The 72,089-nt window shown below is 36.3% G+C and overlaps 1 non-coding gene across 1 annotated transcript; it reads left to right on the forward strand.

Annotated features, from left to right (window-relative positions):
- Positions 1 to 46,240: 46,240 nt before the first annotated feature.
- LOC131174182 (small nucleolar RNA R71) lies at positions 46,241 to 46,347 on the forward strand. The gene has a single exon (XR_009144430.1). It is a non-coding gene; the product is annotated as a small nucleolar RNA R71 (small nucleolar RNA).
- Positions 46,348 to 72,089: the final 25,742 nt, after the last annotated feature.

Here is a 72,089-nt window from a genome sequence, read left to right on the forward strand (position 1 = left end):
ACTGATTACCCCCACTAGTCATGCTAGTGAGGTGTTCAAATATGGTCATGACACTGTGGTTTCAAAACTTATCTTAATAATTTACTAAACATTTATGCCATCTCAAATATACACAAATAACTTTCAATAATTTAAATCAAAAGCATAATAAATATTTTATCACAATGATGTTACAATTCAATATTTCAAATTATTCAAAACAATATGCAGAAGAAAATTTACAGAAATTCTACGTTGTGCATAAACCTTATATGAGTCACCTTTTGGCCTTGACTCGACACCTTGGGTTTCTTCCTGGTATTCTTTTCCACTGAAACACAGTTTCACAGTGTTTTAGTATCATAACTTAGCATAAATCCAAAAATAAATTTAAATTCACTTTTACCTAGCTCTAATGTGCTAAACTTGATGTTCTTTAAAATTTGTGTTTTGGGGTTACTATTCATGATACTATTCAAGTCAATTTATTGACTTTCTAAGGCTTAATAGGTATGGGAATTCCAACTTCACCCACATACCACATTTTGGTTACTAAATTTGTTGATTTTGGTTGTTTACTCAAATTCTAAGTCTTTTAGGCAAATTTACAATTTTTCAGTTTTGGTGTCTTATGTTGCACTATTCCATTGGTCATTTTTCTGTTAGAATTTGGCAAAACTTTTTTCATAGAAAATGTTTCCTATTGTCTTAAATTTATTCTCCTTTTTGAATCACTCTATTTGGAGTTTTTTAGCTCAAGTTATAGCCATTTGAATCATGGCTGCCAGATTGGACTTAACCCAGATTTTTGGGCACCAAACTGGTTATGGCAGTTTTAGGTCACCAAATTTGGGTGGCCAAATGACTTGGTTAATGGCATAATTTGGGTTTATGTTCTTCATGAAAGTTTTAGGTATATATCTCAGCTATCCACTGGTAAAATTTCAGGTCATTTAGACCTACCTAGCCCAAGTTATGGCCAAATGAACAAAGTTCATTTGGTTATTTTTGTACAGGTCAGACTGCATAAATCCAGATTTGGTCAATTTGTTCATTAGGTTTTAGTCACTTTTTGGGCATGATTCCAAAACGAAATTTTGTTATTTTGTGTCTATTTTCATTTGCAATTGACCTCACACCAATTAGACTTGTAAATTTTCACTTTTGGTCCGTCAAAGGGACCTTGGTCCTGCTACCTGCAGCATGGCCATTTTTAGTCCGAATTTAAACTCACTTCTAACGCTTCCAACACATCTCAATTGGTCACAAATGACCAATTTTCATCTCAAACAAGGTCAAACACAACATTTGACCAATTCTCCAATTTTTGGTTTCCAAAACACTAGGTCCAAACCCTAATTCACCAATTTATTACATTTGTTGAATTCTAAATGCATATTTAGTTCTCATACACTCAATCACACTTAACTAATTCATAATTTGCATTAAAATCATCCATTCTCAAACCTAAACCCTAGTTGGCTAAATTTCTATTTTGCCCTCCAAAGATTTTTTTGTTTGGATTTAAGTTAAAATCTAAGTTAACTGAACTAAAACATAATCATTTAACTACAAATTTTCAAGTGTAAATTACTAACCTTGTGTGAAGCTTTTCTATCCTTCTAATTCTTCAAATTTTCTTCTCTTTCTTATGCCCAATCTCTTGTCCAAGCTTGATTATCAAAGTTTTATTAAGGGAGATACTAATTTTAGGGTGAGAGTTTAAGGTTTGCTAGAGCTTTTAGGTTCATCAATGGTGGAACTAAGGAGAAAGAGAGAGGTAGGGAGATGGACGTTTTTTACTTTAAAGAATAAGAATGAATTTTTTTTTCTTTTTATTTTTGCCTTTAATTGTTAGGATTTATCCCAAATTTCAATTTTTAAATATTAGGTTTATTGCATCATGCTTATGTCATGCATGATGCAAATAAACTTTTTCTTTTCTTTCTTTTTCTTTTTCATTTATTTTTCTATTAGTTCTTTAATTTAATTCCTGATCCCAAAATTTTCTTTTCTCCAATTTTATTGGACAGTCAGGTTAGGAGTCAGCTCCAGGGGTCAATTGAACAAATTAGCCCTCGCCAGTTTGATCCGGTTTGCAGATAATTCAATATTTCTTCCAGATCCCTGACCTAATTATTTGACTGGCTTAACAATTCTTTTTCGTGATTTTCTCTTTTCCATAGTGTTCGCAATGGTCCTAAGGACCGCGGCGTCACATTTTACTGTTCAAAATTCGAGATTAAATCGACCTCGTAATCCTTCCCGAGAAGGTCACCCATCGCTGTGACTCTTGGCTCATTTGACTTCTTATGTTCTATTTTTCTTATTTATACTTAACTAATTGACAATTACTAATTATTTGTGTTTAGGGCTTATCTAGTTGTCTTAAGTGTGATTCTAATCCCCTTAATTGTCCAGATCGACACCGGTCACCGGAATAGTGAAATATACCAGGCTATGCAAATAGGGGTGTTATAAAACCAGTAAAAAACACTACCAATATATTTATTCAATCCCAAACTCCAATATGGCTCAACTCAAATTAGTGTCCTCAACACAGTTCAAACTCAATTCAATATCGTTTTTGTCACACCCTATTCCCCTGTAAGATGTAACTTGATCCCGCAGTACACTTAATGAATTACCGTACTTTGCCTACCGATAACCCATTAAATATACTACAAGGGATTTTAATTCAATTTTTGTGAAATTTAAATCATCGATTAACATCTGGTGTTATAAAAATTTTTCAAAATTTCGGCAGAGTGCCTTCTGTATTTTGAGAAAATAGTTCTTCAAACCTGAAAAGGAAAACACTCCCAATATGTTTTCTCAAAGACAACTCCAATAAACTTCATTTCATCTCACAATTCAATCTCAATAATCAAATCATTTCACTTTCAAACCAACCTCATCATAAAAGAAACATTTCTTTGATTACAAGACTAAAAAATTAATATTACAAAATTATACAGGTAAGTGAAATCTCAAATTTACATTACAATAATTTACATTTAATTACATATCAAAATGTTTTACAAGAGTTTTTATACAACTGCTCAAATAATTTACATACATATTATTACATGCATACATCAAAACCTGTGTACATGGGTATACCTGGAGCTGATCTGAATGTGTCTTCAAAGAAGTTTACTCAATTGCTCTATGCTCTTTTCACCTGCGATAGCATACAAAGCTATCGCTGAGTGGTGAACTCAGTGGTGCACAATTATAATTTAAAATATAGTACAATATACCTTAACAAAAATTACAGTAAATAATTTGGAAATTTGGATACTCATCAAATTCCAAAACTCAAAATATTCATTGCCAATAATATAAATCATTTGTATAAAATGACTTTGATTATGAAATTCAATTTATCAAATCATAACTAACCATTTAAGGTAATTTCAACAAAATCAATTATACATAAATTATAATTGAAATCACAATTCTTTACTATTCAAAACCATTCTTTACTATTCAAAACCATTCTTTATCTCGAAAACCATTCTTTATCTCAAAAGCCATTCTTTATCTCAAAAGCCATTCTTTATCTCAAAAGCCATTCTTTATCTCAAAAACCATTCTTTATCTCATTAACTATGCAAGACTAATCCGAAAGGGCCATCTTTGGGGTGATTCTAACTCCCTATGGTCGGGGATTTTTTATCAGATTCTAACTCCCTATGGTCAGGGAGGTCGAATCATCGTGCACAGTACACATCACAGCAATGAATCTTCTGAAAGGGCCATAACATAAAACTTAGATCTAACCTCTAATAAGAGGAGAATATAAGCCTGTGCAGGTACCATGGTAATCAAAACACAACTAACTCCATTGTCTTCTCAACAAATGAGAGAGATGGGTAATAACCTAGTCAAGCATCTATAGTGAGATATAAAACAATATCACAATCCTTTTAGTGAGCATAAATCACAATACAATTCGATTCAAAGTCAATTCCAATATCCAATAATTTTTATGCTCATCACAATTCAAATCATAAATTTGCATTTTTCTATGCAAATTGCCCATCACAATTCAAAACATGTTCTATCACAATTTTCCAAAATATAATTTATTTAATTCGCAACAATGCTTAACACTTATTGAAATACCATTTCATAAAGCTAAATTCATACATACTATAATAATTTCAATAATTATTGAATTAAATCCAATGCTTGTTAAATATAATACATAAGAAAAATATGTAATTTAATCATATGAAATATTCAGAACAAAATCAGTTAAAAACTAGTTGTGCACAAACCTAACTTGAGTCGCTCCTAGGCCTTAACTCAATGTTCTTTATGCTTCTCAATATCCTTTTCAACTGAAACACACAATTTAAAGTGTTTCAGCACTCAATGAATTTGTTTCCAAATATAAAATCTAATATTTAAATTTTCTTGGTACTATTCCCTTCAGTTCATTTCATTAGTCAACCTATAATGTTGACCCTTGATGAGTGCTAAGTGAGTCAATTCTAATGTTACCAATATGTCACATTTTATAGTCCTTTAGTGTTGGTATATGTTACTAATTTCATTTCCAAGTGTATTGCATTTTATTACAATTTATTGGATTTCGGTACATTATTTTGACCTAGCCAGATAACCTAGTTCCCTCGATTTTCGGGTTTCGGTCCAAACTACAAACTTGTAGATCTATGTCTTATTGCACCCGGGACAAAATTTCAGGTCATTCTGAGTTGTGTAGACCAATATATGGTCAATTTACCAATGCTGGACAGAATGCATCAAAATGGTAACTTTAGGTCATTTTTAGGTCACTTTTGGTTCAGCTAGTTTTGGTACCTGAACTTGTGCAAGCTATTTGGCTTGGTTCTGGCCATTTCTGAGCTTTGGTGTCTTCATAATAATTGTAGATCTAAGTCTAAAATATTCATGGTAGAAATTTCAGGTCAATTGGACCTATTTTGAGTAAGTTATGGTTAAAAAACTAACTACTACCCAAATGGTCAATTTTCAGGCTTTCAAGTCACTAATCTGGATTTGATCATTTTTCAAGTTACCTTCTAGGCAGAATTTAGGTAAGCTTCCTTCATGAAAGTTGGCACATTTTGTGCCTAGTTTCACCTCCAATTGGCCTCATACCAATTGGAGCCACACACTTAGGTTTATAGGTCCATTTGCACACTGCCCTGTACATGCTTTTCAAACACCAAACCAAACACATGTTTACCAATTACATTTTCACTTCTCATGCCATTCTGCATTTGGCACTAACCAAAACCATTCCATTCTCTACATTATAGGTCAACTTGGACAGAATATAACCACTTCAAATACACCAAATGAAGCCACCATTCACAAAGTTCAATCCCAACAATATATACACAAATACTTCTAATTATCACACAAACTTCCATCATCAAATTACATACCTATCACTACTATTCTACACACATATATGCTGCCATTCTTTTGTACAATATTTCAACAACATTTCATGAATTTGAACCTTACTAATTTCCATTTTGAGGCTACCCAAAAATTACACATACACATCAACTTCCATTTTCACTTTTCAAGCTTACAAATCAAACTTTATACATGGAATTCAACTTCAATACAATTAAACATTTAAATCAACACCCCAAATTACCAATTACATGAAGAAAAAAAGCTACATATTAAACTTCCATGGCTGCCGAAATGGAGCAGCACCCTAACTTACCAAACTTCAACTTTTCTTCCATATATCAACTTATCTCAACACCCACACAAACTTTAACAAAGAAAAGTTGAAGAAATGGATACTTACCCCTTGTGAGCTTGACCAAACTTCACGTATTCCTCTTGAAATTACTATCAAATTCTTGCTTGCAAGGTGGGGATAAACTTTAATGAAGACAAGTTGTGGAAAGCATGGCTTGATCATGGAGATTTGAGCTTGGGAAGTGGGTGGCCATGGATGAAAGCTTGGATGGATTTTTGGCTGGTTTATTTGGGAGGTTGAAGATGACAGATTTTCTGTCCCAATATACTATATTATATGTCCATTAACTTCACTTAGTGGAGCACTAAGCATGGTTAAAGTATTAATTAATCCAAAGTTTCTAATTTCCCACATTTTCCTCATATCTTTTACTATTTAGATTATGTACCACCATTTTAATTTTTCATGATATTTTCCAAGTGTAATATCATTTATATTTAATGGAAATTTAGGTCAAAAGGCAACTCGGGATGTCAAATGACCACAATGCCCCTATTCGTGTTGCATTCTCGATTTTTCGGTAACACCGAGTTTTGTCGTTTTCTCGATTTCTCATTTTTATTTGTACTAATTAATTATTTTTTTTTTGATATTTCTAATGACATTTATACTTCAATAGATGTTTATTTAAGTCTTAAAAATACTTTTGAGGGTTCCCTGAGGTCCAGGGCTAGTTAACGATCCACGCTGCAACTTCCCAGTGCGGTTACCCATCGCTACGATGCTAGCTCGTTTAACTTGGTTACATTTCATTGATATTATTTTTTCTTTTTTTTTCTTGTATTTCATTATTTTATGTTTTCTCACTAATAATCAAATGTAGTTCTAGGCATCCTAACTTTCCGGATCGACACTGGTCACCGGAAAAGTAGAATGCACTACCAAACATAGGGGTGTTACAATTTTCAGTAATTCCAAAGATAAAGTGCAAAATAAATGAGTATTTCAAAAGATAAAATAACAGAATTGTAATACAACATTTTGACTGGCCAAAACAACGTACAACTTACTTTACAACTGCTCAAGACCAAGTATAATATATACATACATTTCACATACATTACAACAAAAATTATAAGGAGGTGGTATACTCAAAATACCAGGCAAAATCTCAAAAGTATAGCACAAGCAGCCTACTCTGCTGCTTTATCTATCTGTCCACTTATGACAGTAATGAAAAAGCTATCGCTGAGTAAAATTTACTTAGTGGTGCACAATAACAATTTAAAATGCAGTATATAAAACTTTTACTAATAATTCACAATTCAAATGATTCACAATTTCATGTCACAATTTTCAAAGCTCATATAACACAAATTTGATCAAACAATTGAATAACACAGTGTTGCCAATCAATAACACAACTTAGGTCATGACACAAATTTTTTCGAACATGCCGTGTTGTACACCACGACAAGGAATACTCACCCCACTAATCAAAATCAATGAGGGAGGTGGCTAGCTAGATAATGAGTACTCATCCATACTCACCTCAGACTAGCAAGTCAGAGAGGGAGGAATATAGTCATACTCACCCCATAAATGGAGGAGGAACATAGTGATATTGCCATGCTAAGTGTGAATCAAAAACAATTTTAAATCACAATATTTAAATATTTCATACAAACCACAATTCGCATTTTATCTCAAAATTTCCATTTACAAAGTAGGCACACAATAATTTCCAAATAAAATTCCCAAAGCCAAAACAATAAAAAATTATTCATAACTCATTTCTCCAAATAAATTTTCTAGTAAAAGCAGTGAATATAAAAAGTATTATGCACAGACCTGATTTGAGTCACCTCTAGGCCTTGACTCAATGTTCTTTATGCTTTTTAATATCCTTTTCAACTGAAATACAAAATTTAAAGTGTTTCAGTACTTGGTTAAATTATTTAAATTATTTCTAACAATAAAATCTAATATCTAAATTTTCTTGGTACTATTCCCTTCAATTCATTTCATTAGTCAACCTATAATGTTGACCTTTAATACACACTAGGTGAATTAATTTAAATGTTCCCAATTTGTCACATTTTATAGTCTCTAAGTGTTGGTATATGTTACCAATTTCATTTTAAAGCTTATTTCATTTTATTGCCATTTTTTAGATTTCATGGACAATGTTTACTGTCTATTGGACCAACCTACAATGTAAATTTAACATATTTCTCTTTATTAAATTGTTTCTTATTGTGTCTTCTTTAATTTCCTTTTTGAATCACTCCATTTGGAGTTGTATAGCTCATGTTATGGTCAATTAACCATAACTAGGTCAAATTTAAATTTTAGTTTCCTTTTTAGGCATTTTTGGTTCTAATTTTACTAATTTATTTGGACTGCTTGTAACCACATTGAGGTCTAGTATTCTCCATAAGTATTGTTGCCCTATGTCTTAGGGACAACAAAAAATTTTGCTTACCATTTTTTAAGTCTTATAAAATTCTTTATAGAGAAATTGTTAACTTGGACTCAAAGGTCCTATATTGGCATGGTCCTCAATTAGGTCAATGGCTTGACCTTAAATTCTGACCTTATACATTTATAAATTGAGGAAGTTGCCTAAAACAATATTTTAGGTCTCTTTCTTAGCTTTCCATATTGGTATGGCTCATTACATTGGGAGATTTCTTGTGGGAGATATGCCTATTTGAATTTTCTGGACTTAATAGTCAATTGTACCAATTCCAGATTTAGTGTGTTAACTTAATCAACTTAATTGACCTAGTTCCCTTAATTTCTATGTTTTGGTCAAATTATCAATATAGTAGATCTATATCTTATTGAAATTTTGGGAATGATTTCATGTCATTTGGAGTTCTATGGACCAAGTTATGGTCATTTTACTATTACTGGTCAAGTTGCATTTATATTGCAAAGTTTAGGTTATTTTTAGATTAAAGTCAATTCGGCCAGTTTTTTGTAACCCAACTTTAGCGATCATTTTGACTTGGTAATTGGCATTTCTGGGCTTGGTAGTCTTCACCAAAGTTGTATCCCTATGTCTAAGCTTTCCAATGATATAAATTTCAGGTCGTTTGGACCAGTTTTGAGTGAGTTATGGTCAAAAGACTGGCTACTGTTCATAAGGTCAAATTCTGGGTTTACCAAGTTACCAATTCCGAATTAGGTCAAGTTTGAGGTCTTTTTCTGGACAAAATTTTAGCAAGCTCTTTGCATGAAAGTTGGTCCATATTAAGTCTAATTTTACCCCCAATTGGCCTCATGCCAATTGGGGTTACACAAATCAGATTATAAGCTCAATTGTATACTGCCCTTATACACTTCATCAAATACACAACCATTACACATCCTACTTGCTTCACCCTAACTTTCCTTACCAAATTTTTGGATTTATAAGACACTAACATCATTCATCACATCTCAACATGGTCATTTTGGATAGAATATACACATTTTCAAAACACATATTACAACTTTAATTCTCAAAGTTACATTCCACATTCACATATACATGAATTCACTTACTTTTACTACATACAATTTCAACCATTACTTCCATATACTGCCCTCAATCCATCAATACCATAATTCATCATTTGAATTCATGAAATCAAACATTAATCCATAAAATTCAAGGCTGCCGAATTTGGCCATATGCCAAGGCTTTCAAATATACTTTCCAAACCCCTAAATTCAAGTGCTCAATATACATACATGGGAAGTAAGTTGCTAATACATCAATTTAACCAAATCAATCCTAATTCCCATCAATTACATGTAGGAAAAACTCAAGCAAACTCACCTCCCATGGCTGCCAAAAATGGACAGTCCCATAACTCAACCATTTCTTTAAATTTCTTCACCATTCAACTCATCTCAACCTTAAAACATAGTTTAATGAAGCAAAGAATAAAAAACTAGCACTAACCTCAACTTGGGCTTGATCAAACTTCACTAAACTTCCTTCTTTTTGCTCCCAACATGCTGCCCAAGGTGTGTGTGCAAGCTTTAATGAAGAAACTATGGTGAAATGAGGGCTTGAACATGGTTGCATGGTGGTTGAAGTGAGGACAGCCATGGAGTTTTCATAGGGTGGTTTCGACTGGTTCTTTTAGAGGTTGAAGATGAAGAATTCTTTCCATAGAATGTTGTATTTTAATGTCCATTAACCTCACTTTTTGGAGCACTATGTTTGATTAAAGTATTAAATTAATCCAAGTTTCCAAATTTGTAATTTTGTCACTGTTTCTTTCACTATTAATATAATGTGCCACAATTTAATTTTTCATGACACTTTCAAAGTGTAATACCACTTATTTTTAATGGACATTGAGGTCAAAAGGAAACTCTTGGTGTCAAAGGACCAAAATGCCCCTCTTCGGGTTGTATTTATAATTTTTCGCTAACACCGATTTTTGTCAGTTTCTCGATTTTTTATTTTTCTTTGTAATAAGTAATTAATTTTTCTTTGACATTTTCTATGTCAATTATGCCTGAATAGATGTTTATTTAAGTCCCAAAATGTGACACCCCTTACCCGTCTACAGTATATCCGAGTAAGATATGTCACACGGTATACCAGAACACTCTATTTTATCTTAATTAATTTTTATCATAGTTTTGAATATAACTTGTGAAATATAATTCATTTAAGTCATTTATTGACATTATAATTTATTTGAGGTTCCGAAAATTTTATAGAAAATCCGCAGTGATCTGGCTAAAAATGGAGAAAACAGTTCTTCGGAACCTGTGAAAAACACTTCCAAAATCATTTCCAAACAATCCCAACTCCATTTTATCAACAAAGTCTTAATATGATTTTCAACAACCTTTCCATTACTCAAACATTCATTTCTCATGATACTCATATACAAGCAATAAATAAACACTCAAATTTTACATTCATAACCACAATTTTCATTATTTACATAGACATCAAAATACATTACATAAGTTCAATTACATATGATAAAATAAAAATTAGTTATAAAATACTAAAATGAAACCCAGTGTCCTACCAATGCACTGAAGATGGTGAGGTGACATGGACACTATGCAGAGCTGCAGGATGGTCTCACCCAGTCTGCGGTCTACTAGGCTCTCGATCAGTATCTCCAGAACCTACGTGTGGCAAAAGCAACGCGCTAAGCAATAATGCTTAGTGGTGCCAATAATAAAATAAAAAAGAAATAACAGAAATAAATATGCATTGAATGTATCGATGTTTTACTTGTTTTGTACTCGTTATAATCATTTATTTCGTTAATTTTATCCACTTTCATTCTTTTGGTTGCCCAAGTAACCTATCTTGAGCAGTAATTTGGATAAGCGGGTAAGCGCAGCCTTTGGGTATCAAGTACCTCGGGCCGTCACACCATCGGTCACATATGTATCTCCCAGTGTGCAACAGAACAGCTAACAAGCTGTAAATAATATGAGGCACGAGGCCAAGTCTCAACACAATGTCAAAATGGCTAAAAGCCATAAAATCACAGAATGGCATAATGCCATGTGCAGTACTGCTAACTGAACCCTATTGGCATGCCAAACAATCCAAACCAATCTTGTTAGGTATATTAGGGCATTTGATACTTTAGAATTCTTCAATTTTTGAATTTCAAGTTTTGATGTTACTATTCACTTCATTAGTCAACAAAAATGTTGACTTTTGCATAGAAAATAGGTACATTGGTTTTGACACTCCCAACATACCACATTTTGCATTCAAAACTTGTTGGCATTAATCACCAATACCATTTCTAAGCTTAAACTAAGGGAGCAGAATTTTTTAGTTTTCATACCTAAACTTTACTGTTCCATTAGTTGCTTTTGCAGTGAGAATTTGAGAAAATGATAAACATGAAAGTTGTTCCTTATTTTGTCTAATTGAATTTATTTTTTTTGAATCACTCCATTTGGAGTTTTGTAGCTCCAGTTATGGTCCAAAAACCACAGCTGGCCGGATTGAAAAATTGCAGAACTGACCATATCTACAGTCACGATGAGCGATGGCGCAACTGCCTTGTTGGATAGGTTCTGGCCATAATTTGGGGTAGGTTTCTTCATGAAAGTTGTTTGTCTATATCTTAAATTATTGCTATAAAACTTTCAGGTCAATTGGGCCATTCTACAATGAGTTATGGCCAAATGAACAATTACTGTTCATTTGGTCATTCTGCAGAATCTGGTTGCAGGACATCCGGATTGGGGCCAGTTTTTGGTCCACTTGCTTTGGTCTTTTGGGGATGGTTTCTTCACCAAAATTGTGCCATTATGTGTCTAGTTTCATGTCCAATTGGCCAAACACCAATTGAACCTGCACAGCCAGAGTTATGGCAGTCCAAACAGGCTGGACTCACAGCCTCACCTGTTGCCCTCACTAGGCAGCATACCAATTCATTTTGTAATACCCTAATTCACTTCAAATTATGGTCAACTTACCTCAAATGGTCACTAATTGACCATTAGAATGTTCACTCACCATTTCATGAGCAAAGTCCAAGTTTCACCCCCAAAACCCTAATTCCCATTATGAATTTACACAAGATACCTTAATTACCTCACTAATTCATTATCCACATATATATATTCTTTAATCATGATATCTAGTCCACTCTAAGTCCATAAAAAACAATCAATCTTATCCCTTCCTTAGGGCTGCCGAAATTCATGGTGTACATACACAAAAATTTTATTCATTTAATTCACAAATCCTTACTTATTTTAAGTCTCTAACATGGAATAAGAGAGATTTATGTATAAATAGGCACTAACCTCTTGTAGGGCAGAATTTTCTCAAGCTTAAACTTCAATTTCTTTCCTTTTCTAGGCTGCCAAACACTTCCCCAAGAGGTATAGACAAGTTTTAATGAAAGATGTCTAGGGTTTTGTAGTGAAAATTCATGGGAAAATGGAAGTGATGAAAGAAATTTTAATGGAGGGAGATGGAAGAGAGGGTCACGGCTTGAAGAGGAAGAAGAAACCAGAAACTGGTTTCTTAATTTGTCATTTTTCCCTTTTTAAAGATTTTTTGTTGTGTTGTTGAATGTTGATTAGTGGAGGGCATTTAAATGACATCATAGTGATGTCATAATTAAGGATTTAAGTCATTTTCTTTTTCTTTCTTTTCTATTCATTTTTAATTTAATTTTTAGCAATATTTATTCATATTTTAGATCATAATAATTATTTACTTAACTGGACAAGTCGGCCAAAAATCGTCTCTGAAGGCGAAATGACCAAAATGCCCTCTGTTTGGCTTAACAGGTCAAAATTGTCTATACCGATTGAAAAATTTTTCTAAATATTTTCTTGGCATTCTAATGCCATAGGAACCTCAATGACCCTTCTTTGGAGTCCCAAAAATTATTTTATGAATTTTTCCTCGAGTCTAGGGCTCCTAGTTGCGAGAACCGCAACTTCCCTCTGGGTTACCCATCGCTTGGGCACCGGCTCGTTTGACTTAGTTGTATTTTATTTCTAAAATTTTTACTAAATTTTTCTTATTAATATTTGAGTTAATTATGGTCCCTCACTTTAGTTTAAATATTTTTCCTATCGTTCTAGCTATCCGGACCAACACTGGTCACCGGAACAGTAGAATGTACGGAGTTGCTACAGGGAGGGTATTACAACTCTTCCCCTCTAATTTAAATTTCATCCTCGAAATTTACCTGATGCAAACAGTTGAGGGAACTGTTGCCTCATCGTTTCTTCACTTTCCCAAGTTCCCTCCTCGGTGTTGTGGTACCTCCAAAGCACTTTCACCAGTGGAATCTGCTTATTTCTCAACTCTTTTACTTCCCGAGCCAGGATCCGTAGAGGTTCTTCTTCATATGTCAAATCTGGCTGTATTTCAATTTCTTCCCTGGAGATGACATGTGAAGGATCTGAGCGGTATCTTTTGAGCATGGACACGTGGAACACATTGTGGATCTTGTCCAGCTCTGGTGGTAAAGCTAGCCTATAGGCCACTGGACCCACACGTTCAATGACTTCATATGGGCTAATGAACCTAGGGCTTAACTTACCTTTTCTTCCAAACCTCAATACCTTCTTCCACGGTGACACCTTGAGGAACACTTTATCGCTAACCGCATATTCTATTTCTTTTCTCTTCAGGTCGGCATAAGATTCTGTCTGTCTGAGGCAACCTTCAGATTGGCTTTGATTAGTTTCACTTTCTCCTCAGTCTGTTTCACCAGATCTGGCCCCACCAGTTTGTCTTTGCCCAATTCAGTCCAACACACTGGAGTTCTACATTTCCTCCCATACAGTGCTTCATACGGGGCCATTTGGATACTAGCTTGGTAGCTATTGTTGTATGCAAATTCTGCCAGTGAGAGGTATCTATCCCAACTTCCCTCAAACTCAATGATACAACTCCTCAGCATATCCTCAAGGACCTGACATATATTTCATGTTATTGTTATCATTTTAGTTCAATAGTTGTATTAATTCAATTGATTCAATTGTTTACCTGGATTACTCTTTCGGATTGCCCATCCGTCTGAGGATGGAATGCTGTGCTGAAGTGGAGTTGTGTATCCAAGGACTCATGCAACTTCTTCCAAAATCTCGATGTAAACCTTGGGTCTCGATCAGATATGATGGAAAGTGAAATTCCATGCAGTCTAACTATTTCACTGATATATAATTTTGCTAACTTCTCCAGTGAGTAGTCAGTCCTAACTGGCAGAAAGTGTGCTGACTTTGTCAATCTATCAACTATCACCCATACTGCATCATGTTTCTTCTAGGTGAGAGGTAGACCACTCACAAAATCCATGGTGACCTGATCCCATTTCCATTTACGTACGCGTATAGGCTGTAGCAAACCTGATGGAACTTGATGTTCTGCCTTGACTTGCTGACATGTCAAGCATTTAGTCACATAGTCACCTATGTCCTTCTTCATACCAGGCCACCAATACTGAAGCTTTAGATCATGATACATTTTTGTACTTCCTGGGTGCATAGCATAAACACTGGCATGTGCCTCTTTCAGAATACTGGCTTTTAATTCCCCATTGTCTGGTACACACAGTCTTCCTTTGTAATACAGACACCCATCTGCTTTCACTTCATAATCAGTTGCTTTTCCCTGTGAGATTTTGCTCATAATAGCCATTAGCTTCTCATCTACCTTCTACCCATCTAAAATCTGCTGTAACAGGTTTGGCCTCACTTGCAACTCAGCCAAAATAGCTCCATGTCGAACCAAGATAGATGGGCATTCAATGACCTCAAAGCTGTGGTGGATTTCCTGCTCAAAGCATCAGCAACTACATTTGCCTTCCCAGGATGGTAGTCAATTACACAATCATAGTCCTTTAGGAACTCAATCCATCATCTCTGTCTAAGGTTGAGCTCCTTCTGGGTTGGCAAGTATTTTAGGCTTTTGTAGTCCGTGTAAATGTAGCACTTTTCACCATACAAGTAATGCCTCCATATCTTCAGTGCGAAGATAATTGCTACAAGCTCTAGATCATGGGTAGGGTAGTTATGTTCATGTAGCCTTAACTGCCTGGAAGCATAGGCAATCACTTTCCCCTCTTGCATCAATACACACCCTAGCCCATTATGTGAGGCATCACTGTAGACCACAAAGTCCTTTCCTGACACTGGCTGTGTTAACCTTGGTGCCTCCGTCAGCATAGCCTTCAACTTCTCAAAAATGGTCTGACATTTATCATTCCAGTCAAATCTAACATTCTTATGTAACAACTTTGTCATTGGAGCAGCTATTAGGGAAAATCCTTTCACAAATCTTCTGTAATACCCAGCTAGCCCCAAGAAGCTTCTGACCTCAGTTGTATTCCTGGGAGGCTTCCATTCCATCACTGCTTCTATTTTCTTGGGATCCACTCTAATCCCATCAGCTGACACTATGTGTCCAAGGAATGCAATCTCATTCAACCAAAAGTCACACTTGGACAACTTAGCATCTGACTTCTTTTCTCTCAGGGTTTGCAGAACAATCCTCAAATGTTCATCATGTTCTTCCCTGGTCTTGGAATACACCAAAATATCATCAATAAAGACCACTACGAACCGATCTAAGTGTGGATGGAAGATACGGTTCATAAGGTCCATGAATGCATTGGTGCATTTTTAGGCCAAAGGGTATCACTAGAAACTCATAATGCCCATATCTGGTCATTAATGCAGTTTTTGGCACATCTGGATCCTTCACCCTCAACTGATGATACCCTGATCTGAGATCAATCTTAGAAAATACTCCTGCTACATTCAACTGATCAAGCAGATCATCAATTCTAGGCAACGGATATTTGTTCTTCACGGTCACTTTATTCAGCTGCCGTGTCGATGCATAGCCTCAAAGTCCCATCCTTCTTTTTCACAAACAACCTTGGAGCTCCCCATGGTGACACCTTTGGGGCGTATGAACCCCTTATCAAGCAACTCTTGCAATCGAGTTTTCAACTCCCTCAATTCGATGGGTGCCATCCTATAAGGAGCAATGGAAATGGGTCTTTGTACAGCGGTGTCTCAATAGCAAATTCAACTTCCCTTTACGGTGGTAAACGGGCAATTCTTCAGAAATACCTGCAGGAAGTCTCTTCGTGGGTATATCACTCGGGTTTGGCTTAGCACGCCTAGTATCCACGACATGTGCTAGGTAGGCTTCACAGCCTTTTCTCATCATTATTCTTGCAACTGTGGATGAGATAACATTGGACAAGAAATCTGTCCTTTCCCCCACAACTGTGATCTCATTACCCCCAGGAGTTTTCAAAGAGATTCTCTTCAATTTGCAATCAACTATTGCCTGATAACGTGACAACCAGTCCATTCCCAAAATCACGTCAAACTCGTGGAAGGGCAACTCAATCAGTGCGCCAAGAATTCATACCCTTGAATCCTTAACGGGCAACCCTTGTACACTTTGTTCACTACTACACTGTGGCACAATGTATTAGTGACCAGAATGTCTTGGTCACTCTCCCTACTAGTATCCCCCTTTACTGGGTAAGTTGATGCGGATGTATGAATGAGTGGATCTGGATCCACCAATGCATGCTGAGATGTATTGTAGAGGAGAACGTACCCACGATGACGTCAGGGCATCTTGCTCCTCTGAGCTCTCATGGCATAAGCTCGGCGGGTGGTGCATTATCGAGCCTCTCTGTGGCTCAAATGCGAGCCTCTGTGATGGTCCCAGCTGCGTCAGTTGCAGTTTCCTAACCCTTTGTGGTGCAGGAGCAGGTCTATCTGCTTGTGTTGGAGCAGCTGTAGTAGTTATGCGTGGACAGTTCTTCAACTGATGCTCTGTTGACCCACACCTTAAGCAAGCACCAGTCACTCTCCAACACTCCCCCTTATGCCATTTCAAACAATGTAGACACGCAGAAGATGCTGGGGCTGGTCCCCTGAACCCCATCCCTGGAGAGCTGCCCACTGATGGTGTGGACTGACCTCTCCTAGGGGTAAGCGTGGCACAGGCCCTGAGGTGACCCTGACCTTGTGGTTGACCTGAACTCTGTGCAGATGGACCCTTGAACTTCTTCCCAAATGCAGGAGATGAACTAGACTGACCTGGGCCCCTCTTCTGCTGTCTCTCTCTTCTGGTCTGCTCACTTATTCTAACCTTTTCAACCTTTATTGCAGCTTCCACTAACTTGGTGAAGTTTGTGATTCCCAAGGCAGTGATCATGATCTTTATATTGTCATTTAATCCTTCTTCAAATCTCTTACACCTTTCGGCCTCATTAGGGACTATCTCCCTTCCATAATGGCTCAATCTGACGAATTCCTTCTCATACTCGGCCACTGACAGCTGTCTCTGCCTCAGATTAATGAACTCTCTTCTTCTCTCTTCCAAGTATACACTACCCACATATTTCTTCTTAAATTCGGAGAGAAAGAAGTCCCAAGTTACTATTTCTGGCTGTACTTCACTGGACACAGTATCCCACCATTCATATGCATCATCTTGTAACAAAGATATGGCAGCTTCCAAGTTTTGCTCTAGAGTGCAGTGGAGTTGTTTTAAAACTCTGCCTGTTCTGTTCAACCAATTTTCGGCTGCAACAGAATCATCTTCTCTCTTGCCAAAGAAGTCCACTACTCCAAACTTTCTCAATTTTTCCAGGTGTGATTTTGGTTGTGGAGGTGGTGGTGGTGGTGGCATTACCCCAGCCATTTGTTTGAAAAATTCGGCCATTTGCTGGAACATGGCCTGTGGAGGCTGAGCAGGCTCTGCTTGAGCTAGCGGAGCAGGTTCTCCCATACCCCCAGTCTCAGCTGCTGCAGGTGGAGCATGACTCTCCACTTCCTCCTCAACTGCCCTCTGAGATGTAGGGTCCATATCCTATTCAAAATAAGAAAGACAAACAGATCTGCATTAGTGTCACCTCAACTCTTACAAATGCAATGCATGGTATGGACTCAATCTAGGCCCAGAAACGCTTAAACCAGGCTCTGATACCACTAAATGTGATACCCCTTACCCGTCCACAGTATATCCGAGTAAGATATGTCACACGGTGTACCGGAACACTCTATTTTATCTTAATTAATTTTTATCATAGTTTTGAATATAACTTGTGAAATATAATTCATTTAAGTCATTTATTGACATTATAATTTATTTGAGGTTCCGAAAATTTTATAGAAAATCCGGCAGAGTACCGGCTAAAAATGGAGAAAACAGTTCTTCAGAACCTGTGAAAAATACTTCCAAAATCATTTCCAAATAATCCCAACTCCATTTTATCAACAAAGTCTTAATATGATTTTTCAACAACCTTTCCATTACTCAAACATTCATTTCTCATGATACTCATATACAAGCAATAAATAAACACTCAAATTTTACATTCATAACCACAATTTTCATTATTTACATGGACATCAAAATACATTACATAAGTTCAATTACATATGATAAAATAAAAATTAGTTACAAAATACCAAAATAAAACCTAGTGTCCTACCAATGCACTGAAGATGGTGAGGTGACACGGACACTATGCAGAGCTGCAGGATGGTCTCACCCAGTCTGCGGTCTACTGGGCTCTCAATCAGTATCTCTAGAACCTACGCGTGGCCAAAGCAACGCTCTAAGCAATAATGCTTAGTGTTGCCAATAATAAAATAAAAAAGAAATAACAGAAATAAATATGCATTGAATGTATCGATGTTTTACTTGTTTTGTACTCGTTATAATCATTTATTTCGTTAATTTTATCCACTTTTATTCTTTTGGTTGCCCAAGTAACCTATCTTGAGCATCGGATGGATAAGCGGGTAAGCGGCCTTTGGGTATCAAGTACCTCGGGCCGTCACACCATCGATCACATATGTATCTCCCGGTGTGCAACAGAACAGCTAACAAGCTGTAAATAATATGAGGCACGAGGCCAAGTCTCAACACAATGTCAAAATGGCTAAAAGCCATAAAATCACAGAATGGCATAATGCCATGTGCAGTACTGCTAACTGAACCCTATTGGCATGCCAAACTATCCAAACCAATCTTGTTAGGTATACTAGGGCATTTGATACTTTAGAATTCTTTAATTTTTGAATTTCAAGTTTTAATGTTACTATTCACTTCATTAGTCAACAAAAATGTTGACTTTTGCATAGAAAATAGGTAAATTGGTTTTGAAACTCCCAACATACCACATTTTGCATTCAAAACTTGTTGGCATTAATCACCAATACCATTTCTAAGCTTAAACTAAGGGAGCAGAATTTTTCAGTTTTCATACCTAAACTTTACTGTTCCATTAGTTGTTGTTACAGTGAGAATTTGAGAAAATGATAAACATAAAAGTTGTTCCTTATTTTGTCTAGTTGAATTTCTTTTTTTGAATCACTCCATTTTGAGTTTTTTAGCTCCAGTTATGGTCCAAAAACCACAGCTGGCCGGATTGAAAAATTGCAGAACTGACCATATCTACAGTGCAGTGAATAGTGACTGCAACTTCCTTGTTGGATAGGTTCTTGCCATAATTTGGGGTAGGTTTCTTCATGAAAGTTTTTTGTCTATATCCTAACTTGTTGCTGTAAAACTTTCAGGTCAATTGGGCCATTCTACAATGAGTTATGGCCAAATGAACAATTACTGTTCATTTGGTCATTCTGCAGAATCTAGTTGCAGGACATCCGGATTGGGGCCAGTTTTTGGTCCACTTGCTTTGGTCTTTTGGGCATGGTTTCTTCACCAAAATTGTGCCATTATGTGTCTAGTTTCATGTCCAATTGGCCAAACACTAATTGAACCTACACAGCCAGAGTTATGGCAGTCCAAAAAGGCTGGACTCACAGCCTCACCTGCTGCCCTCACTAGGCAGCATACCAATTCATTTTGTAATACCCTAATTCACTTCAAATTATGGTCAACGTACCTCAAATGGTCACTAATTGACCATTAGAATGTTCACTCACCATTTCATGAGCAAAGTCCAAGTTTCACCCCTAAAACCCTAATTCCCATTATGAATTTACACAAGATACCTTAATTACCTCACTAATTCATTATCCACATATATATATTCTTTAATCATGATCTCTAGTCCACTCTAAGTCCATAAAAAACAATCAATCTTATCCCTTCCTTAGGGCTGCCGAAATTCATGGTGTACATACACATAAATTTTATTCATTTAATTCACAAATCCTTACTCATTTTAAGTCTCTAACATGGAATAAGAGAGATTTATGTATAAATAGGCACTAACCTCTTGTAGGGCAGAATTTTCTCAAGCTTAAACTTCACTTTCTTTCCTTTTCTAGGCTGCTAAACACTTCCCCAAGAGGTATAGACAAGTTTTAATGAAAGATGTCTAGGGTTTTGTAGTGAAAATTCATGGGAAAATGGAAGTGATGAAAGAAATTTTAATGGAGGGAGATGGAAGAGAGGGTCACGGCTTGAAGAGGAAGAAGAAACCAGAAATTAGTTTCTTAATTTGTCATTTTTCCCTTTTTAAAGAATTTTTGTTGTGTTGTTGAATGTTGATTAGTGGAGGGCATTTAAATGACATCATAGTGATGTCATAATTAAGGATTTAAGTCATTTTCTTTTTCTTTTTTTTCTATTCATTTTTAATTTAATTTTTAGCAATATTTATTCATATTTTAGATCATAATAATTATTTACTTAACTGGACAAGTCAGCCAAAAATCGTCTCTGAAGGTGAAATGACCAAAATGCCCTCCGTTTGGCTTAACGGGTCAAAATTATCTGTACCGATTGAAAAATTTTTCTAAATATTTTCTTGGCATTCTAATGCCATAGGAACCTCAATGACCCTTCTCTGGAGTCCCAAAAATTATTTTATGAATTTTTCCCCGGGTCTAGGGCTCCTAGTTGAGAGAACCGCAACTTCCCTCTGGGTTACCCATCGCTTGGGCACCGACTCATTTGACTTAGTTGTATTTTATTTCTAAAATTTTTACTAAATTTTTCTTATTAATATTTGAGTTAATTATATTCCCTCACTTTAGTTTAAATATTTTTCTGATCGTTTTAGCTGTCCGGACCAACACTGGTCACCGGAACAGTAGAATGTACGAAGTTGCTACAGGGAGGGTGTTACACAAAATATTTCCCAAGGTTCCCCGAGATCCAGGGCTAGTCAACGGTCCTCGCTGCAACTTCTCAGTGCGGTCACCCATCGCTACGGTTTTTTGGCTCATTTAATCTAATTTTATTTCCTCTCTTTTATTTTTCCTTAATTTTTCTTGTATTTTCTTTTTATTTATTTCATCATTTTATGCCTGTCTACTATCACCGGAGTGTAGTTTCAGACATTCTGACTTGCCCTGACTGACTTTAGGTCACCAGAGCAGCAGAAGGTACGGACTACGTAAAGTGAGGGCATTACAATGACGCCGTGGTCCTTAGGACTATTGCGAACACAGTGGAAAAGAGATAATCACATAAAAGAATTGTTAAGCAGGTCAAATAATTAGGTCAGGGATCCGAGAGAAATATTGAATTACTTGCAACCGAATCGAACCGGCAAGGGGTAATTTGGTCAATTCACTCCTAGAGCTGACTCCTGACCTAATTGTCTAATAAATTCGGAGAAATGAAAATTTTGGAATGTAGAATTAAATTAAAGAAGAATGGAAAAATGGGAGAAATAGAAAAAGAAAAGAAAAAGTGAATTATTACATCATCCAAGTGACCCCACCATGACATCGATAAATGATTTTAATTTATTTTAAATTTTGACTAACTAAAAATCAAGATGAAAGAGCATAAAACAAAAATAAATAAAAAAGAAAATTCATTGTCTTCTTCCATCAAAAGGAGCTGGCCACCCTCACTCTCTCTTTCTCCATGGTTTTCACCATTAAAGCTTGATCTCAAGCTTTTGATCCCATCAATTAACCCTAAATTCCCCAAAATTTTCCATCAAACCTTATTATCCCAACTAGAAAAGAAGATTGAAGGAGAAAGAAAAGGAAGAAATTGAAGATTTTGAGAAATTGAAGATTTTGAGAAATTGAAAATCAAAGTTTGAGGTTAGTAATCTAAACTTGGAAATTTTAGTTAAATGTTTATTTTCTAGTTTAATTAACTTAGAAATTAACTTAAAATCAAAACAAAACAATTGTTGGGGGAGTAATATGGAATTCGGCCAGCAGTTGGTGGGGTTGGGATTGAATGAATTTGATGGATTTGAATGGTTATTTGAGGTGAACTAGGTATATAGATCATGAATGTGCACTTTGAATGCATTAGATTGAACTTTATGTAATTAGGGTTTTGAGCATGTGAAAAATTGGAAAAAAATTTGAGAATTAGTCAATTGATGCTATTGACCTTACTTGAGTTGAGAAATGGTCAATTGTGACCACTTGTGGTGTGCGTGAATTGTTAGAACTAAGTTTCAATTCGGATTGGTTAGGGTCATTATGCAGACAGCTTGATGCAAGTCCCTTTCAGGGACCAAAACTAAAAATTTACCAACCCAATTGGTGTGAGGCCAATTGGGAATGAAACTAGACACAAAATGGCACATTTTTCATTCAAGAATCATGCCCAGAAAGTGACCATAACTTAGTGAACAATTAGGCCAAATCCAGAATTGGGCACATTACCCTATACAAAAATAACCAAATGAACAGTAGTTACGTAAATGATTATAACTTGGTCTAGGAAGGTCCAAATGACCTGAATTTTATACCGATATAAAGGTGAGACATAGCCCTACAACTTTCATGAAGAAAACAAACCCAAATTTTGATCATAACCTGACCAAAAAGTCACCTGCAGTCAATGTATAAAAATTGCCAATATCCAGAAAATGCCCAGAATTCTGGGTAACACCAAATCTGACCAGCCATGTTCAAATGGCCACAACTTGGGCAGTGATTCAAAAATGGAAATAAAGTTAAAACAATAAGGAATAACTTTTATGAAGAAAAATGAGTCAAATTGCAACAGAAACTTGACCAATGGAATAGTGTAAAACAGGGCACCAAATCTAAAATTTGGAAATTTCACCTGAGACTTAAAATTTAAGGAAATAACCAAAACCAAAAAATTAGGTAACCAAAATGTGATATGTGGGTGAAATTAAAATTTTCATACCTATTAAGCACGAGAAAGTCAACAATTTGACTTGAATAGTATCGTGAATAGTAACTCTAAAATACAAATTTTAAAGAACGTCAGGTTAAGCGTATTAAGCTAGATATAAATAGATTTGAATTTATTTTTGGACTTATGATAAATTATGATACTGAAACACCGTAAAATTGTGTGTTTCAGTTGAAAAGAATACCGAGAAAGAACCCGAGGCATCGAGTCAAGGCCAAGAGGTGACTCGCATAAGGTTTGTGTACAACATAAATATTCTTTAAAATGTCTTTGCAAAGTGCATTAAATGAATTGTGATTTACTTATATTGCAAAATGGTAATTGAAATGTATATTATGCTTTTGACTTAAATTGTTGAAAGTTTAATTGTATGTGTTTGATTTGACAATAAATGTTTAGTAAATTGCTAAGATAGTTTTGAAACCACAGTGTCATGACCATATATTTGAATGTCTCACTAACATGACTAGTGGGAGGAATTAGTTTTGAATTTTAATTCCCTCTCTGGCTAAAGTGTTGAGGTATGTGCCAGTAGAGGAAGAAATTGAATGGGTACCCATAGATTGAGCTAGCTAGCCTTGTGGTTTCTCATAAGCCTTCAGCTATTGTGATGAATATTGTTCTGAATGGCATGATATAATTGTGTGTTTTTATGAAATTCGTTTAGAGACTTCCTAAATGAGATTGTTTGGACTAAAAATTTATAAATCATGTTTTGTATCTGTTTTTCATGTTCAGCACCATATTTGAATAAATGTGATTTAAATTATGCATAAAATATTATTTTATTATGTTGTGCACCACTGAGTCATAGTACTCAGCGATGGCTGTTATTGCTGTTACAGATAGAGAGACTAGTGGAGCAGCAGAGTGAGCTGCTGAGGATATTGGAGCTACATCCCTGAGATTTTATCGGGTATAATTTTATACCCTGATTGTAATGTTTATATTTGTGTATGTAACCCTATGTACATGTATAAACTGGCCTTGAGCAGTTGTATAAAGTTTGTAATAATATTATTTTGGATTTTTTAATGCAAATTTTGGGTTGATGAATGTAAATTTATTTTTCTTTAATGAAATATGAATGAAGTTATTTAGCATTATTTTTTATGACAATTGAATTGAGAATTGTTTTGAATTATGGAGTTGAGAGAAATGATATTGATTTGTGTAGTGGTAGTGGGGGATTTGATGAAATGAATTATTGGAAGTGTTTTTACAGGTATTTGAAGAACTGTTTTTCCTAAATATAGACGGCACTCCGCCAAAATTTTTCCAAAACTTGCATAAAAATAAAAATGGATAAAAATTTTAACTAGTTTTTAAACTTCCATTAAATATTTTTAATACTTGTTATAAAAGCTCACCACTTACAAAAAGTAAAAAAATTGTTTTAAAATCCTTTGTAGTGTATTTAATGGGTTATCGGTAGACGGAGTTGATAATTCATTAGGTATACTACGGGATCATGTTATGCCTTACAGAGGAGTAAGGAGTGACAATTATAATTTCTTATATTTTATTGGACAGTTAGGCTATGGGCCACCTCTAAGGGTAAATTGACCAATTTGTCCCTCGCCAGTCTAATCCGGTTTACCAATAATTCTATATTTCTTCTGGAACCTTGATCTAATTATTTGATCTAGTTCTCTACCTTTTTCTGTGATTTTCACATTTCCCCTAGCTTCACAATTTTTCCTAGGACTACGGTGTCACAATGTCTTGTACAAAATTAGGGTTTTGACTGATCTCGCAGTCACTTCTCGGTGCAGTCACCCATCGCTGTGACCCCCGGCTCATTTAACCTTTTATATTCTATTTTCCTTATTTGTAATTTACCTTCTGGTAATCACTATTAATTTTTATTCAGAGCTTTTCTAGGTAACTTCAATATGGTTATAATCCTCTTAATTGTTCAGACCGACACCAGTCACCGGAATAGTGATTTGCACAAGACTATGCATGTAGGGGTGTTACAATTCTCCCTCCCTTAAAAGAAATTCCATCCTTGAAATTTTGCCCGTTGTCATTCCTTAAACAGTTGTATGTATTATTTTCTCACGTCTTTCTCACATTTCCATGTGGCTTCATTGTTTGAATGATGGTCCATAACACTTTATCCAATGGTATTTGTTTATTTCTTACCAATTTCGTCCCATGTGCTAATATCCTTATGAGTTCTCCATACTACATACTTTAACTTGAATTAGGGACAACAGAGGTTAACCCTTATTCCATAATTTTGAGCTCTATGGTTGGGCTCTTAACACTGTCATAAGTTAACTTACTTCGAAGCTCGCGCTTCTATGTATTTATGCCATAATAAATATTTTTCCTAATGTCATTCCTTTTTATCATCCTCATCCTTACTTTTCTATTTACTTCTTTTTTCATTCCACAAATTAACTTTAATTATTTCATCCCTCAGTCTTATCTTCTTCCTTAATTTGACTATCGAGTTAAAATTTAGTACCTCTTAACATCCCTAATAAATCCGCTATACTTCGATATTACTCTGATCTGGTCCTTTGACCATTCTAGTCAGCACTCTCTGTAACACCCCTTACCCGGTCTATAGTGTAGCCGAGCAAAGTGTGCTACATTCGGTGCCGAAGCATCCTATTCTGTCTTGTCATGTACAATATTAATTCATTTATATTATATTATGTGTAGAATTTTTTTTTATCCCATTCTGTCACATCATTTCTCATGTTAATCGTTCATGTACCATATCATAACATTATTCATAAAATTTTCAAATAAAATAAACCTGCATTTTATTCATATAACATTACTCACAATAATATACAATTTTATATACAATCCAAAATTTAGTTGCATATCTCCATCTGATTTATTACATACAATAGCCAAAATACAAAATCTAACTATACATGAGCCCTACCAAAAAGAACTGGTGAGGTGACAATCTACACTGTAGCAGATCTGCTCAAGTTCTGTCTACGCTCTACTGCTGCTGCTGCTGTGGCTCTCCTGTACCTACGCGTGGTAAGAACCAACGCGCTAAGCATAATGCTTAGTGGTGCATATATTGAAATAAAAATAAACAAATAACTGAAATAATTATTCTACGTGTATTCTTATAGGGAAATATAAAATTTTATAAATTTTCCAGGTCTTTTACATGTTTATAGAACTTTGGACAAAATAAATTAATTGGAGTCTTTTTATCATGTGTCTTATTTTTAATTCAATGAAGTTCACCTTAACAATCTTCTCATGTATTTATTTCAATTAAGGATTTATACTCATTTCTGTGCCCAAGTAACCTATGACAGATTATAAAGACTGGATACACGGGAGTATACAAGTTAGATAGCCGTATGTCTATCAAGTATACAACGGTCATATCAGGCACAAGGCCAGCGGGCAGGCATAAGCCAGTAATAATAAAAATTGGCACTATGGCCATCGGGCAGGCATAAAGCCAGTAGAATAATCATCTTAGACATATGTTGTCTGTCAATGATTATCCCTGTGGGCAGTATTGCAATATGTAGTCCCTAATTGGTATACCAATCGATCCAAGCTATATAAATGAGTATAGGTGTACTTTGGGCAGAATAATATTATTAAGTATTTATAATTTCATTAATTCATGTTATTTTTATGCTTAACAATTTATTCTAATTCATTTCATCTCATATGCCTAATTGTTTTATGGGCTTTTCTTTAGGTGCAGATTTGGTGCACTGTCTTTGCATAGCAAATTGACTAGGATGTGGCTACTGTTTGGCCACACTCCCTTCATAGAATTTGTTTCTCTATGTCTTATAGTCACTCAAAAATTTTTATTACAATTTTTCAAGTTTTTTAGAATTAATTATGGCCAAATTACTGGCCTAGACTCATGTACCCTGTTCTACTAGGACTCATGTTTAGATCAGAAACTTTGGCTCCCATTTTGGAGTTCTTATGTTCATAATTTGAGGACCAAGTCTAAAACAAAGTTGGAGCCCTTTTTCTTAGGGTTCCAGATCTGTATGTCCCAACCCAATTGGAGTTTTCTAGTAGGAGATATAGCTAAATGTGTGTTCTGAGGTCAAATGGTTCTTTTGAAAATTTCCAGAATTTATATGTTAATTTAACCTAGTCAATTGACCTAGTTCCCTAGGTTTTTGGGTTTTGGTTAAAGATCAATATTTTATATCTATGTCTTATAAAACTTTTGCCATTGGTTTCATTGCATTTGGATTTTTATAGACCAAGTTATGGCCATTTTGCCAAAACTGGTCGGGTGAGCTTTAGTCCAGAAAATTCTGGGCAGAATGGTGCAGGTCAGTTTGGTGTCCCGATTTGAGTCAACAATTTCATTTGGTATCAGAGCTGGACTCCCTCTAGTACGGTGTGTGGTGCGAGGACGCACCAGGCGGAAGCTGGTGGGCTTGTCACGACCCAGGGATGGGGTTGGGACGTGCTTGTTCAACCAGCTACGCACTATGGTGGAAACTTCGTGTCCCACATCGGAAACGGGAAGAAAAGATTTGGGCCATTTATGTGGGAGCCTTCCTCACCTGGTCAGTGCGCTTTTGGGAATGAAACCTCCCAAGGGACAAATCCGTGAGGCCCATGGGCCAAAGCGAACAATACTAACTGGAGAAGGATCGGGCTATTACACTCTCACTAATAATCGTAACATTTCTTTGTTGCACTTTAGCCAACTATTTAAATTTTCACTTTCACATCTCTTTTATCTATTGATAATTTTATAGCTTATTTTTCACTAATTTGAAATCAGTGTCTTCTTTTCTACTTAACTATAAACTAGCCTCTAATATCTTAAGAAAGGGGCTACAAAACTCTCCTTTTCTCTTGTTATATACCAATCATAATCTAGTCATTATGGTCCGCACAATAGAATTATGCTCTCTCTAAGAAATCCCTGGCCAATTTTTTTTTTCATATCACTGTCCTTATTAGAACATCGTTTCGTAATTATTTTATAAGTTATAATTATCATCCATAGTATCCTGTCTCTTTTGAGGGAGCAAAATCATATTTTGTGTCTTACTGCTACACAAGTAACAGACTTTAGGCAAAAGATTCATTACAATACCAAAATAACTATAAACTCCATACCAGAGACCGGATGACTTTACTATATAAAGGTTATTTTAAATTTATAACTATACTGCAATTAGTAATCTTATAGCAATTCCCAATGTACTGTAGCTCATATTGGATAACTGAGTCAATGACTCTAGCTATCTCATACCCATGATCTCTTGATATTTTAACTTTAGAGTTTTAAATCCTTAAGTAGGATTTTCAAACTCATTTCCAATAATAAAATTCTGTCCTAGCATAACTATACCAAAACAGATACCGTTTATAAATATCCTTATCTTAGTGCACTATCGGGTAGTACATAGCTCTACACAATAATCCTAAGTCGGTACTGTAATCTGCAGCTTACAGTACAAACATCAAGAACATTGCATAGTTATTATAATACATTTGAATAGATCAAACTTTCCTATATTTCATCCTTTTCGAATCACTAATATTCTAAACTTATTCTGTTTATAATAACCATTAGCAATTACTAATAGTAACATCTTTGCCCTCACCTAGAGCAATTCTTTTACCGTAACTTACTTTTAGGTCCTCTTGTCTTATAGTAGATAGGCTCACTAATTAGCTTTATAAATTATTGTGTCTTAAAAACTACTTTTCGCTGAAAAACTCTTCCAAACTAATTTCAATCACACTTATTATCATAGTTTTGATCCTAAAGGACTAGTCACTAATGCATCAAAATTTATTCTCGTGTAAAGGAATAGTAACAGAACATATAATTCTATCACTAACATACAAATAAGTAGTGCTGGGCTCAAATAATAATTAATTGTTTTTTCCAAAAATTAAGAACTTACCAGCAGCTACATCCGAAATTTCTGCTCTTTCTCCCTAGTGCATAGTGGACGCTCTGACTGATGTGCTACTATGTTCAGGTTGATTCACTGTGCTATGATTGTGAGGAGTACCAACTTTATTTCTATCTCGACTCTTATTGACTATCTGTGAACTTTAGAGAGCAGATCGATGTGCTCTAGTACAATCTCTAGCAAAATGTCCACATTCACCACAATTGTAACAGGTTCCAATGGCCTTATAGCAAATACCCCTTGTAACTTGTGTTAGTAGTATGCCCTAGAGCATATCATTTAGTATGTATCTTGTACATATTTTATTAATAAAAAGGCAATTTCACTTTTCTGTTTACATTATGTATTTATGTGTAATAGCAAAGGTCCATTAATATTTTGTTAGAAATTCTATTCTTAAGTTGTTAAGAATATGAGTGACAGTATTTCTAGTACAAAATATTATAAATTGATTTACAATCGAGGATACTTCACAATACAATAAGGGCATGACTTATCCAGAAAGATTGTAATCATGTTTGTTCCCAAGGTATTTATATGAGATATAAATAAGATAGAATGGTGAGTCTCACGCCATACAACAAATATGATAGGCACTTATACATGATAAGTAGGTTGAACCAGTGACGCATATGATAAGCTCATGGAGTCTACTCTTGTCAATGCATTGTCATATATCATATTAGTGCATATAATATTTAGACCTGAGATAACACAGTTATCTTGTATGTAGGTAGTTTGAGTTTAATACTGCTTTCATACTTGTACTGTGTATGGGTATATGGGCATGTGTTGGCTCCTACTAGTTATATATGGAGGTAGGTGTTGATCAAGATGGAATCTATTACCCTAAGTAAATAGGGACAAAGTCCTATGTTCATTTAATTGTTCTTAATGTTTCAAGTTCCTGGTTAGGACAGACAAATTTAGTCAGAAAAGAGTTTTTGACAAGAAAATCTAATTAATCAAGAACTTGAATTAAAAGATAACATAATATTCATAGCAAATGGGGTTTGACATAAACCATGACTCTAGCTCGAATTGGGATTTTGTAACAGAGAGATTCTAGTGCATGGTAACATGTGATTATAGGTTCATTTAAAGGTATTCCTTATTACTGATTGGGTGGCCATGGCATGCTATGCTAGGTGTCAACCATGGTCTATGAGATGCCTAAAATGATTTAGAGAAATCATTTATGGTAAGAAAGAGTTCTAATAATATTAAGAGTTAATATCATATCTCATTGCCAATTAGTGATGAGTCTAGTAAGTCACACACATACACAAGATAATCACCAAGTTAAATGTGATTTAATTGATTAATTAAAGAGTTATTGATTAATTAAATAAGTTTGGTTTGCAATAAGATTGCAAAGTCCCTAGCATGACTTGAAACCAAATCTAGGTTATTTGATGTATAGTATAAGTTAAATTTATATTTAAAGTGTTTAAATATAAATTTAATTATGAGAAATTAATTAATAGAGATTAATTAATTAATTTATATTTGATATAAAATGATTAGAAGAGGAGAAATAATTATTTTGGATTGAGAACTCAAAATTAAAACACAATGGTAATTTGGTCATTTCACAAGGTGACATGTGGCACCATGAGATGGTAACACATGGCACCATATAAGTTTGCCATTTGTCTTCTTATCATGCAAGGTGATCAAAGTCAAGATTAAATCTAGCTTTGACATTTGGCTTAATGTGATTAGGTCAATTAAGATTAAGAAGTAATCAGGTAATGACATGTGGCAAGGGTTTTAAGTGATGACCTAATTATATAAAGTGATGTTATGAGAAAACAAAAAATCAACCAACACTATTATTCTCTCTATGTGTGCGGCACTTCTTCCTCCATCTCCACTCTTCATCTTTTCTCATAAATTCAAAGAGAAATCAATTGTTTTCTTTGAATTAAAATTGCTAGAAATTGTTTCTAGTGTCCTATACACATCTACAATCTCTCTAAAGGCAAATCCCTAATTTCTAATTGGTTGGCAAGGCTTGAGAAGCTGCTTTAGGGGCTGCCATTAGTGATCTTGGTGTGGACAAGCTAAAGGGACAACTATTGGGGTCCTAGGTACTTCACAAAAGTACCAATTATATCTACAGTGCATCAAAAAGTTTGTGCACATATTCTTATATCAATCTAGGGTTCAAATGAATTGATTTGTTAGTTCAAAAATCTTAAATGGCAAATGTAGATCCTAATATATATTAAAAGTATTTTAATATGCAATTGAACATTGAAATCAATTAGGTACATAATGGATATGGCATGATGCATGAAACCCTAGAAGAATATTTTTGAATTCAATGTTCTAATCTAACAATTTTCATGCTTCTGCTCCTTCAATTGGTATTAGAGCCACTATATTTGTCATTTAGATTGTTTAATATCTTATTTAATTGTGTGATTTGATCAAAAGTTGATTGATTCATTGCTAGTTGGACCAATAATATGGCGACAAGGTGTAGAGCACCATTGGTGCACATGGTTTGGTTCATTCAACCATGCGCCTGGTTTTTGGGCTTGAGTGTGGGCTTGGTTTCAAGGCCCATAATTATGCCCATGACTAATTAAAATGTTTGATTAGGAGTTTTAATCATACAATTAAATCTTGATTCAATTGTTTGAATGAGATTCAAATCTAAATTTTTTAATTTAGTTGAATGAGATTCAAATCTAAATTTTTAAATTTGTTTTGAATAAGATTCAAATCGTAATTTTTAAATTTGGTTGAATGAGATTCAAATCTGAATTTTTAAATTGAATATGAGATATTCAATTTAATTTTAGTATATATGTTTTATTTAATTGTTAAATGGTAATATGCATGATGGATGATCATGGACAATAAAAGACTAATGTGATTGGATTTATTTCTTTTATTTTTCTTTGGATTGTAAAATAATTAATTTTATTTTGGTGGCATTGTATAATAATTGTTGTAATATTTTTGGGTTGTAATTTCATTTATTTGAGGACTTTAAAGTCCATGTTCTTGTAAATTCACCTTGGTATGCCAAGGATTACTATGTAATTGGATTGCAAGAAGATCAAGGAGGTCAAGAGCATTGGTGGGACCAGTGGGAGGAATTCAAGGTCAAGTGTTGATTATATACTCCTTCAGTAACTCTTGTAAAATGAATGAATGAAATGCACCTAGGAATGCCCTGATTCAATTCTTAGTGGCTTAGAATTGAATCCCTTAGAAAGTCCATGATCATACCATATTTATTATTTATCCATATATATATGCATGAGATGTATGGGAATGTTTGCAAGTATATGATATATGCATGCTAATTGGATAATGTGCAAAGTGAGACCATAATAGTAATTAAGCCGACCACTAAATCTTCCAAACAAATGATTAAGTTAGAAATGATATAATTAAGGCAATTATATTATGGGCCCTCCATTGAGGCAATTATTTTAAGAAATTTTAAATACTTGCATATGATGCAATTAATTTCAGAGATTTTCTTAAGAATAATTGTTAAGCATGAGATGTTGTAAATATGTAAATGGTTTTATGGCCAATAATGGATGTGCCTGAGGACATTAAAATTATTTGCATGTTTATTGGCTCAATGGGATCAACTTAACTAATGCAAGATAAGTCAATAATGGATGTGCCTGAGATTTTGAGCATTAGGGACTAGGTAAAAGGATTGAACCTCACATGAGATATGATGGGCAAGGAGTTGCTCACTTACAGTTTATTGTAATTCCAATAATGGATGTGCCTAAGGATGATTAATAAGACTATAAGAATTCAATCACCCACCAGAAATCTGTCCAACTAGGATTTCCGTTTCCTACTTTGGAAGTATAGGATTCGCTAAGTTAGTGGGAGGACCAATTTGATTAAAATACTATAATAATTTTGGTTAATTACATGATACATTTACTAATTAATTTGGTTATTTTCTGCAGTTATTCTTCTGATAATAATAAGCACACAACAACCACCACCATCCAATATCATTGTGAGCATACTTGATCACAATAGGTTGACAAGACCTAATATTTCTGATTGGCTCAGAAATTTGAAACTTGTCCTGAACCTTGAACTCATAGGATATGTTCTAGACTCAAAGGTTCCTGGTCCTTTACGTCTAAAGACCACTCAAGAGGAACATGAAACTTTGGACAAACGGAAGGAGCATGATATGAGAGCCAAGAGTTACATGCTTGTTTCTATGAGTAATAACATGAAAATATGCAATATGCAAGTGAGATCCTTATTCACCTGCAAGAGTTGTATGGTGAGCACAGTAGGAATGCTAGGTATGAAATATCTAGATAGCTATTCCACATAAGGATGTCTAAGGGATATAATGTTGGGGATCATGTCCATAAGATGATTCGGCTGATTGATGAGCTGGAACATCTTGACTTTCACATGGATTTCCAACTACAGACATATTTGATACTACAATCCCTACCTTAGTCATTTGGGAATTTTGTGATAAATTTCCATATGACTAAGTAGGAATACACCTTGGATGGTTTACTTAACATGCTGGTTATTGCCCAAAAGAATATGCCAGGCAATAAAGGAAAAGAGGTAGCTTTGATTGCATCTTCTTCTACTGGAAAGTCCAACAAGAAGAAGGGCAATAAGAAAAAGAAACCTCAAATTCCTGGTCCTTCCAAGAAGATAGCTAAATAGAAAGGGAAGACCAGAGCTAATGGAGGCAAAGGAAAGTGCTTCCACTGGCAGAAGGATGGGCACTGGAAAAGGAACTACCTAGAGTATCTTGCTTCTCTAAAGAACAAGAAGGATACACCTTCAGAAGGTATGTCTATATCTTGTTATTTAGATGCTGATGATGCTCATAGTTCATCTACAACTTGGGTTTTAGATGCTGGTGCCAATTCTCACATTTCTTATAATATGCAGGAACTAGCAAACAGTAGCAGCTTGCGTTCTCGAGATGTTAGACTCCGGATTGGCAATGGCTCAACTTTTGAAGCTTTAGCCATAGGATCTAAATTTTTTTACATGAGCGGACATGTTTTGTGTTTGAATAATATTTTGTATGTGCCTGATGCTTTTAAGAACATCATTTCTATATCTAGTTTGACTAGAAATGATTATGAATTTCAGTTCATAGATGATGTTTGCAATATTTATTTTGGAAATAAATATGTTGGCTTAGGTTATATGCATGATGGCCTTTATTATTTGGATAATAATGATAAACACAAAATGAATGCAAGCAATCTAAAAGAATGCAATGCCATGGTGAAAATCAACTCAAGTTCTTAATATATTTGGCACTTAAGATTAGGTCATGTTGCAAAACTGGAGAAAATGGGGATTTTATCCTCATTGGGTTCTGAAACTACTCCAACTTGTGAATCCTGCCTTCAAGGAAAAATGACTAGATTACCCTTTGTTGGACAATGACTAAGAGCTAAAAATATTTTGGAGCTAATACATAGTGATGTATGTGGTCCATTTAAGGAAATGGCTAGAGGTGATTTTCATTACTTTATTACCTTTACTGATGATAAATCAAGGTTTGGGAATTTGTATTTGATGAAATACAAACATGAATCCTTTGAAAAGTTCAAAGAATTTAAATATGAAGTAGAAAATCAAACAGGAAAAAGTATTAAAGTTCTTCGATCAGATCGTGGAGGTGAATACTTGAGTACTGAATTTGATGAATACTTGAAAGAGCATGGCATTGTTTCCCAGCTAACTCCTTTAGGAACTTCACCATTGAATGGTGTATCTGAAAAGAGAAATCATACCCTATTAGATATGGTACGTAATATGATGAGCTATACTGATATGCCAATCTCCTTTTGGGGATTTGCATTAGAATCAGCTTTGCATATTCTGAATAAGATTCTATCAAAATCAGTTTCTTCCACACCTTATGAGGTATGGCATGGAAGAAAACCAAGTCTTAAGCATGTTAAGATTTGGGGTTGTCTAGCTTATATCAAAAAGCTGAACACTGATAAATTGTAAACCAAATCAGAAAAGGTTCGATTTTTTTGATATCCAAAAGAGAGTTTTGGATATTATTTTTATTTGCCTATATCACAAAAGGTCGTAGCAAGTAGAGATGCCACTTTTCTTAAACAACAGTTTATTCAAGGAGGCAAAAGGAAGGCAAATAGAATTAGAATTGAAGAATTCTGACCAACCAACAGATCAAATAGATATAGATCTATCTAGTCAACCTACACCTATTGATGAAACATCTATAGTAATTCCTCACAGATCAACCAGAATATCTCACCCACCAGTGAGATATGGTTTCCTTTATGAAGATGAACAAGAGTTGTTTACTCTTGAAGAAGTAGATCATGGAGATGATCCACTTACCTATGAAGAAGCTATATCAGATATAGACTCTTCAAAATGGATCAAAGCTATGAAATCCGAAATTGATTCCATGTAAAAGAATCAAGTTTGGGATCTTGTTGACCCACCTAAAGGTATTGTACCTATAGGGAATAAATGGGTTTTCAAGAAGAAAATTAGTTCTGATGGAAAGGTAGAGACCTATAAAGCAAGGCTAGTAGCGAAAGGGTTTCGCCAAATGCAAGGAATAGACTATGAGGAGACTTTATCGCCTGTTGCCATGCTTAAATCAATTAGGATTCTATTAGCAATAGTTGTATACTATAATTATGAGATTTGGCAGATGGATGTCAAAACAGCTTTTCTCAATGGATATATAGAAAGAAACATTTTCATGGAACAACCGAGGGGTTTTGAATCCCAAGATAGTTCCAAGGTATGCAAGCTAAAGCGATCCATTTATGGGTTGAAACAAGCTTCGAGGAGTTGGAACATCCATTTTGATGAAGCCATTAAGTCATTTGGTTTTATCAAAAATGAGGATGAACCATGTGTATATAAGAAGGTTAGTGATAGTGCTGTCACTTTCCTTATCTTATATGTGGATGACATTTTGTTGATGGGTAATGACATGGGTATGTTGTCAGCTATAAAGGTATGGTTGTCAAATACATTCTCCATGAAAGACTTAGGGGAGGCAACCTATATTCTTGAAATTCACATCTATAGAGATAGAGCGAAAAGAATAATTGGTTTGTCCCAAAGTCTATACTTGGAAAAGGTGTTAAGGAGGTTTAACATGCTTGATTCCAAGAGAGGATTGTTACCAGTGAGACATGGTATCCACCTTTCCAAAGAGATGTCTCCAAAGTCACCTGAAGAAAGAGATAAAATGGCTAGGATTTCATATGCTTTGGCTATTGGAAGTTTGATGCATGCAATGATGTGTACTAGGCCGGATACTACACATTTTGTTAGTTTGACTAGTAGGTTTCAATCCAATCCAGGTTTAGAACACTGGATAGCTGTCAAGAATATCCTTAAGTACTTGTGAAGAACTAAGGATTTATTCTTGATTGATGGAGGCCAGATATTGCACATGTTGTTAGTTTGACTAGTAGGTTTCAATCCAATTCAGGTTTGGAACACTGAATAGCTGTCAAGAATATCCTTAAGTACTTGTGAACAACTAAGGATTTATTTTTGATTTATGGAGGTGGTGACTTGCAATTGGATGGTTATACTGATTTTGATTTCCAATCTGATATGGATGATAAAAAGTCTACCTCTAGGTTTGTGTTCATTTATAATAGAGGAGCAGTCAATTGGAAGAGTTTCAAACAGAGTACGACTATTGATTCCACTATAGAGGCTTAGTATATTGCTGCATCAGATGCTGTAAAAGAAGCTATTTGGATAAAGAAGTTCATAACAGAACTTGCAGTAGTTCCTTCCATTCAGTTAGCAGTTTCACTCTATTGTGACAACAATGGAGCAATATACAGGCTAAAGAACCCCGGTCTCACCAGAAATCCAAACACATAGAAAGGCACTACCACGTTATTAGAGAAATAGTTGGGTGAGGCGATGTAGCCATGCAGAAAATAGCATCAACTGAAAATCCAACTGATCCATTCACGAAGCCTTTGTCCTAAGCTCAGTTAGACTGACATCTTGAGAAGATGGGTCAAAGATATTTTAATAAATGGCTCTAGTGCTAGTGGGAAATCGTTAGTAGTATGCCCTAGAGCATATCATTTAGTATGTATTTTGTACATATTTTATTAATAAAAAGGCAATTTTACTTTTCCGTTTACATAATGTATTTATAAGTGATAGAAAAAGTCCATTGATATTTTGTTAGAAATTCTATTCTTAAGTTGTTAAGAATATGAGTGACAGTATTTCTAGCACAAAGTATCATAAATTGATTTACAATCGAGGATACTTCACAATAAGGACATAACTTATCCAGAAAGATTGTAATCATGTTTGTTCCCAAGGTATTTATATGAGATATAAATAAGATAGAATGGTGAGTCTCACGCCATACAACAAATATGATAGGCACTTATACATGATAAGTAGGCTGAACCGATGACGCATATGACAAGCACATGGAGTTTACTCTTGTCAATGCATTGTCATATATCATATTAGTGCATATAATCTTTAGACCTGAGATAACACAGTTATCTTGTATGTAGGTAGTTTGAGTTTAATATTGCTTTCATACTTGTACTGTGTATGGGTATATGGGCATGTGTTGGCTCCCACTAGTTATATATGGAGGTAGGTGTTGATCAAGATGGAATCTGTTACCCTAAGTAAATAGGGACAAAGTCCTATGTTCATTTAATTGTTCTTAATGTTTCAAGTTCCTGGTTAGGATAGATAAATTTAGTCAGAAAAGAGTTTCTGACAAGAAAATCTAATTAATCAAGAACTTGAATTAAAAGATAACATAATATTCATAGCAAATGGGGTTTGACATAAACCATGACTCCAGCTCGAATTGGGATTTTGTAACAGAGAGATTATAGTGCATGGTAACATATGATTATAAGTTCATTTAAAAGTATTCCTTGTTACTGATTGGGTGGCCATGGTATGCTATGCTAGGTATCAACCATGGTCTATGAGATGCCTAAAATGATTTAGAGAAATCATTTATGGTAAGAAAGAGTTCTGATAATATTAAGAGTTAATATCATATCTCATTACCAATTAGTGATGAGTCTAGTAAGTCACACACATACACAAGATAATCACCAAGTTAAATGTGATTTAATTGATTAATTAAAGAGTTTAATTGATTAATTAAATAGGTTTGGTTTGCAATAAGATTGCAAAGTCCCTAGCATGACTTGAAACCAAATCTAGGTTATTTGATGTATAGTATAAGTTAAATTTATATTTAAAGTATTTAAATATGAATTTAATTCTGAGAAATTAATTAATAGAGATTAATTAATTAATTTATATTTGATATAAAATGATTAGAAGAGGAGAAATAATTATTTTGAGTTGAGAACTCAAAATTAAAACACAAGGGTAATTTGGTCATTTCACAGGGTGACATGTGGCACCGTGAGATGGTGACACATGGCACCATATAAGTTTGCCATTTGTCTTCCTATCATGCAAGGTAATCAAAGTCAAGATTAAATCTAGCTTTGACACTTGGCTTAATGTGATTAGGTCAATTAAGATTAAGAAGCAATCAGGTGATGACATGTGGCAAGGGTTTTAAGTGATGACCTAATTATATAAAGTGATGTTATGAGAAAACAAAAAATCAGCCAACACTCTTATTCTCTCTATGTGTGGCGGCACTTCTTCCTCCATCTCCTCTCTTCATCTTTTCTCATCAATTCAAAGAGAAATCAATTGTTTTCTTTGAATTAAAATTGCTAGAAATCGTTTCTAGTGGCCTATACAAATCTATAACCTTTCTAAAGGCAAATCCCTAATTTCCAATTAGTTGGCAAGGCTTGAGATGTAACACCTTAGGCAAATCCCACATCGACAAAACACGGGAGAGATGCTGGGTTTATAAGTTTGCGGTTTGTAACTCCTAGAGACGCGATTTAAAACCGTGAGGGCTTTGGCCCAGAGCAGACAATATCATTAGTGGGCCGAGTCGTTATATTTATGCTTACCACAAATGTAATGGCCCGGCCCACTAGTGATATTATTCGCTCTGGGCCGAAGCCCTCATGGTTTTAAATCGCGTCTTTAGGGGTTACGAACCACCAACTTATAAACCCAGCATCTCTCCCGTGTTTTGCCGATGTGGGATTTGCCTAGGGTGTTACAATCCACCCCCCTTATGGGACTCAGCGTCCTCGCTGAGGTTTGCCCCACCATCACCCAAGGTTGCACGTGGAGCAGCTCTGATACCACAAATGTAATGGCCTAACCCACTAGTGATATTGTCCGCTCTGTGCTGAAGCCCTCACGGTTTTAAAACGCGTCAATAGAACCGCCAGCTTATAAACCCAGCATCTCTCCCGTGTTTTGCCGATGTGGGATTTGCCTAGGGTGTTACAATCCACCCCCCTTATGGGACTCAGCGTCCTCACTGAGGTTTTCCCCACCATCGCTCAAGGTTGCATGCGGAGCAGCTCTGATACCACAAATGTAACGGCCCGACCCACTAGTGATATTGTCCGCTCTAGGCTAAAGCCCTCACGGTTTTAAAACGCGTCAATAGGGGTTATGAACTGCCAACTTATAAACCCAGCATCTCTCTCGTGTTTTGTCGATATGGGATTTGCCTAGGGTGTTACATGAGAAGCTGGTTTAGGGGCTACCATTAGTGATCTTGGTGTGGACAAGCTAGAGGGACAACTCTTGGGGTCCTAGGTGCTTCACAAAGCTACCAATTACATCTACAATGCATCAAAAAGTTAATGCACATAGTCTTGTATTAATCTAGAGTTCAAATGAATTGATTTGTTAATTCAAAAATCTTAAATGGCAAATGTAGATCCTAATACATATTAAAAGTGTTTTAATATGCAATTGAACATTGAAATCAATTAGGTACATAATGGATATGGCATGATGCATGAAACCCTAGAAGAAAATTTTTGAATTCAATGTTCTAATCTAACAATTTTCATGCTTCCACTCCTTCAACTTGCCACATACATCACAGATACGGATAGGGTAGGAACTTCTGGTTCTTTGCTGATTAGTTCTCGATTGCTTTTGCCTTGAAGATCCACCTCTGTCATACTTAGGAGTTCGGGGTCCCTCAAAATCTTTTCTCTTTCCTAAACTACTACTCAAACTCTGACCCATAGGTTTCTCACTCTTCTCTATTTTATGCTGCCATTGTGGGGGTTGGGTTTGTACTTGGGTTTGGGCTGACAGATTATCAGCCATTTATTGAAAGAAAGTGGCAATTTGCTGGGCTATTTGTGCGGTTCTATGATACCACATTGTCACGGGACGGGAGTTCTAGCCCCGTGCGGCACCTAGGTCCCCCTTGGCCAGGGCCCCTAGGTCAGCCTCTCCCTCTCTGGCAAGCTTGCATAAGCCCAAATAATAAGCATCTTCGAGGTTTCTGGCTCGTACCTATACAAATTCACACTGATTAGCTCCATAGGGCAAGAGACAGCTTGTAACAGCCTTGCCAACTGCCAAGAATACGAGTGGGGAACTTCTGAACCGTTACATTATACAGGTGGGGCTGGTATAGTTGGGCCTTTGACACTCTGAGGAGTTAGGGCCTCACCTTGTACTTCCGCTGTCACAAATTGTTCTATTGTCTTATCCTTTTCTTCCATATCTTTTCACAGGATTTTCTATTTCCTGTATAACCAACACAAGGAGATTTCTCCCCGTTTGTTTATATTTATGATGTAAATGTACTATATGTATCAAACATTTGAGCAGTTGTATTTACCGAAAAATATTTCAAATTCACAATTTAAAATTTACATTAAAACTTGCTCTGATACCACTAAACATGTCACACCCTACTCCTCGTAAGATGTAACATAATTCCGTAGTATATCTAATAAATTACCATACTTTACCAACCAATAACCTATTAAATATACTACAAGAGATTTTATAACAATTTATGATCATTTTTATAGTGGTGGGAACATTGAATATTTATTAAAAAGCCTTTGATTGAAATTTTGGTTGTGGATCAAATCCTAGATTAAAATCTGGTATTACGAAAATTTTTCAAAATTTTGGCAGAGTGCCGGCTGTATTTTGAGAAAACAGTTCTTCAAACCTGAAAAGAAAAAAACTCCCAATATGTTTTCTCAACCACAACTCCAATAAAATCCATTTCATCTCATAATTCAATCCCAACAATTAATAAATCATTTCCAGCAATCAACTCAATTCATTTTCAAGCCAAACTCATCATAAAGGAAACATTTCTGATGGTTGTCGAATCCACTAGAAATTAAATTAACTGAAATCACCAATTATGAAATATTTTCTGTAGTAAGTGGTAAATCCAGGTCGAATCCTAGAGACTGAATTATTAAATTTCATGCACTTGTGTAATGGAAAAAGAAACAAAGGTTGGGGGGGGTGTTAATTCACAATCCAAAAAAGAAATAAAAAATCTAAAATTAAGATCTAAAAATAAGAAACTCTCCAATTAAACAAACTTCAGTCCAAGGTAATTCACATTCCAATGCATTGATTTGATCATAGACAAAAGAAATACAATTATATCTTATTGAATACTTAAAGTAGATTTACTAAACAGCGAGGCAAACCCCTGACTTCTCTATACTCATTAATTTGAGCCCAGCACTCTTATTGACTCTAATTATTAATTGTGTTGGTATTAAGCAATCCTCATCAAATTAATAACTGCTTTAAGAAAAAGAATTAGTTAAGCTGAACAATAATTTATAAAGCATAAATCATTTAATCCACCCTATTGTTTCCTTAGGTTATTATGGAAAACTTGGATCATAATCAATAAAACCTAATTGCTACTTATGTTCAATCTTATACAACAATTACGGATTATGAAGATGAACTAGCAATTGATCAAATTAAACAATTAACTAATAGGCCTTTTTAGCAAATCATTCAACAGATCAAAAACAATTAAATCAGAAAACAATAGATATTTAAAAAGACATAAATTAAATTAAGAACTTGGTTTCACAAATCACACATAGGAACTTGAGTCCCTTGAACTGAATTAAAAACTTAGCCACTCATGTTCATGGCTTACAGAAAAATAAAGAAGAAATCTAAAAAGAGAATGGAGAATGAAAGCCTTCAAATGGAGAATGAAGGTCTGAATTGGGATGCTTTTTACTGCTTCCCAAAGATGTATTTATAGTCAAAAACCTAATCCCAAAGATAGGAACCAAACTAGGAAAAGTTTTGAAATTCAAAAAGGTTGATTTTTAGCCTGCATTCACATTTTTGGAATCAATGCCGATTTTCAGTAACTTTCTTTCCGAATCTGCCTCTGCCCTCTTCAGGAAAGTTATAGCCCTATTTCTTAGCTTTTCAACAGGTACTCATTTGCTTAAACCCTAGGTCTACAACCCAAGTTATGGCCCAAAAATCGAGACTGGTTCAGACAGACGGTCTAACCCATAGTGACAACTTCATTACCATTATTGACAATTAAAATGGCCTCATCTCATGTCCAGCCCTTCATAGAAGTTGTAGAGGTGGCTCTTAAAGTTCAATTGGGCTTGGCCTTGCTTCATTTGGATGTTTGAAACTCCAGATACAAAATAAATATTGAAACTAGTCGTGACACATTGAGTTTGGGCTTTTGCAATAGATCCATAACTTATTTTGTCAACCTTGGAGACTGATTTGGGCTTTGGTCCCCCTTTATCATTTGAAGTGCTCTATCTTAGCTTTTCAATGGATTAAACAGTACTCAAATTGGAGACCCACAACTTTAGAAATACCTGAAAAATATAGCAAAGGTCAAATGCTAAAAATTTCTCCATTTAACACAATTATTCCACAGTTATCTAAAAATATGTCTAGATGATAAATATATTTTAACCAACTGAATTAAACATAAAAACACACTAAAAACACTAAATGTGATGGGAGTAAAATTAATAAATTATGCACTTATCAAATTCCCCCACACTTATTCCATGCTTGTCCTCAAGCATGACTTAAACTCTCAATCAACTCCACTTAGAAGTTTCTTAACTTCACCCTATCACAACATTTTCTAACAAAAGATTAAGAGTTTGAAAGAAGAGGCAAGTAAGGTAATAACCATTACAACAACTTCCATCAACACCATACCAATATATCAATAATTTTTCCAACATAAAACAAAAGGCTTGAATCAATTAAGCTCACACAATTAAAGTTCCATAAAATTTTTTAAGTTAATACACACCAAAACACAAGGTTAATTTATCAAGGCACAACAATTATAGCTCTTTGTAAATCTTAGGGGAGATAAAAATGCCTTTTTTTTTATTTGAAATTGGTACTTCTCTCTTGTTACAGTTACTCTTTTTTTTTTTTTTTTATTTCAACCGTCACCTTTAGAAAAGTACCTTGCTCATATCCTAGCTAGCTTTTGGCCTGATAATCGACATGGGGTTCATGAATACCCCTAGTTAGTTTGCTTAACTAAAATAGCAGAGCAATTTTCAAGTTCAACCTTTTATCTCCCCCAATTTATGCATCTACATATTATAAAGTGCTCTGATAGATTAAACAAAGTTCTGAAATATGCATGAGATTAGTTTAAAGCACACATAACTAATCATTTCACCATTAAATCAAGCCTAAATAATTTATGCAGAAAAAAATTGCTCTATGGTATGGAGAAGAAGGAAAATCCATCATTAAAGTTACTATTACCTTGCCTAAAATTTCAAAAATTCAATCTAAAATAGAAAAGTCATTTCAAAGACAAAGCACTTCTCTCCGAGAGTTAATAAAGAATCATGAATCAAGCTTATGAGAACAAATAAATTTTATTTTATTTTATTTTTTATTTTTGTTTATATATATATATTTAGCAAATAAAAAAAATGCAGCAACAAATTTCTCCTCCCCCACACTTAAAACTTACATTGTCCCCAATGTAAAGCCCAAATGCAAAAGAAAAGAAAAAAAAATGCTAGAAAATAAAATAAAGTAAGGGAAAGAAAACAAATCTGATTGTGGCTAACAAGCCACCCATGGGTTGCCTCCCAAGAAGAGCCTTTGTTTAATGTCGTTAGCTCGACATGGCAAAGCTCCTTAATCCATTGAATGCTCCTGAAACCCCTCATAAAATGGCTTGAGTTCATGACTGTTGACCTTGAACACTTTGTTAGTTCCTAAACTTTGAATTTCAACTGCATCATAAGGAAACACATTAGTAACAACAAAGGGTCCAATCCAACGAGAATGCAACTTACCAAGCATCAGCTTTAATCTGGAATTATATAATAAAACTTTTTGCCCAATCACAAACTGCTTCCTTATTTTGTCATGGAATGCCTTTGTCTTTTCTTATAGATCCTAGAATTCTCATAAGCCTTAAGGCGAATTTCCTCTAATTCATGTAATTGTGATTTTCTTTCTAACTCATCCTCAAAAACATCCTGCACAAATGTATCAACAACATTAATAGAAAAGACGAAATGATCATCAGTAAGATACTTCATGACATCAAAGATATTAAATTTGACAGTCTCTCCATCAAACTCCATAGTTAAGGTACCCTCATCCACATCAATTTTTGTCTTGGCAGTTTTTAGGAAAGGTCTTCCAAACAAAATCAAAGTTGAATTTGATGGGAGAGCACTATCATCCTCCATATCTAGAATGTAAAAATCTATAGGAAAAATCAATCCTCCAACCTGCACCAACACATCCTCAACTACTCCCAATGGGTAAGTGTTAGAACGATCAGCTAACTGAATAATGACACTAGTTTCTTTCAAAGGACCCAAATTTAAAGTTTGAAAAACTGAATTTGACATAACATTAATAGATGCTCCTAAATCTTCCATTGCACTTTCAAATTTAGAATCACCTATTCTGCAGGGAATAGAAAACGAACCTGGATCCTTACACTTAGGGGGTAATTTTCGCTGAATTAGTGCTGACACATTTTTCCCCACACTGATCTTCTCATTATTCCTCAACTTGCGCTTTGTAGTGCATAATTCCTTAAGGAATTTAGCATACTTGGAAACTTGTTTGATTGCATCAAGTAAAGGTATATTCACCTCCACCTTTCTGAAAGTCTCCAAAATCCTCCACCTTTCTGAAAGTCTCCAAAATTTCTTTCTCTTGTTCTTCTTTCTTATTTTTAGCCAACCTGCATGGGAATGGAGGAAGAATAGAATTATTAACCTTATTCAGTTTATGTTCAGTATTTACCTCAATTTCAGACTCTTTTTCTCCTTGCTTCTTTTTTTTCGTTGACTCATGTGGAGTCTGATTATCAACTTCTTTCCCACTCCGCAACAGTATCGCACTCGTATTTTCTCTGGGTTGATGACTGTTTATGATGGAAGCCTTCCAGAACCTTGAGCTTCAAGCTTGCTGGTAGATAAAGCTAACTGACCAATCTGCCTCTCTATATTTTGAATGCTATTTCTGGTCTCCTGTTGAAACTGTTGGGTATTGTTAGCCAAAGCCTTAACAATTTTATCAAGTGACATACCTTGATTTGAGGGAGGTGAAGGTGATTGATTCACTTGTGGTCTGTGCTGCTGGTATCGGTTTTGCACCGGTTGATTCCCATAACTCAAATTGGGATGATCTCGCCATCCTGGATTATAAGTATTGGAAAAGGGATCATACCTATGTTGTGGCTATCCATAATTTCCTACTGCATTAACATGTTGCATTGATTCATCCTCGTGTAATACAGGACACATATCAGTAGCATGACTTGAACCCGAACAAATTCCACATACCTTAATAGTTTGCATTTTCCCTACAGCCAACTGCCTCACTAAAGAAGTTAAATCAGAAATTTATTTCTCAAGGTTAGATGTACTTACCTCATTAACCTTCATAGGTGTGTGATCCATTCTCATTCCAAACTATTGAGAATTTGCTGCCATCTTAGCAATCAGCCTCCTAGCCTTTTTTAGTGTCTTGTCAACCAAAGCTCCTCCACTAGTAGCATCTATCATACTACGGTCCATTGGTAGAAGTCCCTCATAGAAATACTGAATCAAAAGCTGCTCACTTATTCGATGATGGGGACAGCTTGCACATAGCTTCTTAAATCTCTCCCAATACTCATACAAGCTCTCTCCATTGTACTGCCGGATGCCACAAATTTCTTTTCTTATGTTGGCAGCATGGGAAGCAGGAAAATACTTCTCCAGAAATATCTGCTTCATCCCATTCCATGAGTTGACAAATCTAGAAGTAAGGTAATACAACCAATCCTTAGCTGTGCCTTCTAGTGAGAAGGGAAAAGCTCGAAACTTGGTTTGATCCTCTGAAACTCCTTGAGGTTTCATGCTGGAACACACAACATGAAATTCCTTTAGATGCTTATGTGGATCCTCACCTGCAAGTCCATGAAATTTAGGCAACAAATGGATTAGTCCAGATTTTAACTCAAAAGCAACATTTAAAGTAGGGTATTGGATACACAAAGGCTGTTGGTTTAGATTAGGGGCATCCAATTCTTTTAAAGTCCTAGCAGCCATGGTTTCGTTTTCAGAATTTGACTCTGAATCCGAATCCGAATCCGAACTTAACTCCTTTGGAGATTAGACTCCTTCAGATGTACTTGAAATCTACCTAGCTTGCTTAGCCAATTTTCTCAACCGTTTAGTTGTTTTTTCTACTTCTGGATCAAAAATCAACTCACCACATTGAGAAATTCTTGTCATAAACAAAAGGAAATCAAATTAAAAACAGAAAAATGCCTCAAAACCCTAGAAAACAATCAAATTTGGCCTCAAGAAGGTGGGGCTAAAGAATCCTACGGATTCATTAGTCTTGATCAGAGTGTCGTTTACTTCAAAATAGGTATGGGCCACCCTCCAAATTCAACCAAAATTCTTAATGAACAGTAACACCGTAAATTTTTTTTTTCTCAAAAACCTAAAAATATCAACACTTCACAAACAGAATTAATAACGAAATATCCTAACACCAAAAACACAAATTCCAATAAATTTTAGTCCCCGACAATGGTGCCAAAATTCTTGATTGCTGTCGAATCTACCAGAAATTAAATTAACTGAAATCACCAATTATGAAATATTTTATGCAGTAAGTGGTAAATCCAGGTCGAACCCTAGAGACTAAATTATTAAATTTTGTGTACTTGTATAATGGAAAAAGAAACAAAGTTTGGAGGGGTGTTAATTCACAATCCAAAGAAGAAATCAAAAATCCAAAATTAAGATCTAAAAATAAGAAACTCTCCAATTAAACAAACTTTAGTCCAAGTTAATTCGCATTCCAATGCATTGATTTGATCATAGACAAAAGAAATACAATTATATCTTATTGAATACTTAACGTATATTTACCAAACAGCGAGGTAAACCCCTGACTTCCCTATACTCATCAATTCAAGCCCAGCACTCTTATTGACTCTAATTATTAACTGAGTTGGTATTAAACAATCCTCATCAAATTAATAACTGCTTTAAGAAAAGGAAGTAGTTAAGCTGAACAACAATTTATGAAGCATAAATTATTTAATTCACCCTATTGTTTCCTTAGGTTATTATTGAAAACTTGGATCATAATCAATAAAACCTAATTGCTACTCATGTTCAATCTTATATAACAATTACAGATTATGAAAATTAACTAGCAATTGATCAAATCAAACAATTAACTAATAGTCCTTTTTAGCAAATCATTCAACAGATCAAAAACAATTAAATCAGAAAACAATAGATATTCAAAAAGACATAAATTAAATTAGGAACCTGGTCTCACAAATCACACATAGGAACTTGAATCCCTTGAACTGAATTAAAAACTTAGTCACTCATGTTCATAGCTTACAGAAAAATAAAGAAAAATAAAGAAGAAGTCTAAAAAGAGAATGGAGAATGAAAGCCTTCAAATGGAGAATGAAGGTCTGAATTAGGATGCTTTTTGCTGCTACCCAAAGACATATTTATAGTAAAAAAACCCGAAAAGAGTTCGGTTCCATGTCCGAGACCTTTAGAATTCACCTTTAACAAATCAGGGGGACCGGGAGAGAGTCCTTTCTTGGGACTCCTATAATTTAACCTTTTATAAAGTGTCCGATACTATATCAGAGAGACCAAGAGAGAGTCCTTTCCTGAATTCTCTTAGCCAAAGTTCTAATAAAATTGTTTTAAGAGATCGGAAGAGAGTCCTTTCCCAAATTCTCTTGGCCAAAGTTCTAATAAAAATGTTTTGTATAAATTAGGGGAGATCGGGAGAGAGTCCTTTCCTTCCTAGCCCAGATACTTTTATTATAAAATTTATCACATATTCTAAACAATGGGTCTGCGGGAGAGTCCTTCCAAAGAATCCCGAATCTTATATTAAGGCCTGATGGAGAGTCCTCCTCAAGGCCCTCATATTTATATTATTAGGATAGAGTTCTTCCTTCAGTTCGGCTTAATAAAAAAAATATCATAATTCTAAAAACATTAAATTACTTTAAGATGAAACGATATGGGCAAAGGTTTCACTAGTAATTATGCCGATGATGGGGCCTTCCTCTAATAACTGAGAGTCCTCATTAATAAAGGGAATTCTATAGGTTTTAATTAATACATCCCTTTTAAATTAGAGTCCTAGTTAAAAGGAATGAAAATCTATACCCATATCGGTTCTCAAAGTATCCATTACACACACCGCACCCTCAGTTATTTGATGCCAATGATGAAGTACATAATGTGTGAGCCGAGAGTCCTCCTTACTCGTTATGAATCTTTAGGGACCAAATAACACCTCTTCGAAATTAAAGTCCTAATTCGACGAGGGAGGAACTTAAAAAATACATAACAAATTAAACAAACACAATATAAATTCACTGTAGGGTCATTCCATATACTGGTGTTCTTGGGTAATCCAAAATAGTGAAATATCAAATGTCCCTTTTATCAATAATAGGGACCAACATCATAATACTAACCCCAAAATTATTGATCTTAAATTATAAAGAGCACATCATTAAATCTGCTTGCCCTTATTGAGGGACAAGGTGGGGTGCCTAACACCTTCCCCACACGTACATGGATCCCGAGCCTAGAATCTCTGTTTTAGAAGTGGTTTTATAAATTTTTATTTTTACAAATGGTTTTCTTTAATTTCCATCAAAATTAAAGTGTCGACTCCTCACTTTTTCCACTTTAGTGAGAATCGTCCGGCGACTGTAAAACCCTTGCGACAGTGCACCAATGGTTCGGCTAGCATACCAACCACCATGAAATTAGTTTCCTTGAGTGCTCCCTCTTCTGAATTGAATTCTTCCATCATGTTGAGCTTGTTTGTAATGCCCTCACCGTAGATAATCGATATGTTTTACTGTTCCGACGACTAACGTCTGTTCGGACAGTTAGAATACCTGGAGCTACATTTAAAAGATAGGAGATATAAAATGATGGAATAAATGATAAGAAAATACAAGAAAAATTAAGAGAAAATAAAAGAAAGGAAATGCAACTAGGTTAAACGAGCCAGAACCGCAGCGATAGGTGACCGCACCGAGAAGTTACAACGAAGGCAATTGCCGACTCTAGGACCACGGGGAACCCCGAGAAATAATTTTTGGGACCTAATTAAAAGTCTACAGAGGTATAAATGACATTGGAAATGTCAAAGAAAATTTAGTTAATCGATACAAACGAAAACAAAAATTTAAGAAATCGACAGATAAAGGATTTAATCAAGACTGCCGAAAAATTTAAAATACAACCCGAAGAGGGGCATTTTGGTCATTTGACATCTAGAGTTGACTTTTGACCTAAATTTTCATTAAAAATAAGTGGTATTAAATTTTAAAAATTTCATGAAAATATGCAATTATATATGTAATGTAATTAATGAAAGATGAGGGTATAAATTAAAATAATTAAAAGTTGATTATTTAAACTAATTAAATGAGTTAGTGGGGTTTGCTAGAGGTATATAAGGCCACTTGAAGAAAGATTTTTCCACTAAGCCATCTTCATCTTCTTCATGATCCCTTAGCCAAATTGAAATTCTCTCTCAAGTCCACCATGGCTATCCATGCAAGAGCTCCCATTCCTCCATGATCAAGCCATGATTTTTGCAAGTGTCTTCATTAAAAGTGGTCCACACAACTTAGGAAATACATAAGCAACAAAAAGGAGAGAAAATTCCAAGGTTTTGTTAAGCTCAAGTTGAGGTTAGTGCTAGTTTTCCCTCCCTTTCTTAATTAAACTTTGAATTAATGTTGTAATGAGTTGATTTGTTGAGAAATTTGAAGAATTGGATGGGTAATTGATGGGCTTCAATTTTGGAAGCCAAGGAAGCTATGGGATTCTGATTGATTTGTACATGTAATTGATGATTAGTGAGGTTGATTAAGTAGTTACATGCATTAAGATTTTATGGTATATGTAATTTTGAGGTTGACTAATTTGAATTAGTGTTTTGATTTTGATTTGGAGACATTGTGAGTAATTGCTTGAATTTGGCAAGGCTTGTGTAATTGTTGAACTTTGGGAAGCCTTGATTTCCATGAGAATAGGTTAATTCATGTATGTAAATAATGAATTATGATGGTGATTACGATATTTATAGGTATTAGAATTTAATTGTTACATATAAATTGGGACAATTTGAATTAGTGTTTAACAAAGTATTGAAAACTTTGAGTAATGGTTCAAATTGGCAGCCTTGAGGTACTTAGGAGAGTGATAATTTCATATATATGAGTGTTGATTAATGGTGTTGATGAATAAGTAGATGAGGCTATAAGTTGATTGATGAAAATACTTGTATTAGAAATTGATTGAATGTGAATTATTGACTTTGACCATGGAATTAGGGATTTTGGATTAATTACTGGGGACTTGATAACTCTGCTGGAATTTGACCTAATTAAGGTTTGATTTATGATAATTAGAAGGGCCATGAATGTTAATGTGGAGTTTGGGAGTTGGAGAATGAAAATTGGAAGTGCAAATTGTGTGCAGGACAAAGTATTATTGAAAATATTGTATAATTTGAGCCATAACCTAAATTGTGTGATCCCAATTGGTATGATGACAATTGGAGGTAAAACTAGACCTAAAATGGACCAACTTTCATTCAAAAACCTCGTCAAAATTCTGCCTAAAAGTGACCTAAAAATTTGACCTAATCTGGATTGCAAATATGTAAACCTAGAATTTTGACCAAATGAACAGTGTCAATTCATTTGGCCATAACTCACTGTAGACAGGTCCAAATGACATAAAATTTATATCATTGGAAAGCTTAGACATAGGGCTACAACTCTTATGAAGACACCAAAGCCCAAAAATGCCATTAACCAAGTCAAATTGCATGCCCAAGGTGGGTTACCAAAACTGTCTAGAATGAAAACTGCCCAGAATTGCCTTTGTCTGTGCAAACTTACAAGTTTTGGCAAAGAGGCCATAACTTGGTCCATAGAACTTCAAATGCCCTAAAACCAGTGCCAAAATTTCAATAAGACATAGACCTACAAGATTGGTATTGTGACCAATGTTAGTATTATGCCCTAGAGCATATCATTTAGTATGTATCTTGTACATCTTTTATTAATAAAAGGCATTTCCACTTTTCCATTTATATAATATATTTATGTGTAATAGAAAAGGTCCATTAATATTTTATTAGAAATTCTATTCTTAAGTTGTTAAGAATATGAGTGATAGTATTTCTAGTACAAAGTATCATAAATAGGTTCACAATCGAGGATACTTCACAATAAGGACATGACTTATCCAAAAAAATTGTATTCATGTTTGATCCCAAGTTATTTATATGAGATATAAATAAGATGGAATGGTGAGTCTCATGCCATATAACAAACATGATAGGCACTTATATATGATAAGTAGGTCGAACAAGTGACACTTATGACAAGCATATAGAGTTTACTCTTGTCAATGTATTGTCATAAATAATATCAGTGCATATAATCTCTAGACCTGAGATAGCACAGTTATCTTGTATATAGGTGGTTTGAGTTTGATACTGCTTTCATACTTGTACTGTGTATGGGTATCTGGGCATGTGTTGGCTCCTACTAGTTATATATGGAGGTAGGTGTTGATCAAGATGGAATCTGTTCCTCTAAGTAAATAGGAATAAAATCCTATGTTCATTTAATTGTTCTTGATGTTTCAAGTTCCTGGCCAGGATAGATAGATTTAATCAGAAAAGAGTTTCTTATGAGAAAATCTTTTAATCAAGAACTGAAATTAAAAGAGAACATAATTGTAACACCCTCCCGGTAACTACTCCGTACATCCTACTGTTCCGGTGACCAGTGTCGGTCCGGACAGCTAGAATGTCTGGAAAAATATTTAAACTAAAGTGAAGAACCATAATCAACTCAAATATTGATAAGAAAATTTTAGTAAAAATTTTAGAATTAAAATACAACCAAATTAAACAAGTCGGTGCCCTAGCGATGGGTAACCCAGAGGGAAGTTGCGGTTCTCGCAACTAGGAGCCCTAGACCCGGGGGAAAAATTATAAAATAATTTTTGGGACTCCAGAGAAGGGTTATTGAGGTTCCCATGGCATTAGAATGCCAAGAAAATACCTAGAAAAATTTTTCAATCGGTACAACAATTTTGACCCGTTAAGCCAAACGGAGGGCATTTTGGTCATTTCGCCTTCAGAGGTAATTTTTGGCCGACTTCTCCAGTTGAGTAAATAATTAATATGACATAAAATATGAATAAACATTACTAGAAATTAAATTGAAAATGAGTAGTGAAGAAAAGAAAAGAAAATGAGGAAAAAGGCTTATTTATGACATCATGATGATGTCATTTAAAAGCTATAACCAATTATAATTAAACAATCAATTCATTAACTAATAAAAGAGATAAATGAAGACCAAAATCATCAAAAAGACAGCAGCCATCCCCTTTCTTCAAGTGCAGCCGAAACCCTTGCATGCCCAAACCTCCATTGACAACTTCAATCAAAGCTCAATTTCCCTCTTTATTTCACCTTAAACCCTAGACACCTTTCACCAAAAACTTGTCTATACCTCTTGGGAAGTGTTTGGAAGCCAAGAAAAGGAAAGAAAGTGAAGTTTTGAGCTTGGGAAAAATCTGTCCACAAGAGGTTAGTGCACCTATCTATTTAAAACTCTTATTTTCTATGTTAGGGACTTGAAATCAACATGAACTTGTGACTTAAATGAACAAAAGTTAAGTGTATGTAGCCCATGGATTTCGGCTGCCTCTAAGTAAGGAACAAGATTGAGTGTTTTGATGGACTTGGAGTGCACTAGAGATTATTTTTAAAGTATGTAAATATAAGTATAATGGATTAGTTAGTTAATTAAAGCATATTGTGAAAACTCATATGGGAATTAGGGTTTTGAGAAGTGAAAATTTGGCTTGGCTTAGGAAATTGTTAGAGAACATTTTAATGGTCAATTAGTGACCATTTTAGGTAAGTTGACCATAATTTGGACTGAAATATAGCATGGCAAAGTGAATGAGTATGCTGCCTAGGGACAGCAGCAAGGGTGGCTGTGATTCCAGCCCACTTAGACAGCCATAACTTTGGCTGTATAGGTCCAATTGGACATGAAACTAGGCTTATAATGGCACATTTTTGCTGAAGAAACCATGCCCAAAAGACCAAAGCAAGTGGACCAAAAGTTGGCCCCAATCCAGATACCCTGCAACAGCACCTGCAGAAATGACCAAATAGATAGTAACTGTTCATTTGGCCATAACTCACTGTAGATATGGTCAATTGACCTGAAAGTTTTACAGCAACAAGTTAAGACATAGATAAACAACTTTCATGAAGAAACCTACCCAAAATTATGACCAGAACCTAACCCAAATGGCAGTCACAATCACTGTTCATGGTACTGTAGATTTGGTAATTCTGCAGTTTTTCCAATCCGGCCAGCTGTGGTTTTTGGACCATATCTAGAGCTACAAAACTCCAAATGGAGTGATTCAAAAAAATAAATTCAACTAGACAAAATAAGGAACAACTTTTATGTTTACCATTTCCTCAAATTCCAACTGCAACAGGGCCCAATAGAACAGTAAAGTTGGGTCACAAAAACTGAAAATTCTGCTCTCTAGGTTTTAGGTTTGGAAATGGATTTAGGGGTTAATTCCAACAAGTTTTAAATGCAAAATGTGGTATGTTGGGAGTGTCAAAACCAATATACCTATTTTCTATCCAAAAGTCAACATTTTTGTTGACCAATGGGGTGAATAGTGACACCAAAACTTGAAATTCACAAATTAAAGAATTTAAAAGTTTCAAATGTCCTAGTATACCTAACAAGATTGGTTTGGATAGTTTGGCATGCCAATGGGGTTCAGTTAGCAGTACTGCACATGGCAATATGCCATTCTGTGATTTTATGGCTTCTAGCCATTCTGACCTTGTATGGAGATGTGGCCTCGTGCCTAATATTATATACAGCTTGTTAGCTGTTCTGTTGCACACGGGGAGATATATATGTGACCGATGGTGTGACGGCCCGAGGTACTTGATACCCAGTGCCAGTTTACCCATTTATCCAGTCCAGTCATCTAGTGTAGGTTACTTGGGCAACCAAATGAATGAAAGTGGACAAAGTTAATGATATACAAATTCAAAACAAATGAAACATATACATTCACTACATATTTATTTTCTTGCTATTTCTTTTATTTTATTATTGCACCACTAAGCATTATTGCTTAGCGCGTTGCTTTTGCCACGCGTAGGTTCTGGAGATAAAGATCGTGAGCCCAGTAGACCGCAGACTGGGTGAGTCCATCCTGCAGTTCGCATGCTGTCCGTGTCACCTCAACTTCTGCAGTGCATTGGTAGGGCACTAGGTGTCATTTTGTCATTTTGTAACTAAATTTTTATTTTCTCATATGTATTTAGAATTATGTAATATATTTTGATGTTCATGTAAATTATGAAAATTGTATTTGTGAATGGAAAAGTAAATATATAATTGTGATTTATACTTGATTATCACATGTGATGGATGATTGAGAACTGAAATTGAGAAATGTTGTTGAGATTTTGATATTGGAGTTTGAGATGATGAGACATGAATATTGGAAGTGTTTTTCACAGGTTCCGAAGAACTGTTTTCTCCATTTTTAGCCGATACTCTGCCGGATTTTCTACAAAATTTTCGGAACCTCAAATAAATTATATTTCATAAACTATATTCAAAACTATGACAAAAATTAATTAAGGTAAAATAGAGTGTGCCAGTACACCGTGTGACATATCTTACTCGGATATACTGCAGCCGTGTAAGGGGTGTCACATTTAGGAGCACGGTTTAGGCGTTTCTGGGCCTAGATTGAGTCCATACCATGCATTGCATTTGTAAGAGTCGAGGTGAAACTAATGCAGATCTGTTTGTCTTTCTTATTTTGAATAGGATATGGACCCTTCATCACAGAGAGCAGTCGAGGAGGAAGTGGAGAGTCATGCTCCACCCGCAGCAGCTGAGACTGGGGGTAGGGGAGAACCTACTCCACCAGCTCAAGCAGAGCCTGCTCAGCCTCCATAGGCCATGTTCCAGCAAATGGCCAATTTCTTCAGACAAATGGCTGGAGTAATGCCACCACCACCACCACCAGCTCCACAGTAGAAATCACACCTGGAAAGGCTAAGAAAGTTTGGAGCAGTGGACTTTTTCGGTAAGAGAGAAGATGATTCTATTGCAGCCGAGAATTGGTTGAACAGAATAGGCAGAGTTCTAAAAAAACTCCACTGCACTCCAGCGCAAAATCTAGAAGCTGCCATATCTTTGTTACAAGATGATGCCTACGAATGGTGGGATACTGTGTCCAGTAAAGTGCAGCCAGAAGCTATAACTTGGGACTTCTTTCTCTCCGAATTCAAGAAGAAATATGTGGGTACTGTATACCTGGAAGAGAGAAGAAGAGAGTTTATTAACCTGAGGCAGAGAGCTTGTCGATGGTCGAGTATGAGAAGGAATTCGTCCGATTAAGCCGCTATGGAAGGGAGATAGTCCCTAATGAAGCTGAAAGATGTAAGAGATTTGAAGAGGGACCAAATGACAATATAAAGATCATGATCACTGCCTTGGGAATTACAGACTTTACCAAGCTAGTGGAAGCTGCAATAAAGGTTGAAAAGGTTAGAATAAGTGAGCAGACTAGAAGGGAAAGACAGCAGAAGAGGGGCCCAGGTCAGTCTAGTTCAGCTCCTGCATCTGGGAAGAGGTTCAAGGGTCCACCTGCACAGAGTTCAGGTCAGCCACACGGTCAGGGTCACTCTCAGGGGCCCAGGCCACAATTTACCCCTAGGAGAGGTCAGTCCACACCATCAGTGGGCAGCTCTGTGGATGGGGTTCAGGGACCAGCCCAAAGATCTTCTCGCATGTCCACACCATGCGAAGTGGCACAAGGGGGAGTGTTGGAGAGTGACTGGTGCCTGCTTAAGGTGTGGGTCAACAGAGCATCAGTTGAAGAACTGTCCACGCAGAACTACTACAGCTGCTCCAACACAAGCAGACAGACCTGCTCCTGCACCACAAAGGGGTAGGAAATCCAGCAAATCTGAGGCAGTAGGACCATCACAGGCTCGCATCCGAGCCAGAGAGGCCGGATAATGCACCACCCGCTGCAGAGCTTATGCCATGAGAGCTCAGGAGGAGCAAGATGCCCCGGACGTCATCAGGGGTACGTTCTCCCTCTACAATACATCTGTGCATGCATTGGTGGATCCAGGATCCACTCATTCATACATCTGCATCAACCTACCCGTAGAAAGGGGGATACTAGTAGGGGAGAGTGACCAAGACATTCTGGTCACTAATCCATTGGGCCACAGTGTAGTGGTGAACAAAGTGTACAAGTGTTGCCCGTTAAGGATTCAGGGGTATGAATTCTTGGCAGACCTGATTGAGTTGCCTTTCCATGAGTTTGACGTGATTTTGGGAATGGACTGGTTGTCACGTCATCAGGCAATAGTTGATTGCAAATTGAAGAGAATTTCTTTGAAAACTTCTAAGGGTAATGAGATCACAGTTGTGGGGGAAAGGACAGATTTCTTGTCCAATGTCATCTCAGCCACAGTTGCAAGAAGAATGATGAGAAAAGGCTGTGAAGCCTACCTAGCACATGTGGTGGATACTAGGCAGGCTAAGCCAAACCTGAGTGACATACCCACAGTAAAAGACTTCCCAGATGTGTTTCCTGAAGAATTACCTGGTTTGCCACCAGAAAGAGAAGTTGAATTTGCTATTGAGACACTGCTGGGTACAGCACCCATTTCCATTGCTCCTTATAGGATGGCACCCACTGAATTGAGGGAGTTGAAAACTCAGTTACAATAGTTGCTTGATAAGGGGTTTATACGCCCCAGTGTGTCACCATGGGGAGCTCCAGTGCTGTTTGTAAAGAAGAAGGATGGGACTTTGAGGCTATGCATCGACACGAGCTTGAATAAAGTGACTGTGAAGAACAAATATCCGTTGCCTAGAATTGATGATCTGTTTGATTAGTTGAAGGGAGCAGGAGTATTTTCTAAGATTGATCTCAGATCAGGGTATCATCAGTTAAGGGTGAAGGATGTAGATGTGCCAAAGACTGCATTCAGGACCCGATATGGGCATTATGAGTTTCTAGTGATGCCCTTTGGCCTAACAAATGCACCAGCGGCATTCATGGACCTTATGAACCGTATCTTCCATCCACACTTAGATCGGTTCGTAGTGGTCTTTATTGATGATATTTTGGTGTATTCCAAGACCAGGGAAGAACATGATGAGCATTTGAGGATTGTTCTGCAAACCCTGAGAGAAAAGAAGCTGTATGCTAAGTTGTCCAAGTGTGACTTTTGGTTGAATGAGATTGCATTTCTTGGACACATAGTGTCAGCTGATGGGATTAGGGTGGATCCCAAGAAAATAGAAGCAGTGATGGAATGGAAGCCTCCCATAAACACAACTGAGGTCAGAAGCTTCTTGGGGTTAGCTGGGTATTACAGGAGATTTGTGAAGGGATTTTCCTTAATAGCTGCTCCAATGACCAAGTTATTACACAAGAATGTCAGATTTGACTGGAATGACAAGTGTCAGACTAGTTTTGAGAAGTTGAAGGCTATGTTGACAGAGTCACCGCAGCAACACACCCAAAGGTCGTGAAAGGACTTTGTGGTCTACAGTGATGCCTCTCATAATGGGTTAGGGTGTGTATTGATGCAAGAGGGGAAAGTGGTCGCTTATGCTTCCAAATAGCTAAGGCCACATGAACAGAACTACCCTACCCATGATTTAGAGCTTGCAGCAATTATCCTCGCACTGAAGATATGGAGGCATTACTTGTATGGTGAAAAGTGTTATATTTACACAGACCATAAAAGTCTGAAATATTTGCCAACACAAAAGGAGCTCAACCTTAGATAGAGGCGATGGATTGAGTTCCTGAAAGACTATGATTGTGTAATTGACTACCATCCTGGGAAGGTAAATGTAGTTGCTGATGCTTTGAGCAGAAAGTCCATCACAGCTTTGAGATTATTGAATGCCCGTCTAACTTTGATTCGAGATGGAGCTATTTTGGCTGAGTTGCAAGTGAGGCCAAACCTGCTACAGCAGATTTTAGATGGGCAAAAGGCAGATGAAAAGTTAATGGCTATTATGAGCACAATCTCAGAGGGGAAAGCAACTGACCATGAGGTGAAAGCAGATGGGTGTTTGTACTACAAAGGAAGACTGTGTGTACCGGGTAATGGGGAATTGAAGGCCATTATTCTAAAAGAGGCACACACCAGTGTATACGCTATGTACCCAGGAAGTACAAAGATGTATCATGATCTGAAGCTTCAATATTGGTGGCCTGGTATGAAGAAGGACATAGCTGACTATGTGACTAAATGCTTGACATGTCAGCAAGTCAAGGCAGAACATCAAGTTCCATCGGGTTTGCTACAGCCTATACGCATACCTGAATGGAAATGGGATCGGGTCACCATGGATTTTGTAAGTGGTCTAACTCTCACCCAAAAGAAACATGATGCAGCATGGGTGATAGTTGATAGATTGACAAAGTCAGCACACTTTCTGCCAGTTATGACTGACTACTCACTGGAAAAGTTAGCAGAATTGTATATCAGGGAGATAGTTAGACTGCATGGAATCCCACTTTCCATCATATCTGATCGAGACCCAAGGTTCACATCGAGATTTTGGAAGAAGTTGCATGAGTCCTTGGGTACACAACTCCACTTCAGCACAGCTTTCCATCCTCAGACGGATGGGCAATCAGAAAGAGTAATCCAGGTAAACAATTGAAACCAATTAGATAAATACACATATTGAACTGAAATGACAATAATAACATGAAATATATGTCAGGTCCTTGAAGATATGCTGAGGAGTTGTGTCATTGAGTTTGAGGGAAGTTGGGATAGGTACCTCCCACTGGCAGAATTTGCATACAATAATAGCTACCAAGCTAGCATCCAAATGGCTCCATATGAAGCACTGTATGGGAGGAAATGTAGAACTCCAGTGTGCTGGACTGAATTGGGCGAAGACAAACTGGTAGGGTCAGACCTGGTGAAACAGACTGAGGAGAAGGTAAAACTAATCAAAGCTAATCTGAAGGTTGCCTCAGATAGACAGAAATCCTATGCCGACTTGAAGAGAAAAGAAATAGAATATGCGGTTGGCGATAAAGTATTCCTCAAGGTGTCACCGTGGAAGAAAGTATTGAGGTTTGGAAGGAAAGGTAAGTTAAGCCCTAGGTTCATTGGCCCATATGAAGTCATTGAACGTGTGGGTCCAGTGGCCTATAGGCTAGCTTTACCTCCAGAGCTGGACAAGATCCACAATGTGTTTCACATATCCATGCTCAGAAGATACCGCTCAGATCCTTCACATGTCATCTCCAGGGAAGAAATTGAAATACAACCGGATTTGACATATGAAGAAGAACCTCTACGGATCCTGGCTCGGGAAGTAAAAGAATTGAGGAACAAACGGATTTCACTGGTGAAAGTGCTTTGGAGGCACCACAACACCGAGGAGGCAACTTGGGAAAGTGAAGAGACGATGAGGCAACAGTTCCCTCAACTGTTTGCATCAGGTAAATGTCGAGGACGAAATTTAAATTAGAGGGGAAGAGTTGTAACACCCTCCCGGTAACTACTCCGTACATCCTACTGTTTTGGTGACCAGTGTCGGTCCGGACAGCTAGAATGTCCGAAAAAATATTTAAACTAAAGTGAAGAACCATAATCAACTCAAATATTGATAAGAAAAATTTAGTAAAAATTTTAGAATTAAAATACAACCAAATTAAACGAGCCGGTGCCCTAGCGATGGGTAACCTAGAGGGAAGTTGCGGTTCTCGCAACTAGGAGCCCTAGACCCGGGGGAAAAATTATAAAATAATTTTTGGGACTCCAGAGAAGGGTTATTGAGGTTCCCATGGCATTAGAATGCCAAGAAAATACCTAGAAAAATTTTTCAATCGGTACAGACAATTTTGACCCGTTAAGCCAAACGGAGGGCATTTTGGTCATTTCGCATTCAGAGGTGATTTTTGGCCGACTTGTCCAGTTGAGTAAATAATTAATATGACATAAAATATGAATAAACATTACTAGAAATTAAATTGAAAATGAGTAGTGAAGAAAAGAAAAGAAAATGAGGAAAAATGCTTATTTATGACATCATGATGATGTCATTTAAAAGCTATAACCAATTATAATTAAACAACCAATTCATTAACTAATAAAAGAAATAAATGAAGACCAAAATCATCAAAAAGCCAGCAGCCATCCCCTTTCTTCAAGTGCAGCCGAAACCCTTGCATGCCCAAACCTCCATTGACAACTTCAATCAAAGCTCAATTTCCCTCTTTATTTCACCTTAAACCCTAGACACCTTTCACCAAAAACTTTTCTATACCTCTTGGGAAGTGTTTGGCAGCCAAGAAAAGGAAAGAAAGTGAAGTTTTGAGCTTGGGAAAAATCTGCCTACAAGAGGTTAGTGCACCTATCTATTTAAAACTCTTATTTTCTATGTTAGGGACTTGAAATCAACATGAACTTGTGACTTAAATGAACAAAAGTTAAGTGTATGTAGCCCATGGATTTCGGCTACCCCTCAGTAAGGAACAAGATTGAGTGTTTTGATGGACTTGGAGTGCACTAGAGATTATGTTTAAAGTATGTAAATATAAGTATAATAGATTAGTTAGTTAATTAAAGCATGTTGTGAAAACTCATATGGGAATTAGGGTTTTGAGAAGTGAAATTTTGGCTTGGCTTAGGAAATTGTTAGAGAACATTTTAATGGTCAATTAGTGACCATTTTAGGTAAGTTGACCATAATTTGGACTGAAATATAGCATGGCAAAGTGAATGAGTATGCTGCCTAGGGACAGCAGGAAGGGTGGCTGTGATTCCAACCCACTTAGACAGCCATAACTTTGGCTGTGTAGGTCCAATTGGTGTTTGGCCAATTGGACATGAAACTAGGCTTATAATGGCACATTTTTTTCTGCAGAAACCATGCCCAAAAGACCAAAGCAAGTGGACCAAAAGTTGGCCCCAATCTGGATACCCTGCAACAGCACCTGCAGAAATGACCAAATGAACAGTGGCCATAACTCACTGTAGATATGGTCAATTGACCTGAAAGTTTTACAGCAACAAGTTAAGACATAGATAAACAACTTTCATGAAGAAACCTACCCCAAATTATGACCAGAACCTAACCCAAATGGCAGTCAGTCACTGTTCATGGTACTGTAGATTTGGTAATTCTGCAGTTTTTCCAATCCGGCCAGCTGTGGTTTTTGGACCATATCTGGAGCTACAAAACTCCAAATGGAGTGATTCAAAAAAATAAATTCAACTAGACAAAATAAGGAACAACTTTTATGTTTATCATTTCCTCAAATTCCCACTGCAATAGGGCCCAATGGAACAGTAAAGTTGGGTCACAAAAACTGAAAATTCTGCTCTCTAGGTTTTAGGTTTGGAAATGGATTTAGGGGTTAATTCCAATAAGTTTTAAATGCAAAATGTGGTATGTTGGGAGTGTCAAAACCAATATACCTATTTTCTATCCAAAAGTCAACATTTTTGTTGACCAATGGGGTGAATAGTGACACCAAAACTTGAAATTCACAAATTAAAGAATTTAAAATTTTCAAATGCCCTAGTATACCTAACAAGATTAGTTGGGATAGTTTGGCATGCCAATAGGGTTTAGTTAGCAGTACTGCACATGGCAATATGCCATTCTGTGATTTTATGGCTTCTAGCCATTCTGACCTTGTATGGAGATATGGCCTCGTGCCTAATATTATATACAGCTTGTTAGCTGTTCTGTTGCACACCAGGAGATATATATGTGACCAATAGTGTGACGGCCCGAGGTACTTGATACCCAAAGGCGCTTACCCGCTTATCCATCGATGCCTAGTGTAGGTTACTTGGGCAACCAAATGAATAAAAGTGGACAAAGTTAATGATATACAAATTCAAAACAAATGAAACATATACATTCACTACATATTTATTTTCTTGCTATTTCTTTTATTTTATTATTGCACCACTAAGCATTATTGCTTAGCGCGTTACTTTTGCCATGCGTAGGTTCTGGAGATACAGATCGTGAGCCCAGTAGACCGCAGACTGGGTGAGTCCATCCTACAGTTCTGCACAGTATTCGTGTCACCTCAACTTCTGCAGTGCATTGGTAGGGCACTAGGTGTCATTTTGTCATTTTGTAACTAAATTTTTATTCTCATATGTATTTAGAATTATGTAATATATTTTGATGTTCATGTAAATTATGAAAATTGTATTTGTGAATGGAAAAGTAAATATATAATTGTGATTTATACTTGATTATCACATGTGATGGATGATTGAGAACTGAAATTGATAAATGTTATTGAGATTTTGATATTGGAGTTTGAGATGATGAGACATGAATATTGGAAGTGTTTTTCACAGGTTCCGAAGAACTGTTTTCTCTATTTTTAGCCGGTACTCTGTCAGATTTTCTACAAAATTTTCAGAACCTCAAATAAATTATATTTCATAAACTATATTCAAAACTATGACAAAAATTAATTAAGGTAAAATAGAGTGTGTCGGTACACCGTGTGACATATCTTACTCGGATATACTGTAGCCGTGTAAGGGGTGTCACAATAATATTCATAGTAAATGGGGTTTGACATAAACCATGACTCCAGCTTGAGTTGGGATTATGTAACAGAGAGATTTTAGTGCATGGTAACATATTATTATAGGTTCATTTAAGGTAAACCTTTTTACTGATTGGGTGGCCATGGCATGCTATGCTAGGTGTTAACCATGGTCTATGAGGTGCATAAAATGATTTAGAGAAATCATTTATGATAAGAAAGAGTTCTGATGATATTAAGAGTTGATATCATGTCTCATTGCCAATTAGTGATGAGCCTAGTAAGTCACACATATACACAAGTAATCACCAAATTAAATATGATTTAATTAATTAATTAAAGAGTTTAATTGATTAATTAAATACGTTTGGTTTGTAATTAGATTGTGAAGTCCCTAGCATGACTTGAAACCAAATATAGGTTATTGGATGTATAGTATAAGTTAAATTTATATTTAAAGTGTTTAAATATGAATTTAATTAATGAGAAATTAATTAATAGAGATTAATTAATTAATTTATATTTGATATAAATTGATTAGAAGAAGAGAAATAATTATTTTGGGTTGAGAACTCAAAATTAAGACACAAGGGCATTTTGGTCATTTTCACAAGGTGACATGTGGCACCATGAGATGGTGACACATGGAATTACACATAAGCTTGCCAAATGTCTTTTAATCTTGTAAGATGATTAAAATTAAGATTAAATATAGGTTTAATACTTGGCATAATGTGATTGGGTCAATTAAAATTTGAGCCAATCAGAAGGTGACATGTAGCAAGAAAAAAATATAACCAACTGCTGCCTCCCTTTGTGCCACCACCCTTGAGGCTCCCATTCTCTCTTCTTCTTCATCTCTCATCAATTCCAAGAGATTAGCAAACAATCTCTTGAATTAAAAATATTAAAAATTATTTTTACTGTCCCATTTACATCTTTAATCTCTTAAAAGGCAAAACTTGATTTTCTAATTAATAGAAAAAGCTTTAGAAGCTGTTTAAGGGCTGCCATAGGTGATCTTGGTGTGGACAAGCTAGAGGGACAACATCTGGTGTCCTAAAGATGCATCCCAAAGGTGCTAAACACACTATAGTGCTTCAAGAGGTAAGTGCACTTGTTCTTGATCTAATCTAAGGTTCTAAAATTAATCTGATTAATTCTAAAATCTTAAATGGCAAATAAAGATCCAAAAACATATTAAAAGAGTTTTAATATGTTTTTTATCATTGAAATCAAATAGATAAAAATAAATCCTGCATATTGCATGTGACCCTAGGTAAAAATTTTTGAATTCAATGATATAAACTTGTGTTTTTCATGCTTCCACTCCATCAATTGGTATCAGAGCCACTATATTTGCCATTTAGATTGTTGATTATATGATTTAATTTTATGGTATGATCATGAGATGATAGATCCTGTAACACCCTCCCGGTAACCACTCCGTACATTCTACTATTCCGGTGACCGGTGTCGGTCCGGACAGCTAGAACATCCGGAAAAATATTTAAATTAAAATCGGGAATCATAATTAACTCAAATATTAATAAGAAACACTTAGTAAAAATTTTAGAAATAAAATACAACCAAGCAAAACGAGCCGGTGCCCAAGCGATGGGTAACCGGAGGGAAGTTGCGGTTCTCGCAACGAGGAGCCCTAGACCCGGGGGAAAAATTATAAAATAATTTTTGGGACCCCAGAGAATGGTAATTGAGGTTCCCATGGCATTATAATGCCAAGAAAATACCTAGAAAAATTTTTCAATCGGTACAGACAATTTTGACCCGTTAAGCCAAACGGAGGGCATTTTGGTCATTTCGCCTTCAGAGGTGATTCTTGACCGACTTGTCCAGTTGAGTAAATAATTAATATGACATAAAATATGAATAAACATTACTAAAAATGAAATTGGAAATGAGTAGTGAAAGAAAAGAAAAGAAAATGAAAAATAATGCAAATAATGACATATTATGATGTCATTCAAGATTTTCCACCAATCACCATTAAGCCCTCATTTGACTAACTATTAAAATGGACTAAAAGAAGACCAAAATAATAAAAATTGCAGCAGCTACTTCCCTCCCCAAAAGCTAGCCGAAAATTGCCCTAGACACCTCCATTGATTTTTTTCAATCAAGCTTGATTTTTCCCTTGTTTACACCACAAAACTCTAACTTCTCTTCATTAAAGCTTTACTCCACATCTTAAACAAGCTCTTGGCAGCCAAGAAGAAGAAAGAAAGTGAAGCTTTCTCAAGCTTGGATTGGCATACAACAAGGTTAGTGCATATATGTAATTAAAGTTCATTAATTCCATGATTTAGGCTTGTAATGAATTAGAAATTGTGAAATAATGAAACAAATTCAATGTATATCTCCACCAAAGAATTCGGCAGCCCTAATAGAGGAATGGTTTTGGATGTTTTTAATGGACTTAGCATGAATTGGAGGTTATGTTTAAGCTATATACCTATATAGATGTTGAACTAGGGTGCTAGTTGAGGTTTATGGGTAAATTGCATTGGATATTAGGGTTTTGAGGCATGAAAAATTGACTTGACTTACTAAACTGTTAAAGAACAATCTAATGGTCAATAAGTGACCATTTGAGGTATGTTGAATACAATTTGGACTGAAAAATGGTATGGCAAAGTCAAGGTATAAATCGCCTAGATTAAGAAAGATAGGGACTGAAAATTCAGTCCCTTTGCACTGCCATAACTTGGGCTGTGTTAGTCCAATTGAAGTTTGGCCAATTGGACATGAAACTAGGCTTATAATGGCATATTTTTTTCTGAAGAAACCATGCCCAAAAGACCAAAGCAAGAGGACCAAAACTTGGCCCCAATCCGGAACCCTGAAACTGATTCTGCAGAATTGGCCAAATGAACAGTAACTGTTCATTTGGCCATAACTCACTGTAGATTTGGTCAATTGACCTGAAATGTTTACAAAAACAAGTTAAGACATAGACAAACAACTTTCATGAAGGAACCTACCCCAAATTATGGCCAGAACCCATCCAACCAAGTGACTCTAGTTACTGTTCATGCACTGTAGATATGGTAATTTTCTGCAGAATGCACATTCGGCCAGCTTGGGTCTTTGGACCATATCTAGAGCTACAAAACTCCAAATGGAGTGATTCAAAAAAAGAAATTCAACTAGACAAAATAAGGAGCAACTTTCATGTTTTACATTTCTTCAAATTCCTACAGTAACAGTGTCCAATGGAACAGTGAAGTTGACTCACCAAAACTGAATATTCTGCTTGTATTGAGTTACACTTTGGAATGGTATTAACACTTAATGCCAACAAGTTTTAAACACCAAATGTGGTATGTTGGAAGTGCCAAAGTCAATGTACACATTTTTATTCTAAAAGTCAACATTTTTGTTGACCAATGATGAATAGTGACACCAAAAATTTGAAATTCACAAATTGAAGAATTTAAAAGTTTCAAATGCCCTAGTATACCTAACAAGATTGGTTTGGATAGTTTGGCATGCCAATAGGGTTCAGTTAGCAGTACTGCACATGGCCAAAATGCCATTCTGTGATTTCATGGCTTTTAGCCATTCTGACTTTGCATTGAGACTTGGCCTTGTGCCTGAGATTATTTACAGCTTGGTAGCTATTCTGTTGCACACCGGGTGATGCATATGCGACCGATGGTGTGACGGCCCGAGGTACTAGATACCCAAAGGCGCCATCTGCGTTATCCATCCGATGCGTCATCAGAGGTTACTTGGGCAACCAAATGAATGAAAATGAGCAATGTAGAAGAAATAAATGAATGGATATACAAATACATGACAAACAAAACATGTACATGCAATACATATTTATATCTGTTATTTCTTGTTATTTTATTATTGCACCACTAAGCATTATTGCTTAGCGCGTTGCTTTTGCCACGCGTAGGTACTGGAGATACCGATCGTGAGCCCAGTAGACCACAGACTGGGTGAGTCCATCCTGCAGTTCTGCGCAGTGTCCGTGTCACCTCACTACCTGCAGTGCATTGGTAGGGCACTAAGTGTCATTTTGTCATTTTGATATTTTGTAGCAGATTTTTACTTTTTCATATGTATTTGAACTCATGTAATATATTTTGATGTCCATGTAAATAATGGAAGTTATGACTATGAATGCAAAAATTTGAGCATGTATTTATCGCTTGTATATGAGAAATGGATGTTTGTGAAATGAAAAGATTATTGAGAATTTGCTATTGAGAAATATTGTTGAGATTTTGGATATTGGAATTTGAGATGATGGAATAAAAATATTGGAAGTGTTTTTAACAGGTTCCGAAGAACGGTTTTCTCCATTTTTAGCCGGTACTCCGCCGGATTTTCTTTAAAATTTTCGAAACCTTAAATGAATGATACTTTTGATAAATGGTTTAAATAAATTGTATTTCATAAATTATATGCAAAAGCATGATATAAATTAATTGAGGAATATTAGAGTGTGCTGGTACACCGTGTGGCATTACTTACTCGCATACCGCATACGGTAAGGGGTGTCACATTTAGTGGTATCAGAGCACGGTTTAGGCATTTCTGGGCTAGATTGAGTCCATACCATGCATTGCATTTGTAAGAGTCGAGGTGACACTAACGCAGATCTGTTTATCCTTCTTATTTTGAATAGGATATGAACCCTTCATCTCAGAGAGCCGTTGAGGAGGAAGTGGAGAGTCATGCTCCACCTGCAGCAGCTGAGACTGGGGGCATGAGAGAATCTGCTCCGCCAGCTCAAGCAGAGCCTGCTCAGCCTCCACAGGCCATGTTTCAGCAAATGGCCGACTTCTTTAGACAAATGGCCGAGGTAATGCCAAAGACCACCACCACCACCACTCCACAGCAGTAAATCACACTGGAAAGACTAAGAAAGTTTGAGTCAGGACTTCTATGGCAAGAGAGAAGATGACTCACAGCCGAGAATTGGTTGAATGTAACAGCAGAGTCCTAAAACAACTCCATCGCACTCCAGAGCAAAACCCGAAGTCGCCATATCTTTGCCGCAAGACGATGCATATGAGTGGTGGGACACCGTGTCGATGAAGTGCAGCTAAGTCAGAATTTGGGACTTCTTTCTCTCGAGTTCAAGAAGAAATATGTGGATCTTGTATACCGGAAGAGAGAAGAAGAGAGTTTATTAACCCGAGGCAGAGACTGGTGTCAGTGGCAGAATATGAGAAGGAATTTGTTCGATTAAGCAGCTACGGAAGGGAGATAGTCCCTAATGAAGCTGAAAGATGTAAGAGATTTGAAGAGGGACTAAATGAAAACATCAAGATCCAGCTCACTGCCTTGGGAATCACTGACTTCACCAAGCTAGTGGAAGTCGCAATAAAGGTGGAAAAAGTAAGAATTAGTGAGCGGACTGCATGGGATAGACAGAGAAGAGGGGACCAGTCGGTCTAGTTCCGCTCCCGGATTTGGGAAGAAGTTTAAGGGTCCTCTGCACGAGTTGGGTCACCCACAGGCCGTGGTCAGTCTTAGGGGCCCAGCCACGCTCACCCCTAGGAGAGGTCACCCACACCATCGGGCAGCTCTCCGTGGATGGGGTTCAGGACCAGCCCCAAAGATCTTTGCGTGTCCACACTGTCAGAAATGGCATAAGGGGGAGTGTTGGAGAGTGACTGGTGCTTGCTTGAGGTGTGGGTCAACAGAGCATCGCTGAGAAACCGCCCACGCAGAACTACTATAGCTACTCCAACACAAGCGCATGCACTGCTCCTACACCACAGAGAGGTAGAAAACTGCAAGTCCGAGGTCATGGACCATCACAGAGGCTCGCATCCGAGCCACAGAGAGGCCCGACAAGAGACCACCAGCAAGGGCTTATGCTATTAGAGCTCGGAGGAGCAAGATGCCCTGCACGTCATAAGTGGTAATGCTCTTCCTCTACACTACACTGTGCATGCATTGGTGGATCCAGATCCACTCATTCCTACATTTGCATCAACCTACCCGTAGAAAGGGGGATATCGATAGGGAGAGTGACCAAGACATTCGTCACTAATCCATTGGGCCACAGCAGTAGTGGTGAACAAAGTATACAAGGGTTGCCCGTTAAGGATTCAGGGGTATGAATTCTTGGCAGACCTGATTGAGTTGCCTTTCCATGAGTTTGACGTGATTTTGGGAATGGACTAGTTGTCACGTCATCAGGCAATAGTTGATTGCAAACTGAAGAGGATTTCTCTAAAAACTCCGGAGGGTAATGAAATTTCAGTTGTGGGTGAAAGGACAGATTTCTTGTCCAATGTCATCTCAGCCACTGTTGCAAGAAGAATGATGAGAAAAGGCTGTGAAGCCTACCTAGCACATGTGGTGGATACTAGGCAGGCTAAGCCAAACTTGAGTGACATACCCACGGTGAGAGACTTCCCAGAAGTATTTCCTGAAGAGTTGCCTGGTTTGCCACCAGAAAGGGAAGTCGAATTTGCTATTGAGACACTGCCGGGTACAGCACCCATTTCCATTGCTCCTTACAGGATGGCACCTACGGAATTGAGGGAGTTGAAAACTCAGTTGCAAGAGTTGCTGGATAAGGGGTTCATACGCCCCAGTGTGTCACCATGGGGAGCTCCAGTGCTGTTCGTGAAAAAGAAGGATGGGACTTTGAGACTTTTTATTGACTACCGGCAGTTGAATAAAGTGACTGTGAAGAACAAATGTCCGTTGCCTAGAATTGATGATCTGTTTGATCAGTTGAAGGGAGCAGAAGTATTTTCTAAGATTGATCTCAGATCAGGGTATCATCAGTTGAGGGTGAAGGATGCAGATGTGCCAAAGACTGCATTCAGGACCCGATATGGGCATTATGAGTTCCTGGTGATGCCCTTTGGCCTAACAAATGCACCAGCAGCATTCATGGACCTTATGAACCGTATCTTCCATCCATACTTAGATCGGTTCGTAGTGGTCTTTATTGATGATATTTTGGTGTATTCCAAGACCAGGGAAGAACATGATGAGCATTTGAGGATTGTTCTGCAAACCCTGAAAGAAAAGAAGCTGTATGCTAAGTTGTCCAAATGTGACTTTTGGCTGAATGAGATTGCATTCCTTGGACACATAGTGTCAGCTGATGGGATTAGGGTGGATCCCAAGAAAATAGAAGCAGTGATGGAATGGAAGCCTCCTAGAAACACAAATTAGGTCAGAAGCTTCTTAGGGCTAGCTGGGTACTACAGAAGATTTGTGAAGGGATTTTCCCTAATAGCTGCTCCAATGACCAAGTTGTTACACAAGAATGTCAGATTTGACGGTCTACAGTGATGCCTCACATAATGGGTTAGGGTGTGTATTGATGCAAGAGGGGAAGGTGATCGCCTATGCTTCCAGACAGCTAAGGCCACATGAACAGAACTACCCTACCCATGATCTAGAGCTTGCAGCAATTATCTTCGTGATCAAGATATGGAGGCATTACTTGTATGGTGAAAAGTGCTACATTTACACGCACCACAAGAGCACAAATATTTGCCAACCCAGAAGGAGCTCAACCTTAGACAGAGGCGATGGATTGAGTTCCTGAAGGACTATGACTGTGTAATTGACTACCATCCTGGGAAGGCAAATGTAGTTGCTGAAGCTTTGAGCAGAAAATCCATGACAGCTTTGAGATCATTGAATGCCCGTCTATCTTTGGTTCGAGAGGGAGCTATTTTGGCTGAGTTGCAATTGAGGCCAAACTCGCTACAGAGAATCGGATGGGCAAAAGGCGATGAGAAGTTAATGGCTATTATGAGCAAGATCTCGAGGGAAAAGCAATCGACTATGAGGTGAAAGCGGATGGGTGTCTCAGACTACAAAGGAAGACCATGTGTACGGATGATGGGGAATTGAAGACCAAGATTCTAAAAGAGGCACACACCGGTGTGTATGCTATGCACCTGTGAAGTACAAAGATGTATCATGATCCAAGCTTCAGTATTGGTGGCCTAGTATGAAGAAGGACATAGCTGACTATGTGACTAAATGCTTGACATGTCAGCAAGTCAAGGCAGAACATCAAGTTCCATCAGGTTTGCTACAGCCTATACGCATACCTGAATGGAAATGGGATCGGGTCACCATGGATTTTGTAAGTGGTCTAACTCTCACCCAAAAGAAACATGATGCAGCATGGGTGATAGTTGATAGATTGACAAAGTCAGCACACTTTCTGCCAGTTAGGACTGACTACTCACTAGAGAGGTTAGCAGAATTGTATATTAGTGAGATAGTTAGACTGCATGGAATTCCACTTTCCATCATATCTGATCGAGACCCAAGGTTTACATCGAGATTTTGGAAGAAGTTACATGAGTCCTTGGGTACACAACTCCATTTCAAAGATGCCTTTTCCATCCTCGCATGATGGGCAATCAGAAAGAGTAATCCAGGTAAACAATTGAAACCCATGAAATTGATACAAATATAGAACTGAAATGATAATAATAACATGAAATATTTGTCAGGTCCTTGAGGATATGCTGAGGAGTTGTGTCATTGAGTTTGAGGGAAGTTGGGATAGATACCTCCCACTGGCAGAATTTGCATACAACAATAGCTATCAAGCTAGCATCCAAATGGCCCCGTATGAAGCATTATATGGGAGGAAATGTAGAACTCAGCAGCTTTGGACTGAATTGGGCGAAGACAAATTGGTAGGGCTGCACTGTGAAACAGATCGAGGAGAAAGTGAAACTAAT

Source organism: Hevea brasiliensis, chromosome 15, assembly GCF_030052815.1.
Source record: "Hevea brasiliensis isolate MT/VB/25A 57/8 chromosome 15, ASM3005281v1, whole genome shotgun sequence".
NCBI lineage: Eukaryota > Viridiplantae > Streptophyta > Magnoliopsida > Malpighiales > Euphorbiaceae > Hevea > Hevea brasiliensis.